At 36.5% G+C, this 72,089-nt stretch overlaps 1 protein-coding gene across 2 annotated transcripts; it reads left to right on the forward strand.

The window, feature by feature from the left end:
• The first annotated feature begins 1,366 nt into the window (after positions 1 to 1,366).
• On the forward strand, positions 1,367 to 37,125 carry LOC149818056 (ferric reduction oxidase 2-like). 2 transcript variants are annotated; one of them, XM_089985379.1, is made up of 8 exons: positions 1,367 to 1,508; positions 1,835 to 1,934; positions 3,222 to 3,422; positions 4,018 to 4,252; positions 4,342 to 4,669; positions 35,028 to 35,274; positions 36,234 to 36,919; positions 36,986 to 37,125. In XM_089985379.1, exons 1-8 carry the CDS (start codon positions 1,379 to 1,381, stop codon positions 37,123 to 37,125), a joined length of 2,067 nt encoding a protein of 688 aa, XP_089841505.1. In that variant the 5' UTR covers positions 1,367 to 1,378. The 2 variants fall into 2 exon arrangements, with proteins under 2 accessions (XP_089841505.1, XP_089841506.1); XM_089985380.1 differs by lacking the exon at positions 1,367 to 1,508 and having other exon boundaries at positions 1,846 to 1,916; positions 3,201 to 3,422.
• Positions 37,126 to 72,089: the final 34,964 nt, after the last annotated feature.

A 72,089-nucleotide genomic window follows, 5' to 3' on the forward strand; every position in this document is an offset into this window, starting at 1 on the left:
AAATCGCTATGTGATTTTCGTAAATCGCTATATCGAGTAGCGATTTACGAAAATCACGTACCAAAAAAAAAAGGCAAATCACTATGTGATTTTTATAAATCGCTATATCGAATACGATTTACGAAAATTACATAGCGAATAAAATTGCAAATCACTAAATTGAGTAGCGATTTATGAAAATTGCGCACCAAAAAAAATGGCAAATCAAGTAGCGATTTACGAAAATCGCAAAGCAAAAAAAAACAGAAAAATCATGAAAAAGGGTGTTATGAAAACCTCGAGGAAGAAACAACTGAATGAAACATGAGCACCACGATTAAACAAAACACTTTATTGCTCTTTTTTGATAGTTATAAGAGGGAAAGAAAATAAAAAATTTGTATAAAGCCCCCCAAAAAAATTGGTCCGGGGGGGCGCTGCCCTCAAAGGCCCCGCCAAGGGTGCTCCCGCTGACCGCATAGCAGAACCCGCGCCGGGAGGACCCCCCTCCTGTAAGGGCAAAAACTTTGAATCAGGCTCCACAACTCATCAAGTTTAATGATGCTACCCACATCGAAGGGAGCCCTCAGACCTCCCTCCTGTAAGGGCAAAAACTCTGAATCAAACTTTACAACTCATTAAGTTGAACGATGCTAAAGTCAGTGTAGAGGTCAGTCGGTGCTTGATGAAACAATGTAGGATCGTCTGTTGGATGTGCACAGAAGTAGAAAGGGAAGGGAGAGAGAGTGAGAGGGTTGATGTTCATGGCCTTCTCAAGGGGGATTCCTTTATCGGATAATCCTGCAGTGCAGAGACTAAGTCTTAAATAATCATTTTCGGGGTACTTAAGTCTTTACAACCACTACTTTTCTAGAATCGTCATTTTTTTTGCACCAACGGAAGAAAGGGTACTTAAGTCTTTGTAATCGCATCGAACTCCAACGCTAAGTGATGATGGCAAACATGGGGATACGAGTCGCACATGTTTACATGCATGGTGCTCTTTGGGACCCCCAAGAACATGAGATGTAGCTACCTGCCCTGGTTTTTTGGAGGGAGGGGGGGGGAGCAGGTGGCCTAAAATCTCGTCCAAATTTAGGGAAAAGGCTAGAACGTTCACGCCATTTCCTCCGTTGGAATGCATGAAGAGAGGCGTTGACTTGCTTTTAGTACATGCAAACATGCACTCATTTCACTGAATAACCGTAAAGAACGCCCAACTAGCTAGTTTATGGAACTTTGATGCTGGCCTTATATATCAAACAACCCCTCTGTTGTTCTTGTGAAGAGTTAGAAGAAGCAAATAAGCTTTGGCCTCTCTGTTTTTTTTGCTTCCTGTGAACTTTGGGGGATCTAAGAAATGGGCCAACTTCAGGAGAGAAACATGGCATCGATTCTCATGTTGGTCATCAGCATCGTTTTTTTGGGGTGGCTGATGATGTGGGCTTTGATGCCCACAAATCTTTGGCGCCAACAATGGCGAATCCAACTGAGAGCACGTACAAACTCCACATATTTTGGGACTCATGGTGAGGAGCTCTAGTATTGTTGGTGTTATGTTGTTTTTTGTTCTTCTTTTTCCCGAGAACGGATCCAATGATCGGGCCGAGTACTTAATTAACCCACACAAAGCACAGAAAATCGCTGCCTGAAACATCGTTTGCAGGGATTTACACTGTTCACAGGGTGATTTTTCGTACCGAGTACTTTGTCAAGTACTCGGTTCGATCATTGGATCTTCTCTTCTGTTTTCCCCCGTTTTCTTCTTTCTGCAAACCATCAAAGACGCAGAAATTCTGGTGAATTTTACTTTTTAGTGATTTGGTTCCCATTTTTTTATGGTTTTAATTTGCAGGTGACAATATCCTAGTGTACTGCTTCCCAGTGATGCTGATCTCTGTTTTAGGTTGCATCTATCTCCACCTAAAGGAGGAAAGGCAGCCCCGATTTGGAAGGTATATATAAGAGAGGGTGTTTTTTCTTCTTCTCATTGGGGCCTGACGAAGAAAGGACCATGCTGAACTGAGCTCATCATGATCCAGTCATCTCTAGAGTCATACCCTTTGGGTGTATGGTCCCTTTGATCTCAGTGTTGCAAGTTGTTTTGATCAAATATGACTTGTTTTGATCAAATATGACCCCGCAGATGGATAGCTATGCTAGGAATCGATCGTTGGATTATGTTTTTTTAACAAAAAAAACCCTGATGTTTTAAGTCATAAAATTTGGTGTTTTTATAACCATTGATTTTTTAATTGCTAAAATAAATCTTGCACACAAGTCGGATTCAGACCATTCAAATATCAATCTTCACTTAAGGGACCATGTAGATCACATCTACACCTGTCATATTTGACAAAACAACTTGAAACAGTTGAGATCTCAAGTACCTTTTTTTCATAAATCCGGCTAATCCTGCCATACTTACGGTTGCTGCCCAACAGTGTAAATGCCAAGCTTCGGCTGTATTAGGGCTTATCCCATGCCCTCATTAATGAAAGGGGTTGTGAATGGAACTCTGACCACCTGTCTAGTGGCCAAGGCACCTTCCACTGCACCAAACCCCTTGGAGCCGTTGAGATCCCAAGCACTTACTCTTGCACCAAGGAATGGCTCTCTATGTTTAGGCCCAAGCCAAATATATGGCCTTGTCAATTTTTCTTTTCTCTTATTACATGGAAAAACTGTGCTTAGAATTGGAGATTTGGCCGTGCTGGCCTTAGCCAGCTGTAGCTACATATGGTCGCGGTCACGGTAGTGTAAAATTCAATGGACAGGACCAACGGGACCTCCGGTTTTCTGGTAGGAGCATTGTATAACTGGTAGGGGTCTGCCTAACCCCAGCTTGCCTTTTCAAATAAATAAATAAATAAATCGATAGACACGTCTTGTGGATTCTTTTTTTTTTTTTTTTTAAGGCCAGCTGGGTTTAAGCAGACCCCTAGCAGTGTCTTTGCAACCACACCAGACTCCAATACTAAGTGATGTCAACATACACGGGAATACGAGCCCCATGTGCTTGTATACGTTCAGACCCCCGAACACAGACGTGGGATTCAGTGAATCATCAGGGGAGAACATACACCACCCTCCCCAACTATACCATTGGGCCCCAACTATACCATTGGGTTTTGAACCTGCAAGGTACCAACACAAGGTGACGTGCAATGGCTGCCTCCTACCAGACAAGCAAAGCCCCCATTGGTAGGCTTACTACTGAGAGATCCCGTTTATTTTTGCAGAGAGAGTAAGAAGGCAAAGGTAGTTGGAGGATGGTGGAGCCGTCCCCTTTTGGTGAAGGGTCCCTTGGGGGTGGTCAGCGCCATGGAGCTAGCGCTGGCCTTGACGTTTGTAGCTCTCCTTGTTTGGTGTTTCTCAACGTACCTCAAAGTCGGCATCCCAAAGATCACCATGTCTACGGCACGCAAGCTCGGCGAGGAACTGTGAGGCTTCACCCTTTCATTCACCAATCCAATCCTCAACTGCTTTCTCATGCTATATATTGCTGATGATGGTCATGGTCTCATCATCATCATCATATGGCCATGTTAGTCAGTGTCAACGTGCATGCATTTTTCAGATTTGGATCCTTACAATAAGATCCAAATATGTATTTGGAACGGATCCTTGGATTTGGATTGGATTCAAATTTCAGTTTGGATCTAATGGGGATCTGGATCAAAATCTGACCCAATTGCATTTTTCTACATATGAAGAGCGTTTTTTTTAATCATTTTAAAGGATCCAGTATGATCACGTATATTTTGGATCTGGATTCAACCCTCTCATATCAGATCTGATTTGAATCCAAATTCAAATTTGGGTCTGCTGTTTAACACTTCAATTTGTATTCAAAATTTTACAAGATCTGGCCCATATCCCTATCCGTTTGCTCCCCTAACACCAATTAGCAATAGCCCTCTGTTGTTGTTGTTGTTGATGAAGATGATGGGAGAAAGCATCATCATGCCTCATGGTTATCATTATGGTGCTTCAGTACAAGTCTAGTTCTAAGGACTGATGATTATATTATTGCAGATGGCAAGAGAGGCTATCGAGCGCATCCTTATGGCTGGGATTGGTTGGTGCTATATGCACTGCATTTCTTTTCATTCCGGTATCAAGAGGGTCCGTGCTATTAAAGCTAGCAGGCCTTACTTTTGAGGATAGTGTTAGGTATCATATATGGTTGGGTCATGTTGTAATGATCATCTTCACTGTTCATGGGATTTGCTACATCATCATATGGACAAGTAGCAACAGGCTATCAGAGGTATACTTTAATTATACTAATTATCATCATCACCATCTGGTCAGTTAAGTTCATCATCACCATCATCATGATGTGCTGCTATCATGCAGATGCTAGAATGGGCAAAGGATGATGTATCAAACCTAGCGGGGGAGTTGACACTATTCTTTGGGCTTTGCATGTGGATCACAACCTTACCCTGGGTAAGGCGCAAGATGTTTGAGGTCTTCTTCTACACTCATCAACTCTATGTGCTCTTCATCATGTTCTTTGTCTTCCATGTTGGTGCTGGAATCATGTACATGTTTCTTCCTGGAGTTTATCTCTTCATTATCGATCGGTTCATGCGATTTCTACAATCTCGGCGACCCGCTCGACTTGTCTCGGCGCGTGTTCTACCAAGCGAGACTGTGGAATTAACCTTCTCTAAGAGACGTGGTGAGAGCCATGATGTTTTTTTCTTTCTCATGTATTTTTTCTCTCCACTATAGGGCTGATAAACCACAAAAGCCACTCAAAACTTGATCTGATTTTGACTTAATAATGGGCCTATTTGGGCTTATAAAATAAGCTGATATCGGGTCAGCATAAATTGGCTTTGCCTAGGTAGCCTAACCCAGCTGTAGTTGCAAAACAACACACACAAAGGCATTTTATAACCTTTAAAATGTTTTGAATATTATGATCTTCTTTCACATGCATCCTGTTTTGATAGACACTTGAAAATTTTGCTTAACTTAGTGGGTCAGACAACTGAGCTTGAGCTAGGTATACTCGGAGGTACGCGTATACACCCTCTATCTTTCAAGCGATAGTTGCTCCACTTAAGATCAAGTCCTTGGTGCAATGGGTACTTATGCAACTATGCTCTCAGGATACAACCAAGCTTTCGCCTACTTACAAAAATTTGGTCCATGACCTGTACTGGGTGAGACTGATAACCTTGACACGAATCACCTTAAACAACCTCTTGAATATGATAGAATGATCTAGGCTTGAATTGAGTATGGATCTTGAGTTTAGATATGGGTATGGACCCAAACTACAATTAGGTACAAATTTGAATAAAAAACTGGATATGAATCTTAGTAATAGATTCAAACAACAATCAAATCTAAATAGCAACTGGATCCAGATCAAATATTATCTGGGTCTGGATCCAAATAGATATAGGATATGAATCTCAAAGTAGATCTGAACACCAACACTACAAGAAACCTATGGATTAGCGACAACCTAAATCCGCCGCTAAACAACTTAGCGATGGCTTAGCGGCGAATATCTTCCATCGCAAATTTTTTGGCGCTAAATAGCGACGGAATATATCTGTCGCCCATTTCGTCGCTAAGTAGTGACAGACTATATCTGTCGCCCGGTCCGTCGCTAAGTTGCGACAGAATAACGAATGCCAACATCCGTCGCAAGGCAGTCGTTACAATACGACGACTTTGGTTTGGCGACATATTTATAGTCATCGCAAATCTGTCGCTACCTTCAACGGTAATATTAAATAGCGACAGATATATCTGTCGCTAATCCATCACAAACAAGAAAAAAAATTTTAAAAAATATTTGAAAATTAAATATAAAAAAAATTTCTCGTGATACAATTTATATTTCTTGTACAATTTATATTTCCTGTAAATAAAAAATAAAGTACACATCAAAATACATATAAAAGGAAACTAAAACAATTAATCGATCCACTTTAAAATCCGCAAGTTCTAATTATTTATAATTCAATATTTACATTTTTGAAACAAAAAGAAGGTAGAACAAATTTAACACATTAATCTAATCATCGTCAAGATTTTGTGCATCCTCTTGTTCATTGTCTTGATCTGTCTCTTCAACTCCACTACGCTGATTATCACCAACAACCTATACAAGAAAAGAAAGGTCAGTATTGATAAACAAAATATATTGAAATAAATTATACTCTATATGTGATTCTATCATCCTCATATGTGTTCTAAGGCAATAAAAAAACTGTATATGTGTTCTAAGGCAAACAAAAAATTATATATGTGATTCTATCATGCTCATATGTGCTCTTAAGGCAGTAAAAAAACTTATATGTGATTCAATCATACTCATATGTGCTCAAAGGCAATAAACAAAATGTATATGTGATTCTACCATGCTCATATGTGTGATAAGGCAGTAAAAAAACTTTATATGTGATTCAACCTTGCTCATATGTGTTCTAAGGCAGTAAAAAAATTGTATATGTGATTCTATCATGCTCATATGTGTTCTTAAGGCAGTAAAAAAAACTTATATGTGATTCAATCATGCTCATATGTGCTCTAAGGTAGTAAAAAAAACTGTATATGTGATTCTATCATGCTCATATATGCTCTGAGGCAGTCAAATAACTTTATATGTGATTCTATCATGCTCATATGTGTTCTAAGGCAGACAAAAAACTATATATGTGATTATATTATGCTCATATGTGTTCTAAGGCCGTAAAAAAAACTCTATATGTAATTCTACCATGCTTATATGTGTTCTAAGGCAGTAAAAAACTTTATATGTGATTCTATCATGCTCATATGTGTTCTAAGACAAACAAAAAATTGTCTATGTGATTATATCATGCTCATATGTTTTGTAAGGCAGTCAACTGTATATGTGATTCAATCATGCTCATATGTGCTCTAAGGCAGTCAAAAAAATTGTATATGTGATTCTATCATGCTCATATGTGCTCTAAGGCAGTAAAAAAACTTTATATGTGATTCTATCTTACTCATATGTGTTCTAAGGAAGACAAAAAACTATATATGTGATTATATCATGCTCATATGTGTTCTAAGGCAATATATGTGATTCTATCATGCTCATATGTGTTCTAAGGCAGTCAAAAACTGTATATGTGATTCTATCATGCTCATATGTGCTCTAAGGCAGTAAAAAAACTTTATATGTGATTCTATCATGCTTATATGTATTCTAAGGCAGACAAAAAAGTGTATATGTGATTTTATCATGCTCATATATACTCTAAGATAGCAAAAAAATGTATATGTGATTCTATCATGCTCATATGTGTTCTAAGGCAGGCAAAAAAATGTATATGTGATTCTACTATGCTCATATGTGTTCTAAGGCAGTTAAAAAACTTTATATGTGATTCAATCATGCTCATATGTATTTTAAAGGTAGTAAAAAAACTGTTTTTCTGATTCTATCATGCTCATATGTGTTCAAAGCCAGTAAAAAAACTGTATATGTGACTCTATCATGCTCATATGTGTTCTAAGGCAGTAAAAAAACTGTATATGTGATTTTATCGTGCTCATATGTGTTCAAAGGCAGTAAAAATATTATACTGAAACATTATATAAAAGGTCAATATTGATAAACAAAATATACTTAAATAAATTATATCCAATACACCTAAGTTAAGGCAATCAAAGTGATATGAAATCTAACAACATGCAATATATCACATGAAACTTTCATACCTGAGAGGCACCTGCAATCGAAGTTTCTCTATTCTGAAAAAAATTGTTGAACTCATCTCGGAGAACAACGACAATTGTTTTATGGAAGTAGTCACGCATTGTGTCCTTAACGATCTGGCGTACATCATCACCGAAAAAAAAATAGGATGCTTGGAGCTGATGTCGACGGGAGAAGTCTGTGAGTCGTGACTGGAGGAAGCAATGACTAGTGAGGTGTTCATATTACTCTCAAACCCGAACACACGACCCTTTTTGGGTTCACCTGCTGCAGTCACCCATGTTGCAGGATCAAATGATGGATGCTGAGTAGAGTCATCGTCATATCTGTCTACTATCTGTTGCTCATATGCCTCCTACAAAATAATGTTTACAGTATGCATTAATAATTAAGAATTACAATGTTTATGATAACTTGTATATTACAATGATTATTAATACAATAAATACATACCGTTGTCGTTCTCGTCTTCTCTGATACGAACTTTTCCGTGGTCTTACGTTTACGTGTTTCAACAAACACATCCTTGTATGGTACAATGCCTCCTTTTCCTGTTTCCCGCGAAGTGAAATGATAAAAGATTTAGTTAACAGGTTTGCAACAATACTTATAAAATTGACAATATATATATATATATATATATATATATATATTGATGAGTTACCATTTTCTTCAGGTGACTCCCAAAAGACCTAGATCCACCTGTGTGTAGATGGGCTTCAAGCACTTTTGCTCAATTTTGTGCATCCTTCACTGAGCGATTTTGAAATGCATCTTCCGCCCACTTGTCGTACATTCCCCCCCAATAATCTCTCTTGACAGTAATAGGGCCATGGCCCTTCCACTGTAGTAGATCATCTATTCCGCCAGATGCTTTTTTTGCTGCAGTCTTCATATTGTGTAACATGTCTGCAAATCGATTGACAACCACCTTTTGCCACACCTTCCTTGTATCATGTTTCTCCATCGTAGTCACGAAGCAATTTGAAACCTATATATATTTTCAAAAAGTTAGTAGACATGACTATAAAAAAAAATTAAATATGAAATACATTAACTATGATGGATAACTGTATATCATGAATGAGGACCAAAATCTGTCTATCACCTCTTTTGGATACTCTTTGCATTGAGCGATCAGTCCTGGTAGATGTTGAAGAAGTGAATTCTTAATATCGTGTACTACTTCTTGTGGCTCAAACCTCGTGATGCACATGAATTGATATACAATAAATATCAATAAACATTATTTATAAGATATGCAATAAGTGAAAATGAAATACTTACGGTCGATTATCGATATACACTATTCGAATGAGTCTTCTTATGCCAGTATGAGAAGACTCTGCATCCTGTGTTGACTCCTGACTTGTATGATCAACTGGTGTACGTGGGTCATGTACATGTGAAACATCATTTATAAAAAATACGTTAGAAATTCTTAGAATGCGCATTTCAACTAATCAAACATCCAATTAGTTAAATGATATACCTATCAAAGGAGCCCATGAAGATGAAGGTTGATCCTAGCTACTACTGAATGAATGACCACTGTAAGCTCCACGAACCATATTTTAACAAATAAAAAATTTCATGCAATACATTCAAATTATTTCAAATCATTCACATCAATGCAATACATTTCAATATATTCAAATAATTCAAATCAAGTATTGCAATACATTTAAATAATTCAAATCATTGGAATACCTGCAAATCATTCACATCATTGCAATACATTCAAATCATTCACATCAAGTATTGCAATACATTCAAATCATTCACATCAAGTATTGCAAAACATTCAAATAATTCAAATCTTTCATATCAAGTATTGCAATACATTCAAATAGAGGTTTGTATTACAAGATTTTGCTCACTAGCTTGAGAATTCTTCTTCATCACCTGTTTGACATTCATATCAAAATTATCATGCAATATATGATGTCATACAATCACAAGAATTATGATGCGTGCATTGATAACTTAATATTTTCATGTGCAAACTATTCATAACACGATACATTCATTTGAAGCATGCTTTCATTATATAATTTCACATGTAAGTTATAATCAAATTGAAAGTAACTACATGCAAGCATAGATACAATCACATCAAACATTACGATACATCGAAAACATTCATATCAAGAAAATGTCAAACATATACCTGCATCAAACACACTCCAATATCCCACTAACTACTATAATGCCTAGCATGAAATCCGTACTCCAAAAATAAGAACACTTCTATTCTCATAAATTAAAATCATGCTCAGCATAATCTCCAAACTCCAACAAAAGCAGTCCTAAATATCAACAATTAAGTGAGTGTGTGAATAGTAAAGTGTTGCATCCAATAAATTAAATAACATGTGATGCGTTTGCATCACTTACTCACCACGAGTATTTACCTGATTTGCATTGTTTTTGTCACTTACTTACCACGGGTGGCGGGGCACAAGCATTATCCGTTTAGAAATCCGTAAAAGACACTGTATTAAAATGAAGTCACTGTCTGCCGAAAGGAAAAAAATTAGAATAAATATCAAAGTCGGACGAGATTTCGGTGAGGCGGAACACCTCTCAGGCGTTGACCACCTCTCCGTTCGACCCGACCGCCCTCAAGTTCGGTCGACCAGTCAGTAGGCCAGCGATGTACGACAGCAGCACGAGGTCTTCAGAGGCAATGATCATCCCCCGAAGCGGCAGGCATGGGGTGATGCCGTGATTCAGGAACCCCATGATCGCCGGGCGCCACTCGGCCCGTCGCCCCTCTGTCAAAAAAAAAATGAGGCAGGAGGGGCAACCCCCTGCCAAAAAAAAAAAAATGAGGCTAGGACGCCCCCCTCCCCCCTGTCAAAAAAGCAGAGGGGGCAACCCCCTGCCCGAATAAAAAAATGAGGCAAGGGGGCGACCCATTGCCGGAAAAAACAAACGAGGCAGGGGTCGCCCCCCTTGTCATAAAAAAAGGAGGCACAAGGGCGACCCCTTGCCCGAATAAAAAAATGAGGCAGCCCCCAACTGCCAGAAAAAAAGTGGCAGGGGGGTGATCCCCTGTCTGAATAAAACAATGAGGCAAGGGGGTCATCCCCTGCCGGAAAAAATAAAATGCGGCAGGGGGTCGCCCCCCCTGCCGGAAAAAATAAAACGCGACAGGGGGGTGACCCCTTGCCGAAAAAGTAGGGGGGCGACCCCCTGCTCGAATCAAACAACGAGGCAGGAGGGTCGCCCCCTACCGAAAAACACAAAACGCGGTAGGGGGGGGGACCTCCTGCCGAAAAAGTAGGGGGGCGACCCTCTACCCAAATAAAGCAATGAGGCAGGGGGTCGCCCCTCTGCCGGAAAACACAAAACGCGGCAGGGGGTCGACCCCCCTGCCATTAAAAACAAACGAGGCAAGGGGCGACCGCCTGCCAAAAAAGCAGGGGGGCGACCCCCTGCCCGAATCAAACAACGAGGCAGAAGGGTCGCCCTTCTGCCGGAAAACACAAAATGCTGCAGGGGGGGGCGACCCTCTATCAGAAAAGCAGGGGAGCGACCCCCTGTTGGAAAACACAAAACGCGGCAGAGAGTCGCCCCCCCTGTCGCGTAATACAAATGAGGCAGAGGGCCGACCCCCTGCCGAAAAAAATAAAAGGGGCAAGCGCCCCTTTTATCGAAAAAAACCTAAAAATCGATTTACCTGGGAGTCGCCGGGCGACGGGCGGGGAGCGGCGGACCCGGGGGCGATGGGCCAGGCGGCGGACCGGGGAGAGACGGGCGACGGAGCATTGCGTCGGGCGGTGGAGGATTGCGTCGGGTGGGCGGGAGAGACGAAACAGGAAAGAGGAAAAAGGGCTCTGATTAGGGATTTACGAAAATATTAGCGACGAATTTGGCGACAGAATAGTTCCATCGCAACATCATCGTAAATTTAGATGACCAGTTAGCGACGAAATAGTTTTGTTGCTAACGTCGTCGCTACGTAGCGACGAAAAAATGTCTATCACCAAATCTGTTGCTAATCATCGGGTGTTTTGCGACAAAAACCTTTCGTCGCTCAGCCGTCGCTAACTAGCGACGGAGGTAGCGACGGAAGGGTTCCGTCGCTAGTTTCGTAAATATTACAAATCTTAGCGAGAGATTTGTTTCTCTCGATAATCTGCCACAAGTTGGCGACAAAAAATATCCGTCACAAATATCCGTCGCTAATTGACAATTTTCTTGTAATGCAACCTCAAAAACTCCAAAGAAGAGTGAGAGAGAAACAACAAAGCTCGTAGAGAGGAGAGAGAGAGGGGAGAGATAAGATGAGAGAAATGAGAGAGGGGTGGGGTTTATATAGGCCCCAGCCCCAAGCGACTCATAAAGGCCATAAAGAGGCCTTTAATGGGTCCAAACAGTCAGCCATAATGAACTTAGGCTAACCAAAACAGCTATCCATGAATGCTCAAACAGTTAGTATAAGAAAAGCACCAAAAAAGGATAGAAACAACCTTGGTAGAGTTAGGATAGACCTTGATAAAACTTCGTTTTAGACTTGAAGATTAAATTTGTCCCAAGTACTAAGAAAAAGTTAAAGCCAAATTGGACCGTATTGGACTGAGCTAAATTCAAATCTAAGTCTACAGTCTAAAGTCAAAGGTCATGGATCAAGATCAAGATCAAGATCAAGATCAAGATCAAGATCAAGATCAAGATCAAGATCAAGATCAAGATCAAGATCAAGATCAAGATCAAGATCAAGATCAAGATCAAGATCAAGATCAAGATCAAGATCCTTGATCAAGATCCATGATCAAGATCCAAAGTCCAAGGTCCAAGAAAAAAGAGATGCATAAACCCAACATCTAAAGTCCACGAGGGGATTGCCCTTCAAGGCACCACCCCTCTATATAAGTACAATGAGTTTTCCAAAACCTTTAATGTGGAACTAAACTTTTATAGGGAAGCCAACACCCACCAACTTAGGGAAAAATAGAAAATAGAGAAAAAACCATAGAGAGAGTTTTGAAATAAAATCCAACAGTCTCCTACATAGATCAAAACTCTAGAAAAAGACTACAGATGTTATTCACGAAGATTCAGTGCATAAGTGAAGATACCTTTTGGGTATAAACCCCCATGTTAGTCTTAGTCTTAGTCAGTCTGCAACCTCAATAGTGTTAGCTTTAAATTGAAAATTCTAATTGACCTTCCAGACACCGTAATACATGGTGTAAGTTTTATGAAATAGATTTTTAAAAGATATTTTTGATGAAAATGATTTATACAAACAAGACACCAAATAATAAAAACCGGCTCACACTAGTGGTGAGTCTGGGTCAAATTCAAGGAACGGGAGAAATTTTTTTATTTCACTCAAGAACAAACTTCATTGCCTTTAAAATAAAAATAATTAATTAACTAATCAACTGAGAGTGCGGCCCTCTGCAGAGGGCTTAAACAAATAATAATTAGTTACATGCCTTTTACAAATTCAAATTAATAAAATAAACAATCATAATCTAAAAGAAATAAAAAAGGAGTTTTCAGTTGCTTGAGCTTGTAGTCCCTTTTATCTTTAATGCTTCCCTCTTTTACTTATTGTTTTCAGACTTTATTGATTGATGGAGGGCTCGAAGGGCCTATTGAGGGGACCTCAAAGGGCTCTTCAGGGGTACTTTTGAGAGCTTACCTCACGTCCAACTGCTTCTCTACAAAACAGAATCACAAAACGAAAACAAAACCAAGAAAAAATAGACAAAAATGTAATGTTAGTTTGATTAAAAAACACAAAATAAGAATCTAACTAACCTATAATAAACTAACTACATGTAACAACTATGAACTAACATGTAACAAACTAAGGCACTAAATGATAAAATAGCAAAACCAGTTAACTAACAATCAAGAAACTAATTTGTAATAAACTAATAACAAATTAACTAAAAGACAAAAACTAATAACAAACTAAATGAATCTAACAATAACTATATGTTATACAGAATAAGAATGTAAGCTAATAATAAAATATGAACATAAAATAAAAGCTAACCTACTAACCTATCTAATTAATTAAATCAAATTAAAACTATGAATTAAAAAGAAAGCAAGAAACCAACTAATAATTTTTAACAAACTAACTAATTTAATTACAAGATTAAAACTAAACTAAGTTGACATGGATTAGATAGTCTGATCTAACTAAATTAAAAACTACCTCTCTACAACTAATACTTTTGCATAAAAAATAATATTAACTATGCTAAAAAGAAAATGATAATTGCACTAACGACTAAATCGACTGATGTGTATTTAAACTAACTATTCTACTCTACATGCAAAATTAAAAATCAAAGCTAACTAAGGTTAATGTAAATGATGCTAATCCAACTTAGTAAGTCTAAACTAACGTTATCTATAGAAATTATGCTTAAGCTAAAATATTGAAAGAAAATACATGACTATTAAAGAAAACGATAATTAGATGAAAGACTAAATCAACCAAGTTAATTAACTGAACTAATGGTGAATTAAAGTAAACTAATCTAATTACTGTAAAAATAAAAATTTATGTGAATCAAAAACTGCAATTTAAAAAATAAAATACAACTATCTGATTGGCTATCTGAGGTCCCCTCTTTTACTTATTGTTTTCAGACTTTATTGATTGATGGAGGGCTCGAAGGGCCTATTGAGGGGACCTCAAAGGGCTCTTCAGGGGTACTTTTGAGAGCTTACCTCACGTCCAACTGCTTCTCTACAAAACAGAATCACAAAACGAAAACAAAACCAAGAAAAAATAGACAAAAATGTAATGTTAGTTTGATTAAAAAACACAAAATAAGAATCTAACTAACCTATAATAAACTAACTACATGTAACAACTATGAACTAACATGTAACAAACTAAGGCACTAAATGATAAAATAGCAAAACCAGTTAACTAACAATCAAGAAACTAATTTGTAATAAACTAATAACAAATTAACTAAAAGACAAAAACTAATAACAAACTAAATGAATCTAACAATAACTATATGTTATACAGAATAAGAATGTAAGCTAATAATAAAATATGAACATAAAATAAAAGCTAACCTACTAACCTATCTAATTAATTAAATCAAATTAAAACTATGAATTAAAAAGAAAGCAAGAAACCAACTAATAATTTTTAACAAACTAACTAATTTAATTACAAGATTAAAACTAAACTAAGTTGACATGGATTAGATAGTCTGATCTAACTAAATTAAAAACTACCTCTCTACAACTAATACTTTTGCATAAAAAATAATATTAACTATGCTAAAAAGAAAATGATAATTGCACTAACGACTAAATCGACTGATGTGTATTTAAACTAACTATTCTACTCTACATGCAAAATTAAAAATCAAAGCTAACTAAGGTTAATGTAAATGATGCTAATCCAACTTAGTAAGTCTAAACTAACGTTATCTATAGAAATTATGCTTAAGCTAAAATATTGAAAGAAAATACATGACTATTAAAGAAAACGATAATTAGATGAAAGACTAAATCAACCAAGTTAATTAACTGAACTAATGGTGAATTAAAGTAAACTAATCTAATTACTGTAAAAATAAAAATTTATGTGAATCAAAAACTGCAATTTAAAAAATAAAATACAACTATCTGATTGGCTAGAATTAATCTAATTAGATAAAAACAATAATTAATCTAAAGTAATTATTATCTAAACTAATTACTAAAATTAAATTTCTAGAATTAAAACTAACTTTAACTACTAGGAAAGGCAACAAATCAAACTATCCTATTTGGTGAGAATAAAAATTAATTATAATATCTAATTATTCTACCGATTAATTTAATTTAATCTAATAATTGAATAAAATGAACTAATGCAATTAACAAATATCAAGAACATGAATTGAACAATAAATAAACTAACCAAATACTGAATTTAAATGAAAATGAATCAGATCTAATTAACAAAATTTGAAGAGAATAAAAAATTGTAAAAACCCTAAATCAGCTATTTTAGAAATATAATTAAATTTAATTTAATTAATATAATTTAAAAAAAAAAACTTAATCTAAACTAAATCTGACCTAGATCTAACATAAAATGAATTAAAAGTCACTAAAACATAAAAATACTCTATGTTAAATCTATCGATTTGAATAAAATAATATTATTATACACAAAAATAAAAAAAATGGCGAAACTAAATTAAGTTAATTTATTTTTTTCATTTTATATTTTTAGATGATAAAAATTAAACTCAACTAAACTATATGCAATGAATAAACAAAACTATATGCAATGATATGATGTATGTATTCTTCTAAGGAAATAAAACAAGTATAACTACGAAACTATGGAGAGAGAGGGGAGAAGAAACATATGTCATAATCCATTTCCAATGAAGGGGTTGAGAAAAAGAACATCGTCTTACCTTTAAGCTGCATGTGCCTCCGTCTATAGGGGGTAAGAATATTCGGTGTCAGAAAAAAGTTAGAAGCAAGATGAAAATGGGGGAGAAAGGAAGAGAAGGAGGGAGAATCGATTGGAAACGAGAAGAAGGGGGAAGAGAATAGAAGAGGGAGAAGAGGCCTATATTTTCTAAAAAAAAAAAAGTGTTCCATGGCTGAAAACATACTATTTATACTAAAAAAATTAGGTTACACATTTTTTTCAAAAAATTCCAAATAATTTTCAAAAAATTCAAAATAGTACTTTTAAAAAAATATGTTTCACAAAAAAAGACTCCTTTAAACTGAATAAAATACTAATTAAATACTTCTAAACTAATTAGACTAAGAATTAAAAGGTTCTAAATTAACTAAACATTGAAAAATGCCGAAAGAAACTTGAAATATGTGATGTTTTCTTTATTTTCAATTTAAAGCAGTTTCTCAAAAACACTGATAAGAATTAGTTTTTATTACAATTTTTGATGAATCATGCACAAAAATGAATGAATAAAATATAAAACTTATACATGATCAAATTCCTCCATGCCTATTGTTTGCTAGTCCTCGAAAGCAAAAGACAAAGTCAACAAAGCAAAAACCTGACTCACTTTCGTAAAAATAACGGTTGCATTTAGCGTATGCAATAAGCCTTTTAAACTCCTGAGTTACCTCAGTGGACAAGTAAGGTCTCGTGACAGTTTGCAGCGATGCTAAAGATTTCAACTTTACAAAGTATTAGATAGTTAAGGAGTTTGTTTTCACAAATATTTCATGTCATTACACTTTCAAAACATATTTAGAGTCTTTACATGCTATCACAAAGTAAAACTTTTTTTTTTTTACTTTTCTAAGAAAAACTATAATCATTTATGCTTTATTCTCAAAAAATCAAAGATACACATGCCATTGTTTTATTTCTCCTCACTTATATGTTTTCTGCACATATTTCTCAAGAATTATTTCTAAGCAATAAACTTTATCTTTTATTCTCGTGTTTTTTCTTTCTTTTTTTTCATTTTCAAGATTTTCAGATTTTTTTCTTTCTTTTTGTTAAACACTATTTCAAATTTTTAGTTTTTGTGACTCGTGTAACAAGCTTTGGGTCAGTGACTCCCATGCCAGACAACCTTAGAGCACTAGATACAAAGTATTCCTCAAACTTAATTGCTTGAGTTACTAGATCTTCTTGTCATGTGCAATGTCAACATCTATTAGGCTCTTTATAAAGTCCATGTAACGAGATTTTAGGCCGATGGCTGCCAAACCAGATGACTTCAGGGCACCAAATGTAAACACCCCTCAGGCTCTACTCGCTTGAACTAAATAGGCACATATATCAACTTAGACACAAAAATGATTTTCTTCATTACCCTTTTTGATATGAGAATCAAACTCTTCAACTTGTGTATGAACCCAGCTACTAGGAAATACAAAGAGATCAAACAACTAAACATATGTTCTTTTTTACTTTTTTGAGCTCTTCTTTACAATATTGTTCATTTACTTAGTTTTCAAAAATAAGTCGTGCATATTCATACTTGTGATTCAAGATAAACTCTAACATGCATCTATCGTCATTTCTTTAAAATCCACATAAGCGACCACAATTTTCTAGTTTAGTGTTAGAATTTTTTTTTTGGGTCTTAAAAAAATTCTCTAAACTGTTAGATTGTGTAAAACATTCATATAAGATTAAACTCATTCCTTAAAAACCTAATTTTTATAAGTTTTTATCATTACTAATATATGGACAGGAAATAAAAATTTGGGTATGCAAACTACGCCATCCCCCATGCTTGAATGACACTGTCCTTAGTGGCACTCCCCCATGCTTATGTGAAACTGGATGAATGCACACTATGAAACAAAAGACATATAAGGGACGAAGTAGAAGTCACCTGATCCGTGCTAAAAATCTATCATGTCACCTGTTACTCATAAATCATATCAAAAAAATGAAATGTATATATGAACTATCATACATACACATAAATTAAAAAGAAGCACAAAGTACTGGATGACAAAAATTACAACATTATGGGCTGCCTCCCATAAAATGCTAAATTTTATGCCTTTAGCCAAACGGATCTCTAGTTACCCTTCATTGTTCATGAGATCAATGGACTGAAGGTCATGCTCAATCAGGAGATTTCAGATATATGGTCTCATCTTTTGTCTTGCCCACTATGTTTCTTAAAAGTCAACCCCTTTGGACCGTGAAATGACTCTTTTCTCTGCTATGAACAAGATTAGCCCCCACACGTATTTGAAAATCTTTTGGATACTTGTGGTGATGCTTCTCAGATAATGAGCCACGAACTGAAGTATCATCCATGCATCTCTCTAATTGTGATGGATCAGAATGCTTTGATTGAGGTTGCGTGCCCTCTACATGAAAACATTTGTCATTTCCTACAGCTCTCATGGCAATAGCAAATATGTTTATCCGCAATCACTTATTGCCAAAAGAAACATCCATCTCCCAAGTACAACAGTCAATACACGTATTGGCAGTGACTAAAAATGGTCTGTCAAGAATGATGGGGGTCCAGTGAGCGACATCAGTACCTTCCATATTCAAAACTTGAAAATCAATAGGGAAATAAAAGTCCTCGATCTTAACTAACACATCTTTTAATATTCTCTGAGGAATCTTGGTAGACCTGTTAGCCAACTATAGAATGGTCATGGTGGGTTTTAAATCCCTAATCCCATAAATGTCATGAAGGAAACCTGGTAATATATTCACATTGGCCCCAAGATTGATCAAAACACACTCAATGGTCTTGTTTCTGATGACACAAGAGATGATCGGTGCTCTTGGATCCTTTGGTTTAGGTGGGTCTTGGTGCTGAAACACCGATCTCACCTGCTCAGTCAGGAAAATCTTTTTAGGCAACGATCTTGATTTTCTTTTCTGGGTGCAAAGTTCTTTAAGGAACTTTGCATAAGCAGGTACTTGTTGGATGACATCGAGCAGAGAGAGGTTTATGTGAACATGCTTGAATATCTTACGCATTTCTTGTATTTTTGCTCCTTGCTTGCCAAAAAATTTTGGTCTCTCTAAAGCCTCAGGAAAGGAGGCCTTTGGTATATATGACCTGGGAGGCTCAGATAGAGGAGCCCTCCCACTTTTCTGGGTTGTCTCAATAGGGACTGACTGCTCAACAATCTGTCTCTCTCTTTCTTCTTCAGTCTTCCTGCTTCTATGGAATTCCTTCCCGCTCCTGAGGCTAGTAATAGACTAGACCTGCTCTTGGTGTGAGTCAGTTATGTACAAGCTAGAATACATGGGTTCCTTGCCCCTCAGGTTGACGACAGGTTGACTAGGAAGTGTCCCCTCACATCGCCTGCTTAGCGCCTCAATGAACTATCCCATCTGTGTCTCTAATTTGACAATAGATTGAGTATGTGAGCTTAAATTTACCTTAATATCTAAAAACGTTTGTAGTATCTTGTTCTCGAAGGACTGGCTAGAAGTAGTCTCTTGGGATGGAGGTTGACTAAAGGAGAGCTGGGCTGAAGGGTAACTAGATCTTTGAAAAATAGGCTTATAACCGCCTTGCATGGGTTGGTGTTGAGAAGGGATGGGGGTTGTTGTTGTGGACTCCTCCATGAGAAATTGGGATGGCTTTGCCAACCCGGGTCATAGGTGTTAGAATAAACATTGGGCACGAGTTTAATGAAACCTTGTGCCATCTGAGCCTGTTCCTGAACAAACTCAGGGTACTGTAGCGTCGCGGGGCGATAAAAAACATAGTGTGTTGGGCTAGCACATAACACACACACCTTCACGATTGGTGAGGGATTTGACAATAACTGATCCAATTTCTGGGTTAGCATGTCAACCTTATTCTGCAACTCAAGGTGTGTCTCTATCTCAAATATCATAGCCTTCTTCATTCCTTCATGAGCATGTACAACCCTCTCAGAACGTGAGGCCAAAGCGTGGTACATCGAATTCTCACTAAAGGTCTCAAACAGAACCCACACTTTGTCCTCACACTTTAACATAAAAGTGCCTCACAAGCTGCATCAACCATCTGACTATTTTTTTCAGTCAGCCCATCGTAAAAGTTGTGCACTAGTTTCCAACGGGGTGGTGAGAACACTTTCAGAGAAGATCTTTTATCATCTCCCAAGTCTCATGAAATTGTTCGCCCTATATCTGAGAAAAACTAGGGATGACTTTTCGAAATTGGTTCGTCTTACCAATTGAGAAGTATTTCTTGAGAAACACTCTATGCATTCATTCCCAAGTAGTAATCTAGACCGTATCTAAAGTCTTCAGCCAGCGCTTGGCTTTATCCTTGAGGGAGAACGAGAACAAGGTCAACCTCAATGCATTATCTCCAAAATTATTGATCCGCACTGTAGAGCAGATCTTGAGGAACTCATCGATATGACAATATGGGTCCTCGTTACTAAGGTCGTAAAAGGAGGGTAACATCTAAATAATATTGGCCTTGATCTCGAACTACTTGGCTCCTACAACGGGTCTAGCAATATAGGAGGTGAGAGTATATTCAATGAGAATGAAATACTCCCAGAGGGGACGGGTCAACTGCTGATCCTCAACCATGAGGCCGGATCGACGGACTCTCCTAATGATAGACTCAGGGTCTTCTACTAGCTCAGCAAGCTCAGGGTCAAGCGAGCGTTGCCCTTGCATACACCAATAGCAACCGTCCAAAAGAAAGGTGTTGTACTTAAACCTAGCGTGTGCACGTGATTTACCACACAAACCACAAAGCAAGCAAAATAAAAGAATTAAATAAAAAAGAAAACACACACCACACACTCGCACCCAAACAAATATTTTGCAGAAAGCAAATTATGTGCACGATACCAATCATGCACAATCACCTATTAAGTGTGCTGTACAAGAAAAGTAAGCTAGTCTCTAGGGCTTGCAAACAACGTGGTTCTACAAATCCTAATTAAAAAAATTAACTAGCAATCCTAATTAATGAATAGAGAAATAAACTAGCAATCCTCAATAAATAACAGAAAAAAACTAACAATCTTAAATAAAATGATAACACTCAAGAGGCAATAAAGTGAATACTCGGTTCACTCATTGTTCCCCACCAACGGTGACAAAAAAATGATATAAGTTTTATGAAATATATTTTTAAAAGATAATTTTAATGAAAATGATTTATGCAAGCCAGACACCAAATAATAAAAATTGGCTGACACTAGTGGTGAATCTGGGTCGGACTTAGGGAATAAGAAAAAAATTTGTATTCCACGCAAGAACAAACTTTATTGCCTTTAAAATAAAAATAATTAATTAACTAATCAACTAAGAGTGAGGCCCTCTGCGGAGGGCTTAAACAAATAATAATTAGTTACAAGTTTTTTATAAATTTAAATTAATAACATAAATAATCCTAATCTAAAAGAAATGAAAAAGGGGTCTTCAGTTGCTTGAGCTTGTAGTCCCTTTTATCTTCATTTCTTCCCTCTTTTGCTTATTATTCTTAGACTTTATTGATTGATTGATGGCTCTTTTGAGGGCTTGAAGGGCCTTTTGAGGAGACCTCATAAGGCTCTTCAGCGATTGTAATGCCCCAGATTTCCAAAACAAAGTTAAGTTAAAATTTTCATGAATTTCTTTTTTTTTCTTTGCAGCAGAACTTTAGACAACTTTTAGCAGCAGAATCAGTCGATAATGAGTTGTCAGTTTTAGAAAACTTCGAGCACATTACAGGTATGTGGCCAAGCAACTCATTGACCACCAAAGTGTTCCATTTTATCGAAAACCATATGTTTATTACAACATCACTGCTTGAAAAAGCAATATAGGTTCAATAAAACTAAGCAGTACAACTCTGTCTAGAGAAACCTTGAAACTCGATGCCCCCTTACTTCGCATATCGCAACGTAGATCCAACACCTGAAATCTCCATTAAACGGGGTCAGAACCACTGATGGTCTGGTAAGCAAGCAATCACATATTCATTCAACTCAAGCAAATAGGTTTGACCACTCAGGGTCATAGTTTGTAATAACGACGCTCAAGCCTCTACGACTTAGCGTATATCGCAAGAGCCTCCTTAGGGCTATGAGTTGAACTTTTGCTCAAGTCTTTACGACTTAGCCTTGACCTCTTCCGGGTCGAATATTGTGCTCAAGTCTTCATACTTGGCACATCCGTATCCCACGCATCTAAGAACAACTCCTCGAGCTTCGCTTAGTCGTGCAGATACAACACGGGTCTTCGCCCAGTCGGTCTAGTCGTATACCGATCATGATACCTTCACAAAGGTTATACTGGATTGACTCAACAACATTCATTCACTCATACATTCAAGCATCGCTGAACCTAAGCTAATACTTTGTTTCGATAATTAACCCCTCCCTTGGGCTTAAGAGAGGTATATCTGAGCACCAACTCGACGATCTAGAGGTTGGTTATTCTATGTATTTTTAGATACCCCAGAGGCCTGTTGACCCCATCCTCTTAGTAGGATGATACAATCATACTGGAAGAAGTCCTTACTAGGTATTCGAATGCATTATGCTACTGCAGTAGTTGGGTTCAATCCTTAGAATTTAAGGATAACCACGACCTCCATACCTCTGAGTGACGGAGGCCATCATGAACTCTATCAGGTTCGAATGTAATATAAGTCACTCAAGATTGCACCATCACCGTCTTCCTCGGTGAGAAATTCTGAAGGGGTGTGCCTGTCTGACAAGCTACTTAATGCATGCCTACAAGGCAACCGTTGAGGAGTATGTACCCAACCCCGTTCAGTATGCCCCTAACACGATAATCAACCACGGGGTCTTTTTATTTTATTCATATGCATGATTGACTTTGCTCTCGACACTACGACCATCACGAGCATCTCACCTCCTTCGGGTGGAGAACGTACTCTGGCTCTGCGGCCCTTACGAGTCTAGTTGTGCATTAGTCTCTCAATGAGTATGCATATGACATGATCACAATGTATCGGTTGCTCGGCGTATTTTTACGCAATGAGCCCACAACCTAGTCAAGGCGTAACCACTACTCTGGCACAATGGCCCTTACGAGCAAGGTGCCCTTACAGGTATCAGAGAGATGAGCCAATCTGGCATCGTTCTAACAACGGGCATCCTTGTGCCATTTAATCGGTTTTGAAAGCTTTTCTGCCAACCATTTCGTCAGCAGCTCCCTTGCTCCATCGGCAGTGGTCCGACGATCTCTTCTACGTTGTAGAAAGCATCTCATGAACTTGGTAGCACTCCGCTATATGATGGAGTATCCTGCTACGATCTTTCTGAGCTATTCTTAGCTTCTTCAAAAATTTTAGCTGCACTTCCTGTCTTTGATGGAGAAAGCGTGCGATTCTTTTATCCATTTCAGCAACATCTCCCCTCTTTGATGGAAAATCGCTATGCTTAACTCGAGAAATGAATGTGCACCGTTGTGCGTACCTTGCATCTATCAAGGTTATTTGAAACCTTGGGATATAGCCAGGCCATACGTAAATGACTTAGTATTTACGAAAAGAGCATTTTGCCAAAAAGTAAAGCCTTTCCAATAGGGGTTTCATTCATCAAGCAGAATCTTGAACAAGGAGTAGTAAGAGAACCACATTGATGATTTAGAGTTGATCTCCATTTTAACGCTTATTTACGCACCATATATGTAATATAAGCAGAAGCCTGTGCTTTATATGACAACGATGTAAAGAAAATGCATATACTATTGTCCAGGGTGTGTAACTAAATGAAATATTCTATATATATATATATATATATATATATATATATATATATATATTTGCAGAAAGCAGGAGCCTTGGTGTCATTCAATGCGATGACGTAAGTAAATGCATAATCGAAATTGCATTAATCAGAAATTGCAGAAAGCAGGGAGCCTTGGCATCATACGACGCAACAACAAAGGTAAATTACATAGCCTTGGCGATATAAGACGCGACAACCCATTTTCAGACGATATATAACAAGATTTGTATCAACAATAGTTATAAGGCGAGCGAGTGAACACCGAAGTGTCCTAGAGGGCTCAACGAGAAACTAGGGCGAGATACCCTTTTTAAGAACCCATATACTGCGCTTCCAAACATATATATCCAACGATAGTTACGAGGCAAATGCGTGAACACCAAAGTGTCTTAGAGGGCTCAACCAAGAACTAGGATCAGATACTACTTCAGAAAGTATATGCTATATACAAACAAGCAAATACTTGAGAGAGATGGATCAACGAAGCAAACTTACTTTAGTTTGCGGAAGAAACGACTCCGAAATGCTTCAAACGAGGTTCGTTTTTTCCGTCAAGAGGTCAGACTAGGTTAGATGGGGTCGATCTAGTTGAGAAAGAGGTAAAGCAGGTCAAGTTGCTCAATCCAAGTGGTTTGAACCAAACTGGGTTTGGTCCAAGTGAACTGGGTTCAACAGGTTTGGTCTTAGACCAAGCAGGCTAAGTCTGGGTTCAGAAATTCAAACCATAATCTGGACTAAAAAGGACTTTGACTTTGACTTTAAACCCAACTAGCTTCAAGTCAAGTCAACTGGGTTTGAACCTGATCAGGTGAGCTAGGACTAGGTCAGGCAGGCTCAGGCCAAGTCAGGCAGACTCAGACCAAGTGGGCTCACTGGGGGAGGTTTAGGAGAGAGAAAGATGAGGCAAGGGGGGGGGAACAATTTTACCAAAGGGGGCTCTCCTCATTTTATAGCAAAGCTTGCTTAGCCCTTAAGCAAGCTCTTTTATTTAAATGTCCTTGCCTTTTTTCAAAAATCCAAGTTGATCTTATCTATCTGACTGTTTGATATTATCCATCTGACTGTTTGATCTTATCCATCTGACTGTTTGATCTTATCCATTTGAAATATTCCATGGGATATTTTGTGGGTCCCACCGAATATTTTTTGAAAAATATTTCTGTGAGTCCCACCAACATTTTCGTGTGTCCCACAAAAGTTTTGGGTTTTCGGCGATTTTTTTTCGAAAAATTCTGAGTACTCCATTCCCTTCGTATTGACATAACTAAGAAAGTTGGCTCGTAGAAATCTCTTGATTTCATTCAGGTAGGAAGTTATGACCTCCAGAGTGTTTGAGCATATATTCGCAAAGCGACGAATATCTCAAGTATAACTGATTCGTAGAAATTGATTCATTTCGCATTCTGAAAAAAAAATGCTATTTTTATCGGTAAATGCCTCATGAATTTTATTTAGAAATTTTATGAAAAATTGCGGGTCTTACAACGATACTTTTGAGAGCTTACCTCACGTCCAACCGCTTCCCTACAAAACAAAATCACAAAAAAAAAACTAGACAAAAATGTAATGTTAGTTTGATAAAAAATAATAAAACATGAATCTAACTAACCTATAACAAACTAACTACATGTAACAACTATGAACTAACACGTAATAAACTAAAGCACTAAATGACAAAATAGCAAAACTAGCTAATTAACAATCAAGAAACTAAAAGACAAAAACTAATAACAAACTAAATGAATCTCACAACAACTATATTCTATACAAAATAAGAATGTAAGCTAATAATAAAATATGAACATAAAATAAAAGCTAACCTACTAACCTATCTAATTAATTAAATCAAATTAAAACTATGAATTAAAAAGAAAGCAAGAAACCAACTAATATTTTTTAACAAACTAACTAATTTAATTACAAGATTAAAACTGAACTAAGTTGACATGGATTAGATAGTATAATCTAACTAAATTAAAAACTACCTCTCTACAACTAATACTTTTGCATAAAAAATAATATTAACTATGCTAAAATGAAAATGATAATTGCACTAACAGCTAAATCGACTGATGTGTATTTAAACTAACTATTCTACTCTACATGCAAAATTAAAAATCAAAGCTAACTAAGGTTAATGTAAATGATGCTAATCCAACTTAGTAAGTCTAAACTAACGTTATCTATAGAAATTATGCTTAAGCTAAAATATTGAAAGAAAATACATGACTATTAAAGAAAACAATAATTAGATGAAAGACTAAATCAACCAAGTTAATTAACTGAACTAATGGTGAATTAAAGTAAACTAATCTAATTACTGTAAAAATAAAAATTTACGTGAATCAAAAACTGCAATTTAAAAAATAAAATACAACTATCTGATTGGCTAGAATTAATCTAATTAGATAAAAACAATAATTAATCTAAAGTAATTATTATCTAAACTAATTACTAAAATTAAATTTCTAGAATTAAAACTAACTTTAACTACTAGGAAAGACAACAAATCAAACTATCCTATTTGGTGAAAATAAAAATTAATTATAATATCTAATTATTCTACCGATTAATTTAATTTAATCTAATAATTAAATAAAACAAACTAAAGCAATTAACAAATATCAAGAACATGAATTGAACAATAAATAAACTAAAATAATAATGGATTTAAACAAAAAGGAATCAGATTTAATTAACAAAATTTGAAGAGAATAAAAAAAATGATAAAAACCCTAAATTAGCTATTTCAGAATTAAATTAAATCTAATTAATACCAAAAATTAAAAAAAACTTAATTTAAATTAAATCTCACATAGATCTAACATAAACTAAATTAAAACTTACTAAAACATAAAAATATTCTATGTTAAATCTATCAATTTAAATAAAATAATATTATTCTATATAAAAAAAATATCAGCTAAACTAAATTAAGTTATTTTTTTCTTTTATATTTTTAGATGATGAAAATAAAACTCAACTAAACTATATGCAATGAATATGTAATGACTAAACACAACTATATGCAATGATATGATGTATGTATTTTACGAAGGAAATAAAACAAATATAACTATGAAACTACAAAGAGATAGGGGAAAAAATGTACCTCATGATCTGTTTCTGATAGAGGGGTTGAGAAAAAGAATTTGGTCTTACCTTTGAGCTGCACGTGCCTCCGTCGAGAGGGGGTAAGAAGAACCAATGATAGAAAAAAGGTTAGAAGCAAGACAAAAATGGGGGAGAACCGATTAGGAACGAGAAAGAGAGAGAAGAGGCATGTGTTTTCTCAAAAGACAAAATACGTGTTCCATGGCTGAAAACATACTATTTATTCTAAAAAAATTAGGTTACACATTTTTTTTCAGAAAACTCAAATTAATTTTCAAATTTTTTAAAATAGTACTTCTAAAAAAACACGTTTCACAAAAAGGACTCTTCTAAACTGAATGAAATATTAATTAAACACTTCTAAACTAATTAGACTAAGAATTAAAGTTTTAAACAAAACTAAACACTGACAAATATAAGAAAAAACTTGAAACATGCAAATTTTTCTTTATTTTTAATTTAAAGCAGTTTCTCAAAAACACTAATAAGAATGAGTTTTTAATATAATTTTTTGACGGATGATGCATAAAATAAATGAATAAAATACAAAACTTATGCATGATCAATACACTTTTACTTCAGGGTCATGTGATATATCTCAGTTTTATGAGTGCTCTATAAACAAAGTCCAAGTCTCATAGACGGCGACCTCCACATTCACAATCACATAGGTAAGTCCATCAAGGATGTAAAACAGTTTGAAACAAAATAGCCATAAAGCTTATGGTTCATATTAAGAGTTTAATTCAAGCTCAACCTCCTTATACAAATTTCAAGCGCTTGATATCAAGAATGAGAAAAATATTAAGTGCTTTATCGAATCACTTAGAGATTTTTTTTTTTCACTGAACCACTATACATGGTTTGACCCTTATCATGTGGTTGAGTTTCTATCAATAGTAATTGCTTTTATAGACTTTAACTACATTTTTCTCGATGTCTTAAAAATGATATCTTGAGAATGTCCCTTTGTCAATAGATTCTCTAAGTTTTGACAAGATTGCACATATTCAATTGATATTACTCCTCACTTGAGTAAATTATTCACATAATTGTACTTTAGACTGATATGTCTAGATTTTCCACTATAAATATTACTTCTTAGTATGTATATAGCTGCTTGAGTATCATAACGCATAGCTATCGAGGGTGCTAACTTATCTCCTAATGGTATATCCATTAAGAGATTCTTTAGCTACTCAACTTTCATACTAGCTGATGCTAGTGTTATCAATTTTGCATCAATTGTTGGATGGGTTGTCACAGTTTGCTTCTTGAATCTCAAGCAATTACTCCAGATGCAAGGATAAATATTCAACCACTTATAGATAATGATTCATTGGAATGAAAATTTTAGTTTACATCATTATACCCTTCAAGTACAATGAGTTCTTTCTCATAGAATATTCTATATTGTAGAGTTTCTTTCAAGTACATCAAGACTCGATATGTTATATCCCAATGCTCTTGTCCTGGATTACTAGTATATCAGCTTAACTTGTTCACGCTGGATTAGTTGACAACTTAACATTAGGATAAATTGGAGTAGCAACATGCTTACAACCATAATGATTATATTTTCTTAATATTTTCTCAATGTAGTAGGATTGAGTTAATGTATAACCATTTTCATATCTAATTAATTCAATACCAAATATAATATCAACTAAACTATTATATTTGATGTCAAATTTAGATGAAAAAAAACTTTTTATGTTATTTATGCATTCTACATTATTACTCATAATTAACATATCATCCACATAAAGATAAATAATTGTATCATGACTATTTTCTACTTTACTATATATGTATTTATCAAAGTCATGAATTTTAAAACCATATGAAATGATTACTTCATCAAATTTCTCATGACATTGTTTAGGTGATTGTTTCAAACCATACAATGACCTTAACAGTTTGCAAACTTCTAAGGTTGTTCTATATCAAATTTCTCTTGACAGTCTTGGCTTAGTGTGATATAACCTTTAGGTTGTTCCATATAAAATTTTCTTCTAAGACACTATTCAAAAAAGCAGTTTAAACATTTATTTTATGAATTTTAAGGTTATAAATTGATGCTAAAGCAACCATAGTTCTAATAGATGCAATCCTACTTACATAAGTATATGTATCAAAATAATCAAGTCTAGGTTTTTATTTGAAACCTTTGGCTGCAAGTCTAGCTTTATACTTTTCAATAGAGCCATTAATTCGAAATTTACTTTTAAAAATTTATTTTCATTCCAAAAATTTCAAATTAAGGGTAAATCAATCAAAATTCAAGTTTTATTTTCTATGATAGAATCTAATTTATTCTATATAGCTTCTTTTTCAGATGAAATATGAGGAGAGGTCATAGCTTCTGAAAAAGAAACATGGCCTTTATATATCATGTAGAGATGAAAATCAGAACCAAAATCTTTTAGTTTTCTTGATCTTTTACTTTTTTGAATTTCAGCATTTTCACTCCTAAATTCTTTTTCTTACATTATTTTCAATAACTTTTGGAGCTACAAATGATTTTAAAGTTAAATCTTCTCTAAATTTGGTCTGGATAGATTTTAAAGATACTTTGATTTCAATGTCTATAAATACATGTCTTACTGGTTTTTGGACCAAGTTTGCTTAATTTTAGTTCAATAGACTTTATATAAGCAATATAACCCAAAACTTTTAAATAATTTAAATTTGGTTTTCTACCTTTCCAAAGTTCACATAGCGTAATTTTTTACTTAGAATATGAAATTCTATTTAAGATATGATATGAACTAAGCAATGCATTGCCCCATAGATTATAATTTATACCAGAACTAATAAGCATTGAATTAACCATATCAATTAGAGTCCTATTTTTATGTCCACCTATACCATTGTGTTGATGAATCTATTGACTAATATTTTGTTCATGGTAGAACGAGGATGTCAAATTAGCTATTAAGGTTAAAAAAGAGTGTTATAAAAATCTAAGTAAGACTCGTGATAATGAGAATTTGGAGAAGTATATGATAGCAAAGAAGGAAGCTAAAAAAATAATTCGAAACGCGAGAGATAAGGTATATAAGGAGGTTTATGACAAGTTGGATACCAAAGAGGGCGAGAAGGATATTTATAGGCTTGCAAAGATGAGAGATAAGAAATCGAGGGATATGGGTATGATTAGATGTATCAAAGATGAAACACAAAGGGTTTTAGTCAAAGATGAGGAGATTAAGGAGAGATGGAAAAATTATTTTGATAAGCTATTTAATGACAATCATGCTCAGAATCTTGGAGACTTGTCCATTCCTTTTCATGAGATTAATCATGACTTCATGCGCAAGATTCAAAAGAAAGAAATTGCAGAGGCTTTGAAGAAAATGAAATCAAGAAGGGCAGTTGGCCCAGATGGTATACCTATCGAGGCTTGAAAATGTTTGAGAGAAAAAGGTTTAGAATGGTTGACAAATATTTTTAACAAGATTTGGCGGACAAATAAGATGCCTAATGAGTGGAGGAAGAGTACTTTGGTGCCTCTATATAAGAATAAGGGTGATATACAAGATTGCACAAACTATCGTGGTATAAAACTCATGAGGCATACTATGAAACTTTGGGAGAGGGTGATTGAGTCTAGGTTGAGGAAGGTTGTCATGATATCGGAGAATCAATTTGGTTTTATGCCTGGAAGATCAACTATGGAAGCTATACATCTTCTTAAATAACTTATTGAGAGAAATAGAGAGAGAAACAAAGATTTGCATATGGTTTTTATTGATTTGGAGAAGGCATACAATAGAGTACCTAGGAACGTTCTCTGGTGGACAATGATGAAGAAAGGTGTTTCTCTTAAGTACATTAGTATAATTAAGGATATGTATGAAGGAGTAGTAACCAATGTCCGCACTTGTGGAGGGGTGACAACCAATTTTCCTATAACGGTTGGGTTACATCAAAGATCTGCTTTAAGCCCTTTCCTATTTGCTATAGTGATGGATGAGCTTACGAGATCAATTCAAGAAAATGTGTCGTGGTGTATGTTGTTTGCTGATGATATTGTTTTGATTGATGAGTCTAGATCTGGGGTTAATGCTAAGTTAGATATATGAAGACAGACATTGGAAGCAAGAGGTTTTAAATTAAGAGTAAGACAAAATATATGAAATGTCGGTTTAGTAAGCTAGTGATGGGAGTGTAGTGAAGCTTGGTGAGCAAGAAATATCGGTAGATGATTGTTTCAAATATTTGGAATCTATCATTCAAAAGTATGGAGAAATTGATGGAGAAATTGAGAATGACTATTAGGCCCGTTTTACTATATGGTACGGAATGTTGGGCTGCCAAGAGACAGCATATTCAAAAAATGAGTGTAGCTGAGATGCGTATGCTGAGATGGATGTGTGGAAATATAATAAAAGATAAGATTCAAAACGAGGAGATACGTAAGAAGGTAGGCGTTGCACCCATTGAAAATAAGATGAGAGAGAATCATTTACGGTGGTTTGGACATATTCGGCGAAGGCCTAATGATGCTCCGGTTAGAAGGATGGAGAAATGAGAAAATATATTAGTTAAAAGAGGTCGGGGTAGACCTAGGAAGACTTGGATGGAGATGATAGGAAATGATATGAATGCTTTGAACCTCACCGAGGAGATGACATTGGATATAAATGATTGGAGGAGAAGGATTCATGTGGAAGACCCAGAATGATTTTCTTTGTTGGTTCATATCGTCGACCCCAATTGTTTTAGGATGAAGGCGTAGTAGTTGTTGTTGTTGTTGTATTCTATTAAACTCACAAATTCCATGAACTCATTTAAAAAATATTCACCACCCCTATTAGATCTAAAGAACTTTATTTGATAAATTTAAAAGTTTTCTACCTCAACTTTAAAAATCTTAAATTGTTTAAATGATTCATCTTTTGTTTTCATGAAATAGACATAAGCATATTTTGAAAAATCATCAATAAAGGTTTAAAAATAATTGTTACCCTTACAAGATAGAGTATTTTTTAAATCACATACATCACTATGTATAAGTCTAGTAGTTTGGAAGTTTCTTCAACACTTAGAAAAGTTTTTTTTTTTTGCAAACTTTGCTTGAATAGAAATATTATATTTTCTAACATGCTTAGCTTTGCATTTAGGAATAAGTCCTAAGTTACCAATACAAATTGTTGATTCAAAATCTATGTATCACCCTTTATCCGAATTAATCATAAATATCTCAATAACTGCAATCACTAGGTCATCATCAGGTTTATTAGCTTTATTGCCTTGAAATTTTTTCCTGTGTCGGTATTATCTCATATAGTGACCCAATCTTTTACAAGTATAACAGAAAACAAAATTTATTTTTAAGCTATAAATTTCTATTTCTTGTACTTATTCCTAAGTTCGAGTTTGAACTTTGATTTTCATTCAACCATGTTTACCTTAGCACAAACTTCTTTTACTTTATCTTTCTTATCTCGAAACTGAGCTTCCTTCTCAATTCTAAGATGTTGAAGAAGTTGTTCTATGGTAAACTCTTCATTCTTATGTTTTAATTCATTTTGATAATATTTTAAAGATGGAGCAATCTATCAATGATTGTAGCCATTTGAAATAATTCATCAAAGTTCATACCCTCAGACTTGATTTGATTAGCCAAGTTCTGCATCTCATGGACTTGATGTAGCAGTGGCTTTATCATCAAAGAATTTGAAATCAATATACTTACTAACCAAAAATGATTTCCTGCATCCTTTGTTTTGTATTTGCTTTCAAGGGCTTCCCACAGCTTCTTTGTCGTAGTGACTTTCAAGTAGAGATCAAACATGGTGTTGGAGAGTGTACTCAATATATGTTCATGATACACGAAGTTATCCTACTTCTACTTTCATTTCTTATGGTTTTCAATAATAGTTTTATCCTCCCATTCTTCAGGACAGTCTTTCGTGAGCACATACACCACAATTGCAATAATGAGGAAGATAAGCATCTTGTGTTGCCATCGTTTGAAATTAGTGCCATTAAACTGAGACAACTTGGGTAGCTCCTGATTTTCAACCTTCATAATCGTCATTTACATAGTTATCACTTGAAAATTATTGAAAATTTTGCTTAACTTAGTGGATCGGGCAACTAAGCTTAAACCAGGTATGCCCAGAGGCACTTGTATGCACACGCTATCTTTCAAGCTATAGTTGTCCTACTTAGGATCAAGTCCTTGGTACAATGAGTACTTGCAACTATGCTCCTAGGATATAATCAAGCTTTTGCCTACTCACAAAAATCTAGTCTATGCCCTCCACTGGGTGAGATCGATAACCTTGACATAAACCACCTTGAAGAACCTCTTGAATATGATGAGATAATCTAGGCTCAAATTGAGTATGGATCTTAAGTTTAGACAAATGTATAGATCCAAACTGTAAGTGGGTATGAATCTGAATCAACAATTGGATCTAGATCTGGGTTTTAATAATGAATCCAAACAACAACCAGATTTAGATAGCAACTGGATCTAGATTGAATAGTATATGGGTATGGACCTGAATATATAGATATAGGATCTGGATCTCAAAATAGATCCAAACACCAACCTTGAAAACCCAAGGAGGAGAGAGAGAGAGAGAGAGAGAGAGAGAGAGAGAGAGAGAAAATAAATGGGAGAATGTTGGGGTCTATATAAGCCCCCAGTCCCAGTCGTAACATGCCTAGGCTGGCCAAAATGGCTAGCTATGAATACACAAATGACTTGCCCAGGAATAGCATCAAAAAAGACTGAAACAACCCTAATAGGGTTAAGTTAGACCTTGATTGAGTCAAGATGTCAATCAAAACAAGGGGGCAACTACTGGACCGTTTTGGACTATAAATGGCCATGCAAAAACATTGGGCTTGGTTCAAACAAATTCTGTTAATATCCAGAAAAGTTCGAATAGGATTAATGCAAAGACAATAAATGGGCTAGTCAAAGTCACTTTTAGACTCAGAGATTAAATTCATCTTAAGTACTAAAAAAAACAAAGGAAACTGGACATAATCCAAAGTACAAAGTTCATAGTCAACGGTCAAGATCAAGATCCAAGGATAAAGAGATGCACACGACGTTGGGCTTGGTCCAAACGTATCTAGATAATATCCAGAAATATTTGAATAGGATTAATGCAAAGTTAATAAATGGGCTGGTCATAGTCGGTTTTTGACTCAGAGATTAAATCCGTTCCAAGTACTAAAAAGAAAGCCAAAACAAACTAGACCAAAAGTCCAAAGTCCAAAATTAAGTGTAAAAGTTTAAGATCCAAGCAAAAAAAGATGCACAAGCTCAAGATCTAATGCCCTTGAGGGTTTCCCAAAAGCCTTGAACGTAGACTAAACTTTTTTAGAGAACTCAACACCCCACCAACTTAGGAAAAAATGAAAAATAGAGAGAAAACAATAGGGATAGTTTTGAGCCAAAATCCAACAAAGACGGCAACTAAATCTTTAACTTATTTACAAGGTGTGGTTAAGTGATCCTCCCTGAATACTTTAAACCACACAAGAAAGAGAAAATGGCTTCTACTTAGCGAAAATTGCTAGAATGCACAGCCTTTTTTTGTGTTTTGTGTGATGCAAGTATTTTGTCAAGTACTCATGCCCGATCACCGGATCTGCTCAGGATATTTACTTACTGAAAGCCGTACAGCTTATCAGCTATTAATTAGAAGGAAAAAAAAACTTAATGTTTCGAATATTACATTTGGCTGCCTGTTTTTTTTCATTAATGTTTCAAAGTCACTTTTCACCTTTAGTCAAACAAAACGACTAAAATACTCTCATTATCGACTTCTCCAATGAAAGTGCAGAAATTGAGTTGTTTCATCAGAAAAGATAAAACATATCATTTTCACACTTCCATGCGGTTACTGGAAAATCATTCATATAGAGCCGGCGTTTTGAATGTGATATCTAAAACATTGGCAGGCATTTTGTATATAGCCAAAACGTTTGGCTGTTTTTAGTAAATTACTCTAAACCTTACACACAAAATTATGGAAAGGAGGATGATTTGAGCCATCTTCAGGTCTGAGTTATAGGCCCATGAGCATGGTGTTCATTAACGTGCCCAGCATTTCCACTCTGCAATGGCATCCATTCACCGTGACCTCTTGCAGTAGCCTAGAGCCTGAAAAACTCAGTATTGCCATCAAATGTGAAGGAGAATGGACACAGACTCTGTACCAGAAACTCTCAAACAAATCTGGCACTATTGATACACTTGAGGTTGCTGTGGAAGGCCCCTATGGACCCACCTCAACTGATTTTCTAAGGTATGATGCACCAACCTTACAGATGTGATCTACAAGACTTAGTGAGCATAGGATCTTGAATCGTCGGGTTACGACACAAGGACAGGTTTTTATAAGGGTTCAAAATTCGATGGCCTACAATGTGGGACACTTTCCTGGGTCCTAAAATCATGTTTTTCTTCTAAAAGAACCAAAAGCTGGTTCCCACTATTTTGAATATGCTGAATCCATTCATGATGTACGTTGGATTAGATCAGAACAACTTGCACATAGAGATCCAAGGTGTTTAAATGAGATTTTGTGACATTGGTGTTATCCCACTTGTCAGTGAGGGATTTTACAAAAGGCACGTCACTTGAAACAAATAGGTCTCAAGGGTGTTCTTTTGTAAGATGCACCGAGTTGAAGGAGACAAGCATGAAGTGTTCAAGCTTGTCTCATTCTGTTGGCGTGTCAACCAGCCCAAGTTTAAGCTGGCTTGTTTATAGAAAACATACATCATTTTAGAACTGGAAGAAATAGTATTACAAAAAATACAGGTAAAATAAATAAAAAATACATCTTACTACCTAAGGAGCTTATAAGAATCGAGCTGAGCTGAGTACCTACTGTTCATATTCAGCTTGCTTTGCCTATTTTAAGAGTTTAAACAAACTCTTTACCAGTCGAACATTAGCCGAGCCACGAGCGGCTCGGCTGGGGGCAGGTTGTATGTTCCCCTCCCCCCTCCTCCCAAACACGCACTGTAGCTACAGTGCGTGTTCGGGGGAGAAGACGCAACACCCTCTCAGCCCTAGATGCACCAACGTGTCTAGAAAAGTAGGATAACTTCATAAATTAAATACCTACTCCTCAATCCAAAAATTTCAAATTATCCTACATTTTTTGGTAAATTAATCCACCCCAGCCTTTCGTGTTTTTTCAAATTTGTTTTTTTCCCTTGTGCTAACTATTTGAGGATCAACCTTTTCCAAACACAGATACGACACGCTGGTTATGATAAGTGGGGGTGTTGGCATCACCCCTTTCATCTCAGTCATACGTCACCTCATCTCCATAAAGGATACATCAACAAGACTACTGCTCATTTGTGCATTTAAGCATTCTAGGGACCTAGCCATGCTCGACCTCCTACTTCCTCTCTCAACGTCAGCACCAGACATTGGCTCTCTACAACTCCAAATTGAAGCCTTTGTTACAAGAGAACAAGAGTCACAACCCCAAGATCCATTGCAGACCATATGGTTCAAGCCTAGTCTCGGTGACGTGCCCATTTCCTGGTCACTGGGTCCAAACCATTGGCTCTGGATGGGTGCAGTCATAACCTCATCATTTCTCCTATTCCTGGTCCTTGTAGGGGTGTTTACACGCTTTTATACGTACCCCCAAGAGCATGGATCCAAGTACACTTACCCTGTTTGGCTAAGGGGGCTCTTTGTTATGCTTTTCATGTACGCGAGCATCATGGCTGTGAGTGTTATGACGATCTTTTGGAACAAGAGGAGAGAACCCATGGAAGGACAAGTTCAGAGTGTGGAAATGCAGACTCCTGCTGCAACACCCAGCTCTTGGTTCTATGATACAGAGAGAGAGCTTGAGAGTGTGCCACAACAGTACTTTGTTGAGATTGCTAATGTGCACTATGGTGCAAGACCAGACTTCAAAGGTGATCTCTCTCTCTCTCTCTCTCTCTCTCTCTCTCTCGTACAATACTATTTTGTTGTTGTTGCAGAGATACTGCTAAAATGTGAAGGATCCAGCATTGGGGTCCTGGTATGTGGGCCCAGCAAAATGGGGAGCGACGTTGCGGCTCTTTGCTCATCTGGCTTGGCGAACAATTTGCACTACCATTCTATAAGTTTTGATTGGTGAAAAGATCAAGAATTGTTTCTGTGTGTGTGCGCGCGCTCTTTTCATGTGCTATTAAAGGAAGACAATTGATTTTTCTAATCATTTTATTGATTTTAGTGTATGACTGCCACAAGAAGTAGCGATCAAAGAGAGGTTCTCACTTGGGTTAAACTGAAATGGCCTGACTCAGACCTCTCTTGGCTCGGTCACCGGGCCGTGATTAATCCCAACTGTAATCGGTGTCATTTGATTCCGTTTGTTGCTTGATTTTTAGCTTGTATTTGTTCTTTACTTTGTTTCTGTTCTTCTATTTCCAGTCTTGTGGCGCCTCGTAGTTGGCTCCTTTCTTTTACGTGATAAATACTCTTTTCTCTCTCATGAAAAAAAAGTAGCGATCATGTTAACCAGTGGCACGGATATCTTAATTTGTCAAGTTTTTCTAGCTATTCGAGGAAAATTGTTTTTCCACTGAAGACATTACGAGAATCTTGGTCATTTAAAAGTAAAATAAAAGATTATATAAAAACAAATAATTTGGTAAAAAGGGGATATGATCTCTTAACAAACAAGTTACTGTATGCTGCTATGTTCATTTTCTCTAAATTTTCCCCACCACAACCGTCTCTCTCTCTCTCTCTCTCAACTTCACGTAGAGTTAATATTAATCACTTCTATAACCGACGAAATACGGTTAAAGCCAACCTTATTCTAATAAAACTTGAAATAAAAAATAAGGTTATTTGCAAAATAGGCCACCTTTTGGGCGATTTGCAAAATAGTGCTTGCCTTATGAGATGGTGGTGCAAAATAATTCTTCCGTTAGGTTGGTGTCTAGCCCCCAAGGGGGTTGGCCTAGTGGGGTGGGGGCTTTGGCTGCTAGATGGACGGTCAAGGTTCAATCTCACGGGCATCACCTATCTGCGCAAGCTGATGCCCAGCATAGGCCTCGGGGCAGGGGTTCTAGCCTCGGAATTTCTAGCCAACAGCATGGCAACCGTAGGTATGGCAGACTGAGCCAGCACGGCCAAGTCTTCGTATTGGGTGAGGTTTCTTAGGGTTATAAATCGAAAAAAAGTTAGCCTGGAAATGTTTTCTCTCTTTTATATTGTCACCACCATCCCTCCAAGCGATCAGGTGTCAAGGCTCTCTAGCTTCTTCGTTTATGATAAGCAAATAAGGATATCCATTTGGCTTTGCCGCACATAATTATTAGGTAGAAAAGAATGTTTTCGGGACTCCCCAATCCCCTCAAGTTTCACATTACTCCTTCATTTCCCTGCAAGTCAAACAGAAACCCCACAGAAATAAGGATGGCAGTGGACCAGGGTGGGGGTGGGAAACAAGGTCTCCACCCCTGCCCCGTCTCAAAATCCTGCCCTCCATCCCCGCCTTTATCCCTGCACGGGTTTTGATTTTAATCTCCATCCCCATTTCATGTCCTCCATCCCCTGTCCAAACTGAGGCGAGGTGGAGTGGGGCCCAGTTTCTCTTCGATCCATTGTCATCCCTAAAGAAGGATTGGAGACAGGGTGGGGGTGGGCAAGGCAGAGATCGAGACTGAAACGGGGCGGGGACGGAGAAAAGCGTGAGTCCAATACTGCACGGGTTTTGATTTTAACCTCCATCCCCGGTCCAAACGGGACAAGGTGGGGCAGGACCCATTTTCCCCCGTCCACTGCCATCCCTACACAGGCACGGAAACATCAATGACGACCCCGTAGCCACCTTAGAGATCAGTGCTTCTTTGGTCCTGCGCATTTCCTGTAGGATCTTCCTTTTTGTATTCTACGATAACTTAAGTCTGATGTTTCGGACCATCTCCGTCAAAATCATATGATCCAAGATCCGAAATGAGAGTCCCACTTTTTCTCTCACTTTTCTTTAAAAAAAATGTTCTCTCTTGTTACAAATCAGCCCCTGCTTTATTTTTTTATTTTTTTTCAATATGATTCTTGATGAGGGCATAATAATTTTACTCACTTTTTACAAATTAATCCTCGTCCTATTCGGTTTCTGCAAAATGGTTCTCCTATGAAGGTACAACCGACAATTTTTACCTCAGTGACTAATTTGCAAGGGTTAATGAAAAGGTGGGGACCAATTCGACAAATCTTAAAAGGCAAGAACTATTTTGTAAATCACTAATTATACAGTCACTATTTTGCAAAATATCCAAAAAAATAAGGGTCCGTTTGAGATTGGAGATGTAAACGGATTGGATTTAGACATTACTACGTCAGACCTATAATCGGATCTAACATAATCAAATTCAGATTCAGATTCGAATTCAGAATGGGATGGGAACAGATAAAATCGAATCCGACTAGCTTAAAATCCGAAATTTACAGATAATCGGGTTCAGATTTTAGTAAGATTCGGATTCAGACTGGAATGCAAAACTCAATACCGAATCCAGTTCCAATTAGGATCCAAATTTGGTAAAATCCGATTCCATCCAACCCGTTGACATCCCTGTTTGGGATGAGTCGGTGGAGCGCGCGGAATCGGTGTGGGGGAACAGAGTCGCGCGCGTAGGGAGGGAGAGAAGATTGGCACCACGTTCTCTTCCAGTTGAGGATGCCTCTGATTCAGCCCCAACCCTCCTCCTCCTCCTTCTGTAAGTTCCTTCTTTCCTTTCTCTTTTTCTCGTTCTTTTGGTTCGTGGTTCCGTCATGAAACAGATTGCCCCATTATGCTCTCTCTCTCTCTCTCGGGAAGACGACAATTATTCAGAAAATTTTAGGAATTGAGTAGTGCTTTTGAGTTATGGTGGTCTATGTGAATCGCTAGTGGTGGTTCAAGGTTGAATGGCAAGCTGGTTTCAGATACGATCATGCCCTGTGTATCCCAAATGCTCCTGATTTGGGATGTTGGTGCCTGTAAATTTGACGTTTGTAGAAATCATGCGGGCGTAGAATCTGTAAGCATTGTGGGGGTGCTGACCTTCATCCTTCTTTGTAGCATTTAACAACGGGTAGTGTTGTGAGCGACGTTGTTATGCAAATAAAGCAAACATAGAGAGAAGAAAGAAAACACGTTCGTCCCTTAGGGCCTACGCCCACGGCGAAGGAGGAGCAAAATTCCACTAGCAAGATGCTAGGAAATACAGATCTCTCAAAAAACCCTAATTCCCAATACACCAGAAACTCTCATATTCATCATTCAAAGGAGGAGGTGACCACATGTAAATAAATAAATAAATAAATAAATAAATAAATAAATAAATAATATATATATATATATATATATATAGAGAGAGAGACGAAAAGCGATCAACGTTACTTAAAAGTGAAACTCAACAAAGTGTTGAGACCCACAAGCACAAACACAACAGCATAGCATGAGAACACCAATAACACAAAACAGAACACTCATAGGGGACCACAAACATCTATATGAGGATCGGTTTGTGGTAGAGGCAGGTCTTTGAGATATATGCGTAAGATAGCATACACATCAGCCAAGACCCTATGGGTCAAACGGTTAAGGTTGAACAGGACATCCCGAACAGTAGCATCATTTCTGGCCATCCATATGAACCACCACACTGTAAACAACCAAACTCTCCAAATAGTCCTCCACTTCTTTTCGCGTCTACTTATAGCAGGGCCGAGGATAAGATCTAACGCAAAGCAACCCTCCCACACAACAACTGATGGAGCCCTCCAAGTTTTAGAAAACAATTCTTGAAACACTTCACACGACCAGAAAAGGTGTTGTGTAGTTTCTTCAGCCTGTCGACAAAGCACACACCAACTGGGAAACTGAAAACCCATCCTCTTGATATTGTTATGGGTCTGTATCCGGTCATGAAGAATCAACCAAGCCAATACCTTGGTCCTCGGAGATGGTCCCTTCGCCCATAGAGCATTGTTGAAGATCCAACCCTGACCTGGAGGCAGAAGAGAACGGTAGACCTTATGGACTTGGAAAACTCCCGCATTCGAGACTGCCCATTGAAGCCAAGATCCGTCTACCCGTACGTCCAAATCCCTGCCAAGAAACAAACGCAATGCCCTAAACCACATTTTCCTCAAATGCGATATGTATGGTCCACGAGCCCCCCGGCGAACAGCAAGCGAATCGATTAGACCATATTTTAGCCGTAGGAAGTTTGCGCATGCATCCTGTGACGTATGAGCCAACCATCACTGCTTCACAGCCAATGCCACACTCCTTTTACGCAAAGCAAAAATTCCTAAGCCAACCATAGTCTTTGGCATAACGATGGAGTCCCATCCCACCAAGTGCCTCTTATAAGGTCCATTTACACCACGCCACAAAAACCTTGACAAGACGCACTTCAGTTGGTGCTCAACATTGACAGGCATGACACAGACCGACATGAAAAATTTTGGAATTGCTGACAAAACATGCTTGATCAAAGTAATTCTACCCGGAAGAGACAAATATCTTGCATGCCAAGACTGGAGCTTAAGACACACCTTGTCAACAACGGGTGCCCATGATGTTTTAGAGGTTGACTTGACTTGTAGGGGGAGGCCCAAGTACTTGATCGACAACGGGCCTATTGCGCAGTTGAAAATTTTTTCCACCGTATTTTGACTGGTCGGATCGCCATTCAGAAGCGTAATCGAACACTTATTTTCATTTAGCTTCAGCCCAGACAACGCTGCAAAAAACATGAGAATAAGCCTAACGCGAAGCATCTGCTGTATTGAAGCCCTTCCAAAAACTAGCATATCGTCTGCATATTGTATAATATGACCAGAAAAGCCTTGGATATCCAATGACTGTAAGAAGCCCCTTGTCTGCGCGCGTCTAAGAATCACTGCAAGTCCTTCTGCCACTGTATTAAACAAAAGCGGAGATAGCGGACATCCCTGCCGTAAAGAAAATTGTTCACCCTTTACCCCGTTAATGGACACCATGGCTTGTGCATTGGTAATAAGCTCTGACATCCATCTGGAAAAATGGCTACCGAATCCCATGTGATTCACCACTTGCGACAGAAAAGGCCAGTACACAGAATCATATGCTTTATTAAAATCAAGCTTCAACACGAAGTAAGGAGTCCGACTCACGTGCATGGAGTGAATGACCTCTAAAGCCGAAATATATGCTTGTTGAACTCTTCTATTAGGAATAAAAGCAAACTGAAAAGCAGAAAAAAGATTAGACGCCATCAATTTTAGTCTTGAGGCTAATACCTTTGCGACTATACGATACAAGGCTCCCATTATGGAAATGGGACGGAAGCGCATAATATCTGTGGCAGCGCTTTCTTTTGGAATAAGAGAGATTAATCCGACATGACACTGCCTAGGCAGTCTAGAGTTACGGGTCTGTGTTAAATGGACCATATACATATAAAGAGAGAAATGGGTCTGTGTTAAATGAAACATGCTAAATGGGTTTTTCTGCCTTTTTTTTGCAGTTCCAACCCCATAAATGTGTTGGGTATGATCAATTTACAAAGAATCCACACTTGGATCATGTGTTTTCTATGAAAAAATGATATTTGGAGCATAAAAAATTTATAAAGATTTTGGACCATTGATTTTTAGAACATTATAAATACCTACCCATGTGTCGGAATCGAATACTTCAAGAGATGATCCAAGTACATATATCGCATTTGTACAATCAAAATTTAAAAATAAAACAAAAAATCCTAAAAAGCTCATTTAGCATATTTTTTTTAGCACTGACCCATTACTTTATATATTCAGAGAGAGGAATGAAAACCTACCCACTAAAAAACATACCAAACCTACTCATCATACATTTTATTGGATTTTTGGTATTTTTTTCAAAATTTTGACCATACATATGTGATCTATACATATGTGATCTGTATGCTTGTTTTTATAAGAATCGGTTCTTGGAGCATTTGATTCCCATGCATGGATAGGTTTTCATAAGTTTAAAAAATCAACGGCGTACAATTTTCATAAAATTTTGAAGCTCCAAATATCATTTTTCTATCTAAAATTCATGATCCAAGTATAGATTTCTGGTAAATCAATCATACTGAACACAACTGTACACCCCGAATTTTGAGAAAAATACCAAAAAAAATTCATGGGTAGGTTTGGCATGTTTTTAGTGAGTAGGTTTTCATTCTTTTCTCTCTCTCTCTCTCTCTCTCTCTCTCTATATATATATATATATATATATATATATATATATATATAAGAACAGAAGATAGTGGTCAAGAACGTTTGTTGCAGTTAAGAACATACATATTTTCTTTAATGTGATAGCTTAATTGGTAGAGTTGCACAAGGTCCCCTCTGCTTGTTTAGCAAAGGCCAAAAGGAGAAAAAGAAGGAAAATTCAGGAGTGATTTCCCTTTTCATATTTGCGAGTACCCGCCCTGCTTCCTTGGGGTCCGGTTTTTCAATTCTCATGGAGCAAATTTCTTGCATTTTGCTAAAAATATTAGGACGATACTTGATGGTGATTTTTATTCCAGATGAAACAACTATATGTATAACTGTTTGGTAGTTAGAGTCACTGCACACCAATCATGGTTTGTAAGTATTATGAAACAACTGAAGGAGAGTTGTTAGCTCTTATTCAGTACGACAAAGCTGTTGTTATCACTCCACGACAGGAAAATTGCTCTCAATGTGCCCATTATAGGTAGTATTTTTGGATTCTTCAAGACTTCTTAAATGTAGGATACACTACAAAAAATCTGTGGATTAGTGACGACTTCAATCCATCGTCAATCCATCGCTAAACAGTTTAGCGACGAATTAGCGTTGGCTTAGCGACGGATGACTTTCATTGCAAAATTCTAGTTGCTAATTAGTGATAAAAATTATATGTCGCAAGTTCTGTCGTTAATTTGCGATGAATTAGCGAATGCCATGATTCGTCGCAAGGCCGTCGTTAATATGTGGAGATTTGGTTTGGCGATAGATTAAAATTTGTCGCTATTATAGCGACGAAATTAGCGATGAATTAAAATCTGTCACAAAAACATTGACTGATTCACTTTTGCGATGGATAAATATTCGTCCATAATCTGTCGCTAAATTGGACGCCGATAGTAAATAGCGACAGATAATACCCATCGCTAATCTGTCGCAAACAATACAAAAAATTTAAAGAAATTTGTTTAAAACATAAATATCGAGAAAAATTTCTTGTAATACAATTTATATTTTCTGTGTATAAAAAACAAAGTACACATACAAAATACATATAAAAAGCAACTAAAATAATTTATCACTAAAACAATTTATCGATCCACTATAATCCTTGCAAGTTTTAATTATTTACAAGTGAACATTTACAAAGATTTTCTTTTGAAACAACAAGAAGGTATAACAAATTCAACACATGAATCTAATCATCGCCAAGATTCTGTGAGTCATCTTGTTCATTGTCTCGATCTGCCCCTTCAGCTCCTCTACGCTGATTATCTCCAGTATCCTACAAGAGAAAAAAAAAGTTAATATTGATAAACAAAATATAATGAAATAAATTATATGCAATACACCTAAGTTAAGGCAATCAAAGTAACATGAGTGAATTACACATAATCTAACTAGCAATAAAGTGAAGGATATTAACAGAATTCAGATGTGTTCTAAGGCTGACATAAAAAAATCATAATGATTCAATCATGTAAATATGTGTTCTAATCATGCATATACTAGCTTGAAATCTAACGACATGAAATAAATCACATGAAACTTTCATACCTGAGAGGCACCTGCAGACGAAGTTTCCCTGTCTCGAAAAAAGTTGCACAACTCATTATAGACAACATCGAAAATTGCTTTATGTAAATAGTTACACATTGTGTCCTTAACAAGCTGGCAGACACCATCCCAAGAATTAGGCGGGTCAGTCGGATGCTTGGAGCTGATGCTGGCGGGAGAACTCTGTGAGTCGTGACTGAAGGAGGCAACGACTGGTGAGGTGTTCATACTACTCCCAAACCCGAACACATGACCCTTTTTGGGTTCACCTGTTGCTGTCACCCATGCTGCAGGATCGAAAGGTGGATGCTGAGTGGAGTCATCACCATATCACTCTACCATCTGTTGCTTATATGATTCCTACAAAGTAATGATTATAGTATGAATTAATAATTAAGAATTATAATATTTATGATAACTTGTATATTACAATGTTTATTAATACAATAAATACATATCGTTGTCATTCTCGCCTTCTCTAATACGAACTCTCCCGTGGTCTTACATTTATGTGTTTCGACAAACACATCCTTGTATGACACAATGCTTCTTTTTTCTGCTTTCTGTGAAGTTAAATGATAAAAAATTTATTTAACGAATATGCAATAATACTTATAAAATTGATAATATATATTGATGAGTTGTCATTTTCTTCAGGTGGCTCCCAAAAGTCCTAGATCCACCTGTGTATAGATGGGCATCAAGCATCTTTGCTCAGCCTTGTGCAGCCTTCACTGGGCGGTTTTGAAATTCATGCACTGCCCACTTATCGCACATTGCATCCCAAACATCTGACCTGATAGTAGGAGGTCCATGACCCTTCTACTGCAGTGGATCATCTATCCCGCCAGATGTTTTTCTTGCTGCAGTCTTTATATTTTGCAACATGTCTGCAAATTGACTGACAACCACTTTCTGCCACACATTCCTTGCGTCCTGCTCCTCCATCGTAGTCGCGAAGCGATTCGAAGCCTATAAATACTTTCAGAAAGTTAGTAGACATGACTATAACAAAAAATTAAATATGAAACACATTAACTATGAGAAACAATTATATACCATAAATAAGCACCACAATCTGTCCAATACCTCCTTCAGGTACTCTTTCCATTGAGCGATCAGTCCTGATAGATGTTGAACTAGTAAATGTCTAATCTCTCATATTACTTCTTGTGGCTAGAACCTCGCGCTGCACATGAATTGGTACACATTAACTATTAATATACAATATTTATAAGATAAGTTAGGTTAAGTGAAAATAAAATACTTACGGTTGATTATATATATACACTATTTGAATGAGTCTTCTTGTGTCAGACCGAGAAGACCCTGCATCCAACGTTGTCTCGTGACTTGTATGAACAATTGGTGTAGGTGGGTCATGTGCAGGTGAAACATTATCTGTAGAAAAATGAGTTAGAAATTCATACAATACGCATTTAAACTAATCAAGTATACAATTGGTTAAATGATATACCTATCAAAGCAGCCCGTGAAGATGAAGGTTGAGACTGGTTACCACTGGGTGATCAACCACTGTAACCTCCACGAACCATATTCTAACAAATAAAAAATGTCATGCAATATATTCAAACATTGCAATACCTTCAAATAATTCAAATCATTAAAATACATTTCAATACATTCAAATAATTCAAATCATTCACATCAAATATTGTAATACGTTCAAATCATTCAAACATGTTACAATATATTCAAATCATAACTCTATACATATCGAAGATACATAATCAAAGAATAAAAAATGTCATGCAATACATTCAAACATTGCAATACCTTCAAATCATTCAAACCATTGCAATACATTTCAATACATTCAAATAATTCAAATCATTCACATCAAATATTGCAATATATTCAAACACATTACAATACATTCAAATCATAACTCTATATATATCGAAGATACATAATCAAAGAACAAAAAATGTCATGCAATACATTCAAACATTGTAATACCTTCAAATTATTCAAACCATTTCAATACATTTAAATAATTCAAATCATTCATATCAAATATTGCAATACATTCAAATCATTCAAACATGTTATAATACATTCAAATCATAACTCTATATGTATCGAATATACATAATCAAAGAACAAAAAATGTCATCCAATACATTGAAGTCATTTCAATACATTTCAATACATTCAAATCATTCAAATCATTCACATCAAATAGAGGTATGTATTACAAGATTTATTTCACTAGCTCAAGAATTCTTCATCATCACTTGTTTGACTTTTATATTCTTCTTCTTTCTCCTCCTCCTCTTCTTCATCTTCTTCTTCATTAGCCGCTCATTCACTTGGTATATCATTTGGATCACATTTTTCCATGAATGTCCCATCGACCATTAGAGATATGACATGCATACCATGCACGACATTGTGATCATAAGAGAAGTCATACATATCATATGTTTGATAGTAATCACTCTCTTCAGTTAACTTATCTTCCTGTAACTGATCATACTCGAGGTATAGTTTGGACTTCACCTTGCAAACTGTCCACCATTCATTTCTATCTGACTTCTTTGTACTCGAATATGAAGTATAGTAAACTTGTTGAGCTTGTGAGGCTAATATGAATGATTTATATGTTCCAAACCTTGATTTATGATTCACCTCCATAATGCCTGAGGCTTTGTCGATTCTTGTTGCAGTGGGATCAAACCAATGACACTTGAATAAAGTTACCATATTATTTATGCCTAAGTAAGTCAACTCCATTATTTTCTCTATAACACCGTAGTAATCATGTTCATTTTCACCGTAGTTGCTACCCTTGACACACATGGCACTATTTATCGTTGATTTGTTTATATCGTAGTCTTTTGTATGAAATCGATAACCATTTACGATGTACCCATTGTAACATTGCACAACTTTGGTCAGAGCATTTTGTAAATCACATATTCCTTGATCTTTAACATCACCATGGCGAACCTACAAACATAAACAATGATTGTGATCACAACCAATTAAGTAACTTAGTGTTATTTACAAGTACACAATTTATGTGAGCGTCCTTACCAACTCTGTCAACCATGCCACAAACTTATTTTCATGTTCTTTTTGTACTTTTGCATCAGTGAGATGTGAAAGTTTTCTTCGCAACTCCAGATCAAATCGTCTGCACTTAACAAATACTTATATTACCGAACCATGTATGCACATATAGAACATAAAAGGATATAGATTTGTATTGCGTCTACATATACTTACTCTATGTATGAGTCGATCATTGAGTAATTAAAAAGGATATAGATTTATATTGCGTCTTGCTCTCGATCTTCCAAGAGTCATGACCGGCAACTGCAAAAGGCATGCCCAAGTGGTTGAAATATCGACAGTTTGTCGGCTACAGTAAATTTTTCTTTATTATCGTTACAAGGTAGGCATGTGTAATGTGTTGGAATGTACGGTTCAAAGTACATAGATGAGAAATTTAAAATTTCTTCTAAAGTATACGCCTCACAAATAGAGCCCTCTATTTTTGCTTTATTCTGAACTTATTTTTTTTTTTTGTCAATCACACATCTGTCAACAATATATATCTCAAATTATAATAAATTTCTCAATAGCATTGAAGAGAAAAATATAAAAAAACATATATGTTTTAAATGGGTACATCCACCGATATTACACAGGACCACCAACCCTTAGTTCATATGGCAAATGTATGATCACATGTTTCATAACATCGAAAAATGTTGATAGAAATATCTTCTTTAGCTGACAAATAATAGTGATGACAAAATCCTCGAGATTCTTTACCTCAGATACTATGACTTTCGATGTGCACAATGTTCTAAAAAATCTACTAAACTCGGATAATACCCCCCATATAGGTTTGTCTAACATATCATAGAATGCTAGGGGTATCAATCGTTACATAATGACATGACAATCATGACTCTTCAACCCATATAATTGTTCCTCATCTATCTTCACAGTCCAAGCAATGTTAGAGACGTATCCATCTGGAAATCTCAATTATCTCAACCATTGACATACATACTTTACTTGATCTGGTCCATGAACGTACCTTGTCTTTGGTTTCAATACTTTGCTATTGTACTCTTTGAGTTCCAAATCTGGTCTTTTACATATTACTTTTATATCCATACGGGCCTTCAGATTATCCTTCATTTTCTCTTTGACATTCATTACTGTATTGAACACATTATCAAACACATTTTTCTCCACATACATCACATCCAAATTATGTCATATCAATATGGTCATCCAATATGGTAGTTTCCAAAATATAGATTTCTTTGTCCAATTGTGATCCTTATCAAATCCAAGGAAGGGCGTCGGGCTACGGGCATCTGTCAGTCCATATAAAAAATATCATAATTTTCTTAAAATCTCTATGCCAGACAATCTTGTGGGTGGACCTTCCATTTCAGTTGTGTCTACTCGAAACACATTCATTTGTCGTCGGAACGGATGGTCGCTGGGTAGAAATCGACAGTGACAATCAAACTAGCACGACTTCCTTCCATGCGTCAATCTAAAAGATTTTGTATCTTTTATGCAGTATGGACATGCCAACCTCCAATCTATGCTCAAACCAGATAACATACTATATGAGGGAAGTCAATGATTGTCCATAGAACAACAACCATCATATTGAAATTTTATTTTTTGTGTACATCGTACATGAGAACATCGTCATCCCACGATACTTTCGGTTCATCAATCAATGACCTTAAATATACATCAAGATTTTCGCCTGGAGAGGTCAGACTAGGGATCAATAGAGACAACAAAAGATTTTGACGCTTCATACACAAGCTTGGAAGAAGGGTGCATGAGTTATAAATACAGGCCAACACGAGTATGAAGTTGATCTACCCTCAAATGGATTAAATTTATCTGTACATAAACTAAGCCTAACATTTCTCACTTTCATTGCAAAGGTTTGATGAGTACGATCAAAGTGCTTCCAAGCTTCCGCATCAACAGGATGCGTGATCATGTCTTCATCATGTTGAACTTTATTTGCATGTCATCTTATATGTTTAGCTATCATCGAAGACATATACAATCGTTGCAATCTAGAGGTGAGAAGGAAGTAGCAGAACGACTTGTATGACACTTCTTTTGATCTTGTGCTACCATTGCCTCTTGTCTTTGGCTTGAACCGAGGATGCCCATATGATGGGCATAATCTGCTATTTTCTTGATCTTTGAAATACAACATGCAGTGATTTGGATAAGCATCTATCTTTTGATACCCCATACCTAGAGTGTTGACCATAACCTTCACACGATAGAAATTTTATGGTAATTTCTCATCTTTGGGGAACATACTCTTCACAATAGAGCAGAAACAGTCAAAACATGATTGACTTAAATTAAACTTGGACTTCAAATTCAGTAGTTGAAGAACTGCAGACAAGATAGTGTAACTCTCGAAACCATTCCAAAGTGACTCATCAACATCTCTAAGTAAATCATAAAATCTACTAGCTGCATTGTTTGATGCTTCTTCCTCTACCTCAGTTGTTACATCACTAGGACCCATAGCAGAACCCAATTCTGGTCATGCGACATTAAATATCAAATCTATATATGGATTATCGTGCACCACATCCACCCATGCGTCAAAATTGTTCCTAAATTCTTCACCATGAAACATCCAATTCTGATAATCACTCACAAAACCCTTTCTGTATAGGTGATGTCTAATGCCATGAGGTTCTACAAATCGATTGTTGTTACAAATCTTGTAGGGACACCTAATCCGACCTGTGGGATCCACTGTATTGACACTTGCCGTTGCAAATTCAATAAAACTGTCAACACCATCCATATATTCAAGTGATACCTCATTGTCAACTATCTTATGGTAAAATTCAATGAGTTTGCAGTCATTTTGTCGTACGATGTTATGAATATTATCCTAACCAGTTAAAAGAGAATCATTAAAATGCTATGATGAAGAAAATATCAAATGTATCATGCATTCATGGTAAATGTAATTATTTGATATATCACACACACACACACACACACACACACATATATATATATATATATATAATGTCATTCAATCACAAGAACTATGATGCATGCATTAATAACTTAATATTTTCATGTGCAAAACCATTCATTTGAATCATGTTTGAAGCATTGATAACTTATCATTCATTTTCATGTGTAAACTCATTCATAACATGATATATTCATTTGAAGCATGTTTTCATGATACAATTTCACATAGAAGTCATAATCAAATTGAAATTAACTTCATGCAAGCATGAATACAATCACATCAAACATTGTAATACATTCAAATCATTCATATCAAAACAATATCAAGCATGTACATGTAACAAATACACTCTAATATCTCGTTAACTACTACCATGACTAGTATGAAATTCGAGCTCAAAAAATAAGAACACTTATTTTCATACATTAAAATCATGTTCCGCATGATCTTCAAACTCCATCAAAGCAGTCCTAGATATCCACAACTAAGTGAGTGTGTGAACAGAAAAGTGTTGCATCCTATGTCACACGGACTCGGCTAGGGAGGCGCCGCACCCGAGTCGACACGCCCCGACACGGGTGCGGACACCGGTGCGGCTTCGGACTCGGCCTGGACTCGGTCAACGCCGAGTCGGACTCGGTCAACGCCGAGTCAGACTCGGTCAACGTGTCGAGGCCGAGTCCGTCCACTTTTTGGACTCGGTCAACTTTGACTGAGTCCAAAATTGTCCATTTTTATAGCAAAAAAAAAAATTGATCCTTTTATATAGTTTTTAAAATATATATATATATATATAGCATGAAAAAAGCTAATTATCATTTAATTCTCTCTCTCATAAGCCCCATAAAAAATTTATTCTTAAATATTATCATCTAATTCTCTCTCTCAATCTTAAAAGCTAATAAATTCTCATCCACGAGTACCAACACTTTTCATCCACCGAGTTCTATCTCTTATAAAGGCTAATAAATTCTCATCCACGAGTACCAACATTTTTCATCCACCGAGAACATTTAATTCTCTCTCTTTTTCAAATCTAGCTTTGAAAAATTAAAAGCTTTTAATGCTTTTAATTAATGTTATAATTTTAGCAAAAGATGTTTAATGCATTTACCAGAACATGCTTTTAGTTAATGCTTTTAATTAATACCTTGATGATGTTTTATTCCCATGGTAGCTAAGACTCAACCGAGTCAATGATAAACTCAGCCAAGTTTGGTTCTAACCCAGTTATACTACTATTTTAACTCAGTTAATTCAGGATCTGAGACAACTCGGAAGAGTCACGAGCCGAGTGTCCAAAATTTATATAGATATATGCACACACAGGATATATTATTATATATATATATATATATTAAAAAAAATATTTATATATATAGCCAAGTCCCTGTGTCCAAAATTTTTAAAATTGTGCCGCACCCGTGTCGCACCCGCACCCGCACCCACACCCGCACCCATGTGACATAGGTTGCATCCAATAAATTAAATAACCTGTGATGCACATGCATCACTTACTCACCACGAGCCCGATTTGCATTGCTTTTGTCACTTACCACGGGTGGCGGGGCACAAGCAGGATCCATTGAGAAATCTGCAAGAGACACTGTGTTAAAATGAAGTTTATTACCTGATGACAACGTGGGTGACGCCCCCTGTCGAAAATGATCCCCAAAACTATAGGCGGCAAGGGCCTTACCCCAGCCAACTTGCCAAAAAAATGGGCAAAGTTGGTAGAGCTTTACCCCTACCGACCTACCCAGGCAAACAAAGAGGCGACATGGCTTGACTGCGTCCTCCCGACTCATCGAGAAAACCCGAGGATGTGTCAAGGCTCGACCCCTGCCCACCAAAAGAGAAAAAAGAGAGGGAGACGGCCATAGGGCTCGGCTCCTGCCATTGCTCACAGACATAAGGAGGTTGCAGGGGCTCGACCCCTACCAACCTATCAAGAAAAAGAGAGGTGGCAGGGGCTCAACCCCTGCCAACCTGCCTGAACAAGAGGCAAGCAGGGGCCCAACCACCCTGCCGACCGAGGCACGAGCATCCCCTCCCCTGGGAGCCCTCTACCTGACAGAAGAGGCAACGCAGACGACAACCCTGCTGCCTGTTGAAAAGGAGAGGGGGCGACAGAGGCTTGGCCCCTGTCGGCCCGCTCGAGCCAGCCGACGGCAGGGTCTTGCCCTTGCCAACCCTCTATAAGAGGAACACAAGCGACATGGGCTGCCGAAAAAGAAAAAGGAAGGGGATGAAGGAGTTGCCGAACACGACGGAAGGGGGGTCATTGGGGAGTCTGCCAGTCTTAGGGAGGAAGAAGACCCGAGAGATAGAGGGTGTACCTGGAAGGGGGCTCGCCGGATGTGACTCATCAGAAAACACAGAGGGGGAGCAATGAGAGAGAATGAGAGGGGAAAGCGAGAGGAGGTCGTCGGGAGGTCAATGGGAGGCGGGCGGGCGACGGGAGGCCGACGTGCGACTGATGAAATAGAAAGGGAAAAGGGGTTCGCATTAGGGATTTACAAGAAATTTAGCGACGACAATATTTTATCGCAAACGCCGTCGCAAATGTGCGACGGATTAGCGACAGAAAATTTCTGTTGTTGAGCCGTCGCGATTTTGCGATGGAGTTTGAGACAGAATTGTTCTGTCGCGAATCCATCACTAATTCACGATGGATTCTCGATGAAATTTTTGCCGTCGCTAATTCTGCAAATATATAATTCAAATGTTAGTGACAGATTGTTTTCTCTAGCTAATCCGTCGCAAATTTGCGACGAAAAAATTTTGTCACAAATTTTCTGTCGCTAATTAGAGTTTTTCTTGTAGTGATATTATGCTTAGCATGCATGTCTCATGTTAACAAGACAGGTAAGGATGTCAATGGATTGGGTCTTGAGCAGACTCAATGACGACTCAATAATATTAGGATTTTCACCCACTAAAATAGGTCTGATTATCTAATTGAGTCGGACCTGTTATCCATATGAACTAACTCTTCATTGAACTCTAACAGTACTGGCAGGTGTGTGCAAATGTGGTCGATGACAAGTGTGAAAGCAAGCCTTATATTGGTAACCTTGATCAGCGAGTAACAAAGTTTATTCCATCTCATACATTTGATTGTTCATTTTCCTAGCGGTTCCTTGAGCAGTGATGTGGATAGTTCCTCATGTTTTTGACATATACATATTTCTTATCAGAATGTTTTCTCCTTTTGGTAAGATAGTTTCTGAAGACTTCTTATGGCATACATGTGGCATGAAGCGGGGTGAACCAGATGGATTTCTTCATCCAGTTCAGTACTAAAGAGGTAAGCTACCATACTATTTTGGTTTGATACCATAACAATTTCCTTATTTCTGTGATTTTAAGTGAGCATGCAGGAAGCTCAACTGGCCAAGATGAAGATGGACATGAGACTGGTTTGTGGCCGTTATTAGTTGTTCACTTTGCCAGTGAAAATTCTGTAGCCGACACATCAAGGTCATCCAAAGCTTTCGATGACTCAAGGAAGTCCAATGCTTTTGGCACCTGTAATGCACAGATGAGCCGATCATCAATGATAGCAGCAATCAAGAACACGCTCAAATCAATGGAAGAGGAGAGCTTCAGTGCCGTGAAGAGGCCTAGGCAAGTGACTGCTAAAAGATGAGAAAGCTCCCCAAAGGTTGCAAGCTGTATGCTGTGAAGAAGCTCGAATCTATGGAAGATGAAGGCCTGCATGTCAATTTCTTTTATTTTGCAGCATGGTGTCTTGCAAAATAGAACTTCATTTAGGAGAAAATAAAAGAAGGTAATCCTGTAATGCATTCAATCAATAGAATACTGTTATGTTCTCTCAGAAAGGCCCAAAAGTCAGGTTCCCATAATTTTTTACTGTCAGTTGTGCACAACCAAGGATACTTGAGTTCATGGAAATTAAGGATAAAGAATTTGGAGAGAGAACTTGATTACTTTTCTGGTTGCAGCAGGTCAGGCCTTAATTTTCATTCTCAGCTCTGATCAACACATGATTTTTCTAGGTAGGTTCAGTTTCTATTTATCATTTGATTGCTGAGGGCGGACCTTAGTTTGGGAGGATGACTGTGATTAGCTACTAAACCATCCAGGCAACAACTTTAGTAACGAATAGAAACAACTGATGTTATTCTGGGCCATGGTCATACAGTTATTGATGAGTAGAATGTATCATGGAATTCTTCTATCAATCATCGTTATGATTGCCTTAGTGCTACTCATAAACGCAATTGTCACGTAAGTACTTATGGAATTAGACCACTCAAAGAGTTTGACTTGGTCAGCACATCCTTTGACCAATTTTGTGACAAATTCGAACAGTTTTGTATGTTGGAGTAATGCTGTGACATAATTTGCTTCATGACAGTTTGATGTGGCTGCATTGTGCACAGCCTGTTGCAGCCAGTGATCCACTTGACATTTGCAACAGTTGCGAACGTTGAACTGCCATACTTCTGTCACGAAAATGGAGCAGAATCCAAAGCACTCAAAACCCAAAACCAAATACCAACATTAAAATAAATACAACAAACCTTGAAATACATATGCAAAAAGAAATATATTGCACAAAATACCTCACTACACAAATACACTCATGAGCCTAAACTACACATCACTCTTTCAACCCTTATTCATGCACACAAACCTTAATTTATAAAAGAGAAAGAAAGAAAGAATACTACAAAACAAAAGAAGAATAGGAGAGAAAAAGTGAATGAGAGAGAGGAAGTCATCTTGTTAAAGAATGAGAGATGAATTCTAGATGTTGAGTGCAAGTCATATATACTTATATAATAAAATGATACATTAATCATAACACCCCTCCTCAAACTTACAGTGACTCATTGTAAGTTTGCAAATACAAGCTACGAACCCATTACATTTGACTTAAACAATCACTTTCATTAATTGTTTCCTTAAAAGGTACTCTTGATCTTTAAGCATATGCTCTAAACCAACAAAATATCCCATATCATCAAAGCTAAAACCTGAAAAATAGAGCTAACAAAATATCTTAACTATACATATACATGTATCATAAAAAGATTCTGAAAAGATTATTAAGTATATATTATGGAGAGAGGATGACCAAACACAGCAAAAGTACAATATATAGAAAAATATTTACTAAAACAATTTACCATTTTTCAAAAGTTATTTAAAATCTCATTAATTTTGAGAAATCATAGTTCTTAATAAGAAAACATAAGTGCATAATATCAAAATGAGAGATGCATGCATAAAATATCTAAAAGATAGGTTTATAAATCATTAATCACTTTAAACATTGATGAAAACATGCATCATGTAAAGTCAATACACATTAATGAGTAAAATACATGATCAATAAAGAAATAACTCACAAAAGAGTTTAAATCATAAAATAATTTTTACACAGTGGAAGACAAAAAATCATTTCAATTACTCAACAAAGATTTAAGAAATGCTAAAAACATAGTTCAAATTCATTTTAGAAGTAATATACTTAAAAAGGATCACTTATAAAGTATACAAACAATTTGAAAAGTAAAATAATATATCATTCAGATGGTTAGAAAGCAATATAAGCGAAAATACAAAAGTGATCGCAATGAGGGTCAACATAAATACAAGAGGAGAATCCAAGCATCAGTAACACTATATTGAGCACTAAAAAACATTATATCACCAAAAGATAATATAAAGTGTTAACAATCCCAAGAGCATAACAAATGCACATAATAGCCACTATGGGCACACTCAACACACTATGCTATTCTATTAATGAAATGTTTAGAGAAGCATTAGTCAAACAAAAACAAGAACATGAACAAGAAGGTGCCTATTACAGGCTTACAAGAATAAAAGAACAAAGTCCACTTATATACTTGAGAAAACAAAAAATTAAACTTATGCAAAATACGCAAGACAAAACAAATCATGCAATTAAAGCATTTATAATGCAAGGTGCATGAAAATATTTTTAATAACCATTTTTTATGCAATAGCAAATGAGTTTAAAAAAATATGAAGAGATTTAAAAAATCTCATATATCAAAATGAATGAATTTTATAAATCAAAACACTAGTTTGACCATCCCAAACAATCACTTCAGTAGACCTTCAATCCTCAAAAATCAAGTATATTAACGACTAGAATAAGAGCATAAACATAATGTCACTAAAAGGTCAAAGACATACATGAAGATACCTATAAAGATCCCTTGTCTATATATAATGACACTCAAAACAATTGTATCATTAACTAGAACAAGAGCATAATCACAATGCCAACAATGAGCTAAAATCACACACGCAAGTGTGAATAAATATCTCTGGGTTATATATAGTGACACTTAAAACAAGTGTATTAGCAACTAAAACAAGATCATAATCACAATGCCAACAATGGACAAGAATTACACATTAAGGTGTGAACAAACATCTCTTGTCTATATATAGTGATACCTAGATAAAAGGCATAAAAGAAAAAACATAAGAGGTAAGAGTGCTTGTAATGAAAACACACTAATGCCATCAAGAAGAATAAGAATAACGATTTTAACAATATTTCAAAACTACATGGTTTTAAAAATATAACTACCATCATAGGAAAAAACAAGATATCAAGCATTTAATATTGTAACAATGTCCATATAAATAATTGAGTGGTAAAACACACTCATAAAAATCGAGGTCAATCACCTGCCAGTTAGATACATACTTAAACTGACAAGATGACATGAGGTGCACACACAACTCACTCCAACGACTAACTCAGATTTCCAACAACAATGAATTTAGATGTCAATCAAACATCACTCATAACCCCTGAGAATCTAAACTGATAAGATGACATGAGGTACACACATAACTCACCTTAACGGTTAACCCTAACCCAAAAACAAGGCCAAAGTAAATTATTCATCAATCAAAGTTTTGTGATTTACTAAACAAATGTCATAACATGCCAACCAAGAACTCATAAAAATAAATTTTAAATAATGTGAGTTTGAATACAACTCATCTCGTCTCGAGTCCACGTGCTTTGCATGTTTTTAGTGATGAGAAACATTGTTGCTACATTGCATGATGTAATAACAACAATGTTGCCATCATCACTAGTTCTCTATTTTCTTGCAATGACTATAATGGTGGCATAATTTTCGTCATTATAGAGTATCTCATCATTATTGATTTATAACATCGAGATCTTCTTGCTAGTTGTTAAAGTGTTTTAATGGCAAAATCTAATGGCAAGAAATTCTCATCATTATGCATGACTTTAACGGTAAGATGTGTGCAGGGACAAGGCATTCCAGGCGATATCCAGTCCACCGTTCACTATAAGAAAAACTTTAATTAGTGACAGACGTTTGTGATGGAAATAATCTATCGCCAATTTACAATGGATTAGCTAGAGAAAACTATCTGTTGCTAACATTTGCATAATTAGGGACGAAAAACTTCCGTCGCTACTTGGCGACTGATTAGCGATGAAAAAATTCTATCTCAAGTTTCTTCGCACTTTAGTGATGGATCATTGACAGAAATTGTACGTCGCTACTCCGCCGCCAAGTAGCGATGGAGTAGAGATGAAATTGTTCTGTCACTAATCTGTCGCTAATTTCCCCTGCAAAACCCTAATATGAGCCTCTTTTCCCTTTCTGTTTCATTTGTTGCCCGCCCACCGCCCGTCGACCTCCCATCGCTCTTCTGCCACCCGATGACCTCCTCTCTCATTCCCCTCTCCCATTCTCTCCCTCGTTGCTCCCCCCCCCCTTTGTGTTTTCCGGTGAGCTCCATCCGACGACCTCCTCTCTTGTTCCCCTCTCGTTCCCACTCCCATTCTCTCTTTCGTTGCTCCCCCTCTGCGTTTTCTGGCTAATCGACGACCCCAGCTCGTGATCACCCTACCAGCGACCTCTCGTTGGCGCCTCCTGCAGGTAACCCTCCCCCTTTCCCCCTTGCTTTTTACCCTTGAAATAAGGGTCATCGGCGGTTCGACAAAGGGCCGCCAACCTCTGCTGGAGCCTCCCCCTTCCCCCTATGGTTGTCGGAGAGCCAGCAGAGGCCTGACAGCCTCTGTCGGGCCCTCCTCACCCCTTTGTAGTCGGTGGGGGCTGGTAGAGGCCCCGATCGCCTCTGTCAGGCCCTCCCCTTACCGCGATCTCTAGTAGGACAGAGGACTTTGCCCCTGTCTTTTTTGAATGATGGCAAGGGGCTTTGCCCCTTGTCCTCTTGACTTCTCTGGCAGTGGAGCTCCGCTCTCTTGTCCTCGTTATGATCGGCATGAGGAGAATCCCCCTGCCCTTTTGTTTTCCCTGGCAAGGGGTGGCTTCACCCCCTGTCCTTGATAATTTTGATAGGGGGCGAAGCCCCTTGCCCCTTGTTTATTTTCCCGTCAGAGAGCGAAACCCCCTACCAAGAAATTTTGCCTCGGTAGGGGGCGAGACCCCCTGCCTCATGATTGATTCCTAGTAGGGGGCCCAACCCTTGCCTTTCGATGCTTCCCTTCGGGGGGTCCCACCCCTTGCCTCCTGTGAATGTTCTGGCAGGGGTTTTGCTCTCTGCCTTGACCTTACTGCCGGTAAGGGCAGCGCCCTTGCCTGTCTCGCTTTCAGCAGAGGGTTGCGTCTCCCTGCCTGGGCTCGTTTCCGACAGGAGGCGTCACCACCATTGTTATCAGGTAATAAACTTTATTTTAACACAGTGTCTCCTGCAGATTTTGCAATGGATTCTGCTTGTGCCCTGCGATCTGTGGTGAGTAAGTGACAAAAGCAATGTAAATCGGGTAAATACCCGTGGTGAGTAAGTGATGCATGCGCATCACAAATTATTTAATTTCTTGGATGCAACACTTTTTTGTTTACACACTCACTTAGTTGTGGATATCTAACACTGCTTTGATGAAGTTCGAAGGTCATGCTGAGCATGATTTTAATGTATGAAAATATAAGTGTTCTTATTCTTTGGAGTTCGAATTTCATGCTAGTCATGATAGTAGTTAGCAGAATATTGGAGTGTGTTTGCTGCAGGTACATGTTTGACATTGTTTTGATATGAATGATTTGAATGTATTACAATGTTTGATGTGATTGTATTCATGCTTGCATGAAGTTACTTTCAATTTGATTATGACTTCTATGTGAAATTGTATCATGAAAACATGCTTCAAATGAATATATCATGTTATGAATGAGTTTACACATGAAAATGAATGATAAGTTATCAATGCTTTAAACATGATTCAAATGAATGGTTTTGCACATGAAAATATTAAGTTATCAATGCATGCATCATAGTTCTTGTGATTGAATGACATTATATATATATATATATGTGTGTATGTGTGTGTGTGTGTGTGATATATCAAATCATTACATCTACCATGAATGCATAATAAATTTGATGTTTTCTTCATCATAGCATTCTTATGATTCTCTTTTAACTGGTTATAATAATATCCGTAACATCATAGGACAACATGGTTGCAAACTGTGAATGGATGTATCATAGGATAATTGATAATGAGGTGTCGCTTGAATATATGGATGGTGTTGACAGTTTTATTGAATTTGCAACGGCAAATGTCAGTATAGTGGATCTCATCGGTCGGATCAAGTGCTCCTGGACGATGTGTAAGAACAATCAATTTATAGAACCTCATGGCGTTTGACATCACCTATACAGGAAGGGTTTTGTCAGTGGTTATCAGAATTGAACGCTTCATGGTGAAGAATTTTAGAACAATTTTGATGCACGGGTGGATGTGGTGCACGATAATCCATATATGGATTTGATATTTGATGTCACAAGACCAGAATTAGGTTCTGCTATGGATCCTATTGATATACCAACTGGGGTAGAGGAAGAATCAACAAACGATGCAACTAGTAGATTTTATGATTTACTTAGAGATGTTGATGAGTCACTTTGAAATGGTTGCAAGAGTCAACTATCTTGTTTGCAGTTCCTTAACTTCTGAATCTGAAGTCTGAGTTTAATTTGAGTCAATCATGTTTTGACCACCTGTGCTTTATTATGAAGAGTATATTGCCCAAAGATGAGAAATTGCTATAAAATTTCTATCGTGCGAAGATTATGGTCAACGCTCTAGGTATGGAGTATCAACAGATAGATGTGTGTCCAAATCATTGCATGTTATATTTCAAAGATAAGAAAAATAACAGATCATGCCCGTCATGTGAACATCCTCGGTTCAAGCTAAAGACAAGAAGCAATGGTAGCATGAGGTGAAAAGAAGTGTCATACAAGTCACTCTGCTACTTCTCTCTCACCCCTAGATTACAACGTTTGTATATGTCTTCGAGGATAGCTAAACACATGAGATGACATGAAAATAAAGTTCGACATGATGAAGACAAGATCACGCATCCTATTAACGCTAAAGCTTGGAAGCACTTTGATCTTACTCATCAGACCTTCGCAATGGAAGTGAGAAATGTTAGGCTCGATTTATGTATAGATGAATTTAATCCATTTAAGGGTAGATCGACTCCATACTCGTGTTGGCCAGTATTTGTCACCCCATACAACCTTCCTCCAAACTTGTGTATGAAGTGTTAAAATCTTTTCTTGTCTCTATTGATCCCATGTTCCGACGTCTTCGGGCCAAAATCTTGATGTATATTTAAGGTCATTAATTGATGAACTAAAAATACTATGGGATGACAATGTTCTCATGTATGATGCCTACAAAAAATAAAACTTCAATGTGAAGACTGTTGTTATATGGACAATCAGTGACTTTCCTGCATATAGTATGTTATCTGGTTGGAGCACACATGGGAGGTTAGCATGTCCGTATTGTATAGAGGATACAAAATCTTTTAGATTGAAGCATAAAAGGAAGTCGTTCTGGTTTGATTGTCACCGTCGATTTCTACCCTGCGATCATCCGTTCTGACGACAAAGGAATGTGTTTCGAGAAGGCACAACTGAAATGGAAGGTCCACCTACAAAGTTTTCTGGCATAGAGATTTTAAGAAGATTGCGATATTTTCCATATAGACTGACAGATGCCGGTAGACCGACGCCCTTTCTTGGATTTGTGAAGAATCACATTTGGACAAAGAAGTTTATATTTTGGGAACTACTATATTGGCCGACCTTATTAATACGACATAATTTAGATGTGATGCATGTAGAGAAAAATGTGTTTGATAATGTGTTCAATACAGTAATGAATGTCAAAGAGAAAATGAAGGATAATTCGAAGGCCCGTATGGATTTAAAAGTAATATGTAAAAGACCAGAATTGGAACTCAAAGAGTACAATGGCAAAGTACTGAAATCAAAAGCAAGGTATGTGCTCAGACCAAATCAAATAAAGCAAGTATGTCAATGGTTGAGACAGTTGAGATTTTCAGATGGATACGTCTCTAACATTGCTTGGGTTGTGAATATAGACGAGAGACAATTATATGGGTTGAAGAACCATGATTGTCATATCATTATACAACAGTTGATACCCCTAGCATTCCATGATATGTTAGACAAACCTATATAGAGGGTATTATCTGAGTTGAGTAGATTTTTTAGAATATTGTGCACATCGAAAGTCGTAGTATTTGAAGTAAAGAATCTCAAAGATTTTATCATTACTACTATTTGTCAGCTAGAAAAGATATTTTCGCTAACATTTTTCAATGTTATGGAACATGTGATAATACATTTGCCATATGAACTAAGGGTTAGTGGTCCTGTGCAATATCGGTGGATGTACCAATTTGAAAGATATATTTTTTTTATATTTTTCTCTTCAATGCTATTAATAAATTTATTATAATCCGAGATGTATATTATTGACAGATGCAGGTTTGACCTCAAAAAAAAAGTTTGAAATAAAGCAAGAGTAGAGAGCTCTATTTATGAGACATATACTTTAGAAGAGATTTCAAATTTCTCATCTATGTACTTTGAACTTCACATTTCTACATGTTACACATTCCCACCTCGTAATGATGATAGAGAACAATTTACTGTAGCTGACAAACTATTGATATTTCAACCACTTGGGCATGCCTTTGGCAGTGCTGGTTAAGACTCTTGAAAGATCGAGAGCAAGACGCAACACAAATTTATATCATTTTTAATTGCTTAGCGATCGACCCATATACCGAGTAAGTATACTTAATATGTAACACTAAGTTCTATACGTGCGTACATGGTTCAATAATATAAGTATTTGTTAAGTGTAGACGATTTGATCTGGAGTTGCGAAGAGAACTCCTACATCTCACTGATGCAGAAGTATATAAAGAACGTGAAAATAAGTTTGTGGCATGGTTGAAAGAGTTGGTAAGGACGATGCCATGCATTCTTTCTGTGTAAACAACAATAAGTTACTTAATTGGTCGTGATCACAGTCATTGTTTATGCTTGTAGGTCCGCCATAGTAATGTTAAAGATCAAGAAATATGTGATTTATAAAATGGTCCAACCAAAGTTATGTAATGTTACAACAGGTATATCGTAAATGGTTATCGATTCCATACAAAAGACTACGGTGTAAATAAGTCACTGATGAATAATGGCATGTGTGTCAAGGGTAGCAGCTATGGTGAAAATGAACATGACTACTACAGTGTTATAGAAGAAATAATGGAGTTGACTTACTTAGGCATAAATAACAGGTTAACTTTATTCAAGTGTCATTGGTTTGATCCAACAACAACAAGAGTCGACAAAGCCTCAGGCATTGTGGTGGTGAATCATAAATCAAGGTTTGAAACATATGAACCATTCATATTAGCATCGCAAGCTCAACAAGTTTACTATACTTCATATCCGAATACAAGGAAGTCAAATAGAAATGAATGGTGGACGGTTTGCAAGGTGAAGTCTAAACTATACCCCGAGTATGATCAGTTATAAGAAGATAAGATTGTTGAAGATGTTGAATACTATCAATCAGATAATATGTATGACTTCTCTTATGGTCACGATGTTGCACATGATATGCATGTCATATCTCCATTGTCCAATGGCACATCCATGGAAGAATGTGATCCAAATGATATACCAAGTGGATGGGCGCCCAATGAAGAAGAAGAAGATGACGAAGAGGAGGAAGAAGAAGAAGAAGAATATGAAAGTCAAACAAGTGATGAAGAAGCATTCTCGAGCTAGTGAAATGCATCTTGTAATATATACATCTATTTGATGTGAATGATTTAAATGTATTGAAATGTATTGCAATGACTTGAATGATTTGAAGGTATTGCAATGTTTGAATGTATTGCATGAAGTTATTTTTGATTTGATTATGTATCTTCGATAAGTATAGAGTTATGATTTGAATGTATTGCAATATTTGAATATCTTGCATGAAGTTATTTTCGATTTGATTATGTATCTATAAAGATATAAAGTTGTGTAACTGATCCAAATGTATTGCAAGTTAAGGATAAGTTATCACTACAAGAAAACTGTGGATTAGCGACAGACACTATCCATCGCTAAACTGTTTAGTGATGGATTGGCGATGAGTTAGTGATGGATAACATCCATCAGAAATTTCTGGTCTCTAATTAGCGATAAAATAGATTTGTTACTACTTTCATCGATAATTTACGATAGATTAACGACAGACATGATTCATCGCGAGTCTGTTGCTAAATAAGAACAAATTTGGTTTTGCGACAGACATGATTTATTGTTAATCCATTGCTATTTTAGCGACGGGTTAGCGACGAATATTATCCATTGCTAATTTAGCGACGAATAATATCCGTCGCTAAATTTAAAAAAAAATCAAAAAAAAAAAAATTTGCTCCCTATCGGGCGGTATTCCAACAGCAATAGGCCAAACTTGTACCGCACCGCACAAGCGTTGCACAGGGTCTTAGACCCGAGTGGCTCGAACCTGCCCGCCATAGCGGGGTCTTCTACACAAGGCAGTGACTGCACCTCTGAACTGACACGCTCTCCGATGCACTCTCTGGTGCCCTCCCGACCTGGTTCCCCTTTTGTCTAGCCCGGCTCGCCATTGCGGGGTCTTCTACATAAGGCAATGGCTGCACCTCTGAACCGATGCGCTCTCTGATGCCCTCCCGACCTGGTTCCCTCGCTTGTCCTTTGACCTGAAACCAAAACCCCCAACAGAATTGTTAGGCAAAAAAAAAGAGGTCGGGAATAGAAAGCCACGCTAAAAAAAGAAAACCACTTACCGAGATGGAAAGCTAGTTGTTGTTAAGAACGCCAGTGAAATCAGTGAAAGAAGAGTCGTTCGAGACCAAAGAGGTCAGACCGGCCTGGTCCTCCAGTGTCGACGACTCTGACTCCTCTTCTTTCTCGCGTTCCACCACCACGAAGTCATCCTCGTTTGAACGTCCTACCAAAAACTGGTTTAAATCAAATGACTTTTGGGTCAGTTTAAATTTTGCATGGGGAGAGAGGAAAAATTTTGTGCCCTAGATGGGTCGGTTTAAATAAAAAAGTAGCGACAAAAAAATTTCGTCGCTAATTAATGACGGATTCGTGACAGAAAAAATTTGTCGCTCATCCATCGTGAAGTTGCGATAGAAGTTTTTCGTCACTAATTAACTTTTTTCTTGTATTGGGAATTAGCGACAAAAAAATGTCGTCGCTAATTAGCAATAAATTCGCGATGGAAAACTTTTTGTCGCTAAGTTGCGATGGAGTTTGAGACAATTTTTTCATCGCGAATTCGTCGCTAAGTAGCGATAAATTAGCGATGAAAGTTTTTTCATCATGATTCCATCGCTAATTAGCGATTGATTCATGATGGATTTTTTTCTATCGCTAATTTCACAAATCTTTCGAATGTTAGTGACAGATAGTTTTCTCTAGCTAATCAGTCACAAATTTACAATATAAAAAATTCATCATAAATTTTCGTCGCTAATTAGCATTTTTCTTGTAGTGTATCCATGATTAGCAAGTGATGTCTTATCTTTTGTTTTAAATATGAATGATTTGAATGTAATGAAATATATTGTAATGATTTGAAAGTATTACAATGTTTGAATATATTGCATAAAGTTATTTTCAATTTTATTATGTATCTTCGATAGGTATAGAGTTATGATTTGAATGTATTATAATGTGTTTGAATGATTTGAATGTATTATAATATTTGAATGTCTTGCATAAAGTTATTTTCGATTTGATTATGTATCCATGAAGATATAGAGTTGTGTAACTGATCCAATTGTATTGCAAGTTAAGGATAAGTTATCCATGATTAGCAAGTGATATCATATCTTATGTTTTAATGTATTGCAACATTTGATGTGAATTATTTGAATATATTATAATGATTTGAATGATTTAAAGGTATTACAATGTTTAAATGTATTGCATCACATTTTTTATTTGTTAGAATATGGTTTGTGGAGGTCACAGTGGTCGAGCACCCAGTGGTAGCCAGTCTCATCCTTTATCTATACGGGCTGCTTCGATAGGTATATCATTTAACTAATTGTATACTTGATTAGTTTAAATACGCATTGTGTGAATTTCTAACTCATTTTTCTATAGATGATGTTTCGCTTACATATGACCCACCTACACTAGCTATTCATACACGTCTCGGAACAACGTCGGATGCAGGGTCTTCTCAGTTTGACACACGATGACTCATTCAAATAGTGTATATCGATAATCGACCATAAATATTTTATTTTCACTTATCCTATACTTATCTTATAAATATTATATATTGATAGTTAATGTATACCAATTCATGTGCAGTACGAGGTTCGAGTTACAAGAAGTAATACGAGAGATTAGACAATCACTAGTTCAACATCTATCAGGATCAGTCGCTCAATGAAAAGAGTACTCGAATAAGGTGTTTGACATATTGTGGTCCTCATTCATGGTATACAATCGTTTGTCATAGTCAATGTATTTCATATTTAATTTTTTGTTATAGTCATGTCTACTAACTTTCTAAAATTATTTGTAAATTTTGAATTGCTTCGCGACTACGATAGAGGAGCAGGACGCGAGAAATGCATGGCAGAAGGTGACTGCCAGTCGATTTGCAGACATGTTGTACAATATGAAGACTGTAACAAGAAAAGCATCTGACAGGATAGATGATCCACTGCAGTGGAAGAGCCATAGCTTTCCTACTATCAGGTCAAATTTTTGGGATACAATGTGCGACAAGTGGGCGAGACATGAATTTCAAAACCGCTCAGTGAAAGCTGCATAAAATTGAGCGACAATACCCGATGCCTATCTACACACACGTGGATCTAGGACTTTTGAGAGCCACCTGAAGAAAATGGTAACTAATTAATATATATATATATATATATATATATATATATATATTGGCAATTTTATAAGTATTGTTGCATACTTGTTAAATAATTTTTTTATCATTTAACTTCGTAGGAAGCAGAAAATGAGGCATTGTGCCATACAAGGATGTGTTTGTTGAAATACATAAATGTAAGACCACGAAAGAGTTCATATCAGAGAAGGCGAGAATGATAATGGTATGTATTTATTATATTAATGAACATTATAATATACAAGTTATCATAAATATTATAATTCTTAATTATTAATCTACACTATAATCATTATTTTGTAGGAGTCATACGAGCAACAGATGGTAGAGCGATATGGCGATGACTCCATTCAGCATTCGCCTTTTGATCCTGTAGCATGGGTGACTGCAATAGGTGAACCAAAAAAGGGTCGTGTATTCGAGTTTAGGAGTAATATGAATACCTCACTAGTCGTTGCCTCCTCTAGTCATGGCTCTTAGAGTTCTCCCACCAGCATCAACTCTAAGCATCCGACTGACCCGCCTAATTCTTGGGATGGTGTCTGTCCGCTTGTCATGGACACAATGCGAGACTATTTACATGAAGCAATTTTCGACATTGTCCATAATGAGTTGTGCAGTTTTTTTTTGGACAGGAGAACTTCGTCTGCAGGTGCCTATCAGGTATGAAAGTTTCATGTCATTTGTTTTATGTCGTTAGATTTCAAGCTAGTATATGCATGATTTCATCATTATGAAAGTTTTTTACTGCCTTATAACACATATATGGATGATTTCATCACTATTAAAATTTTTTGACTACATTAGAACACATATAAGCATGATTCCATCACTATGAAAGTTTTTTCACTACCTTAGAACACATATATGCATGATTGAATCACTATTAGAGTTTTTTGACAACCTTAGAACACATATTTGCATAATTGAATCATTACATTTTTTTTTTCTGTCAGCCTTAGAACACATCTGAATTCTGTTAATATCCTTCACTTTACTGCTAGCTAGACTATATGTAATTCACTTATGTTACTTTGATTGCCTTAGCTTAGGTGCATTGCATATAATTTATTTCATTATATTTTGTTTATCAATACTAACACTTATTTTCTCTTGTAGGATGCTGGAGATAATCAGCGTAGAGGAGCTGAAGGGGCAGATCAAGACAATGATGAAGATGACACACATAATCTTGGTGATGATTAGATTCATGTGTTGAATTTGTTGTACCTTCTTGTTGTTTCAAAAGAAACTCTTTGTAAATGTTCACTTGTAAATAATTAGAACTTGGCAAGGATTATAGTGGATCTATAAATTGTTTTAGTTGCTTTGTATATATATTTTTTATGTGTACTTTGTTTTTTATATACAGGATATATAAACTGTATCATGAATTTTTTTTCTCGATATTTATTTTTTAAACATTTTTTTTTATGATGGATTAGCGATGGATTTTATCCATCGCTAATTAGTATCAACCTCTAATTTAGCGACGGATCAGGAGCGGATATTTAACCACTGCAAAACTAAATCAGATGATGTGCGATGGATTTTAATCCATCATAATTTCGCCACTACAATAGCGACAAAATTAGCGATGGATTTATATCTATCGCAAACCCAAATCTGCAGATTAACGGCGACCTTGCGACGAATCATAACATTCATTAATTCATCGTAATTTAGCGATGGAAGTAGCGACATATATGTTTCATCGCTAATTAGTGACTAGAAATTTGTGATAAAAGTTAACCGTCGCTAAGCTCTACAGCGACCGATTGCAGTCGTTGTTAATCCACAGATTTCTTGTAGTGGTTATTGATAAAGCTAATAATGATGATATTTATGACTATAATAGAGTAATAGCGGCGTGATTTATGACTCACTGTTATTGATGAAGCTAATAATAAAGACAAAAATCTCATCGTTATTACTTTATCAATAGCGACAAGATTTTTTCTTGTTGGAAAAGAGTTGTTGCTATTGACCTTCATCCTTGTAGTGTCATGAGAGCATATAAAACATTCATAAACAATTTATAGCCTCTATGACTCAATGAGTAAATTATTCAAGAGTTTAAAATTATTTTTTGACAGAGAAAATTCACATAATATATCAAGAATCATGCTTTTGAACTTAAAAAATCATGTAAATGCATTCACACGATGATGGAGGGCATAAAATATTAAGGAGTACAAGAATATATTCAATATATCATGCATATCATAAGATTAATCAAAACATCATAACATAAAAAACACACAAGAAGATTCATGTAAATACACTTGTTAAGCATCATGCAAAGGAGGACATATCAAAAATTTGGTATTTAGAAACACATAAAAACATATTATATTTTAAGAAAAGACATACTTTTGCAAAATACACTTATCCACATCCACAATCAATTATATATATATATATATACACACACACACACAAAACCATATGTCAAGGTACATTAAGTTTTACAAATTCTACTTCCAATGGATTTATAAAAACCATATTCATTTTTAAATAATTCTATTTTAAAAACATATGTCATAAAATCATAATATACATACCAGAATGAGAGAGCCTTGAATCCAAGCCATTTAACAAGTCGGAATTTTTTCTTTGAAGCACGATCATGAACAAGACTCCAAGACCATGATGCTTTTGCTTTGATACCATGTCACGTAGAATCCAAAACACTCAAAACCTAAAACCCAAAACCAAATACCTACATGCAATACATGTGAATGGAAAATAAATACAATAAACACAAGACATTCTAAACATGTATCTTCATTAATAATAAACCTTAAAATACATAAGCAAAAAGAAAAATATTACACAAAATACTTCACTGCACAAATACACTCACACTCCTGAGCCTAAACTATCCACCACTCTCTTAACCCTTACACATAAGAAAGAGAGAAAGAATGGTAACAAACAAAATGAGAAGAGAAGGAGAGAAGAAGTGGACGAGAAAGAAGAAGTCATCTGTCGGTAAAGAATAAAAGAGCTCCCAAAGGCTAGGTTTCTAACCGGTGGGAGAAGTCAAAGCTAGTTTGACTTGACCCCCAACATATATATATTATTATATATAAAAATATATATTATTATATATTATTATAATATATAATATATATATATATATATATATATATATATATATATATATATATATATATATATACTTGTATAACAAAATGATACATTAATCTTAACAACTTCAACCTTTCTCCTGTGAATGAAACACCGGCACATGCGCGTGCACACACGATCACACAGGATAAATAAGCAGGGAACTGAAAGAAGTATTCAAAGGAAGCTGTTTATATTTCTGTTTCAACAAAAGCCTATGAAACATGACAGTTTGTATCATTGGCATGTGATATTTAATATTGGCATCTTATAAGGGGGGAAGTAAAAGAAATGACATCACATACTTCGTATTTATTCTTTTGTTTGCTACACTTTAAGCAGCAATCCTGGGTTATGTTCTCTCTTTAATCAGCTCACCGAGATCAGTTTGATCCCAAGCACTCAAATGAGGAAGCCTTCTTTGTTGCATCCTGAATTGATGAGTTATACTTCACTCTTCTGAAGGTAAAGCGCAATTCCATCCGTTTCTTAGAGTGGTGTCCACCACGATCAGACTTGCTGTTTTCTTCATTGTTCAATGGTGATTTACAGTCTGCATCAGCATTGTCACCAGACATTCTAGGACTTGGTAGAGAAAAATGAGGCAAAGAAGTGTTCGAGCACATCGATTTTGACTCTTTAAATTTATAGAATGTGACTGGAAGACTGGGAAGAAGATTCAAGGAAGGCAAGAAGTGACTACATTGTAGCCATGCATGGAGATGTACATGAATAAATCGAGCTGTGATGTTTCCAGGTAACAGGACATTAGAGACAAAGTGGCTAGCTTCTGCATATTAAAATACCAGGCTTGCGAGGTTGCCTGTAGGTAGGCTGGTACACCAGCCGAACAAATTGAGTAGAGGTTGCTCAAGCTCGGCTCATTCTTGCAGGGAACAGACCCCAGCTCAAGCTCCTGGCAAGCCCGAATTAAACAAACTAAGCTCGAGCTGGCTCATAAACCTACTCAGCCAAACTCAAATTTGCATATTTGGAAAATAAATACATTGTTTCGGAACTGTAAGCAATATGATTTGAACTGTAAATTTATTACTTGTAAACTAAACACTTCAACGGTTCAATCATCTGAACTCTATGATATAAAATATATAAATATGTTTATTGCTGGTTAACAAGCCTATATGAGGCGAGCGAAGCTGAACACCCATTATCTGTGTTCGGCTTGCTTAGCCTATTTAAGAAGTTCGAACAAGCTATTTATGAGCCGAACATAAGCCGGATCATCAGTGGCTTGTTGATTTTCCCAACCCTATTTGTAGGGAGACATGACAGCTTGGGTATGCACGGATGCAACAGAAAACAAGTTGAATATATCGAGTTAAATAATAATTAGCTGCTTCAGATTCATAACAGTGGAAGTGATGCCGTTTTCTTTTACTAATAATTTCAGGATATAATAGCATGTTGCAGAGATTATTTAACTGAATAATGTATTTGTCTTAGAACTCGATAAACTGGAATCTCGCCATCGATCGTAACGATGTCTTGTTTTTGTATGGGGACATGACAGCTGGGATGTGTTACTCGGTCTATCAAGAGAACAATTCTGTATGTCTGAATAAACTTGCAATATTTACTGCAAATGCAACCAATGGGTTTAAGATCAACGTGTAAATTTGTAGATTTATCTCAATGTAAATCTATAATGTGTTGGAGCTATTAGCTTTGTTCCATTTTTGGGGTAACTTAGGGAAACCACCTTGCTCACTTGCGAGAATTGGTGTAATGATGCACCATTCATCATGGGCGCCAGTTGTTTGAAAGTGGGGGTGTAGTCCGAGCTCTCTCTTTCTCAATTATATATATAGAGAGAGAGACTAGATTATGA

The sequence above is a fragment of the Nuphar pumila genome, chromosome 13, assembly GCF_984573655.1.
Source record: "Nuphar pumila chromosome 13, dmNupPumi1.hap1.1, whole genome shotgun sequence".
In the NCBI taxonomy this organism is placed as follows: Eukaryota; Viridiplantae; Streptophyta; class Magnoliopsida; order Nymphaeales; family Nymphaeaceae; genus Nuphar; species Nuphar pumila.

What these genes read in the sequence shown, in the direction of transcription:
- LOC149818056 (XM_089985379.1), top strand. Translation starts at nt 1,379, where the DNA reads ATGTTGGTCATCAGCATCGTTTTTTTGGGGTGGCTGATGATGTGGGCT. An exon ending in GTAGCAACAGGCTATCAGAG is followed by an intron (nt 4,253 to 4,341) that starts GTATACTTTAAT and finishes GCTATCATGCAG; the next exon opens with ATGCTAGAATGGGCAAAGGA. An exon ending in TGCAAGACCAGACTTCAAAG is followed by an intron (nt 36,920 to 36,985) that starts GTGATCTCTCTC and finishes TTGTTGTTGCAG; the next exon opens with AGATACTGCTAAAATGTGAA.